At 47.1% G+C, this 72,089-nt stretch overlaps 3 protein-coding genes across 3 annotated transcripts; all 3 read left to right on the top strand.

Annotated features, from left to right (window-relative positions):
• The first annotated feature begins 8,330 nt into the window (after window positions 1-8,330).
• Window positions 8,331-34,802, top strand: LOC138793985 (indolethylamine N-methyltransferase-like). The gene is made up of 4 exons (XM_069972749.1): window positions 8,331-8,509; window positions 22,238-22,392; window positions 29,489-29,696; window positions 34,243-34,802. Exons 1-4 carry the CDS (start codon window positions 8,331-8,333, stop codon window positions 34,670-34,672), a joined length of 972 nt encoding a protein of 323 aa, XP_069828850.1. The 3' UTR covers window positions 34,673-34,802.
• A 4,083-nt stretch (window positions 34,803-38,885) lies between these two features.
• Window positions 38,886-47,177, top strand: LOC138793986 (indolethylamine N-methyltransferase-like). Its single transcript, XM_069972750.1, has 3 exons — window positions 38,886-39,039; window positions 42,881-43,088; window positions 46,689-47,177. The coding sequence occupies exons 1-3, from the start codon at window positions 38,886-38,888 to the stop codon at window positions 47,116-47,118; spliced, it is 792 nt and encodes a 263-aa protein (XP_069828851.1). The 3' UTR covers window positions 47,119-47,177.
• A 3,092-nt stretch (window positions 47,178-50,269) lies between these two features.
• Window positions 50,270-58,686, top strand: LOC138792236 (indolethylamine N-methyltransferase-like). The gene is made up of 3 exons (XM_069969410.1): window positions 50,270-50,438; window positions 55,425-55,632; window positions 58,108-58,686. Exons 1-3 carry the CDS (start codon window positions 50,285-50,287, stop codon window positions 58,535-58,537), a joined length of 792 nt encoding a protein of 263 aa, XP_069825511.1. The 5' UTR covers window positions 50,270-50,284; the 3' UTR covers window positions 58,538-58,686.
• The last annotated feature ends 13,403 nt before the right edge of the window (window positions 58,687-72,089 follow it).

Here is a 72,089-nt window from a genome sequence, read left to right on the forward strand (position 1 = left end):
CTTTACCAATCAGAGGAGAAGACAACCCTTTACCAATCAGAGGAGAAGACAACCCTTTACCAATCAGAGGAGAAGACAACCCTTTACCAACCAGCAGAGAAGACAACCCTTTACCAACCAGAGAAGAAGACAACCCTTTACCAACCAGTGAGAAGACAACCCTTTATCAACGAGAGAAGAAGACAACCCTTTACCAACCAGAGGAGAAGACAACCCTTTACCAATCAGAGGAGAAGACAACCCTTTACCAACCAGCAGAGAAGATAACCCTTTACCAACCAGTGAGAAGACAACCCTTTACCAACGAGAGAAGACAACCCTTTACCAACCAGAGGAGAAGACAACCCTTTACCAATCAGAGGAGAAGACAACCCTTTACAACCAGAGAAGAGGACAACCCTTTACCAACCAGAGAAGAAGATAACCTGTTACCAACCAGCAGGGAAGACAACCCTTTACACACCAGAGGAGAAGACAACCCTTTACAAACCAGAGGAGAAGACAACCCTTTACCAATGGTACCATTTGTCTACTCATCAGACACTTTGACCACAGTAGCATGTGACTAGTTCACAAACTGCAGAGAGTCAGAAATACCACCCCTCAAAGCACAAAAGTAGATACTTATCCCTCTGTGTGTCTTTTACCGAATACCCAGATCCACATTACAGGGCTTCATCAAAGGTAATTTTCGTCACAATCATTCTGATTAAGCCTGGTAATACTGATCACATGATGAAGCCTGGTAATACTGATCACATGATGAAACCTGGTAATGTTGACCACATGATGAAGCCTGGTAATGCTGAGCACATGATGAAGCCTGGCAATGCTGATCACATGATGAAGCCTGGTAATGCTTATCACATGATAAAGCCTGGCAATGCTGATCACATGACGAAGCCCGTTAATACTGATCACATGATGAAGCCCGATAATCCTGATCACATGATGAAGCCTGGTAATGCTGATCACATGATGAAGCCTGGTAATCCTGATCACATGATGAAGCCTGGTAATGCTGATCACATGATGAAGCCTGGTAATGCTGATCACATGATGAAGCCTGGTAATGCTGATCACATGATGGAGCCTGGTAATGCTGATCACATGATGAAGCCTAGTAATGCTGATCACATGATGAAGCTCAGTAATGCTGATCACATGATGAAGCCTGGTAATGCTGATCACATAATGAAGCCTGGCAATGCTGATCACATGATGAAGCCTGGTAATGCTTACCACATGATGAAGCCTGGCAATGCTGATCAAATGATGAAGCCTGGTAATCCTGATCACATGATGAAGCCTGGTAATGCAGATCACATGATGAACCCCAGTAATCCTTATCACATGATAAACCCCGGTAATTCTGATCACATGATGAACCCCAGTAATCCTGATCACATTTTAAACCCCGGTAATGCTGATCACATGATGAAGCCTGGTAATGCTGATCACATGATGAAGCCTGGTAATGCTGATCACATGATGAAACCTGGTAATGCTGATCACATAATGAAGCCTAGTAATGCTAATCACATGATGAAGCCCGGGTATGCTGATCACATGATGGAGCCCGGTAATACTGATCACTTGATGAAGCCTGGCAATGCTGATCACATGACGAAGCCCGGTAATACTGATCACATGATGAAGCCTGGTAATCCTGATGACATGATGAAGCCTGGTAATGCTGATCACATGACGAAGCCTGGTAATGCTGATCACATGACGAAGCCTGGTAATGCTGATCACATGATGAAGCCCGGTAATACTGATTAGGGATGAGCGAACCGAACCGTTACGAACCAGATTCGTTACGAACTTTCAAAAAGTTCGTGACGATGTTCGTTAAAATCGCAACGGCGTCGCAAAACTGTAATCAGAGAATAGAATAGGCTACAAGGGATTATTACTCCTATAATCCTTTGTATCCTGTTATTATGTGAATATCAAGGTGTGTGACGTCACTCCAGGAACAGGAAGTGCCTGAGCGTCCATGCTCTTTCTCATTGTGTGTCTAGACTGGAGAGAGAGAGGAGGTGTACGTTAGGCAGAGAGGGAAAACACATAGATTACATATCAAAACAGAAAAAGGACTGGATTCCTTCAGCTCTCATAAAATCAGTAAACTTTATTTCAGCAATTCATAAAAACAACCGACACGTTTCGAACCAACTTGGCTCTTAGTCATGGCATCTAGGTAGTGACAATAACAGATAACAATAGCAGCTGAAAGAATTTAAGTTACCATTATGGGTGGTACAAAAATGTTTTGCAGCTCCAAAGAGTTGTAACCCTCCACTTTTTATGCTGTGTACATGTTCTGCAATGCGGATTTTGAGCTTTCTTATGGAGCATCCTACATACTGCAGGTTGCAGTCTCTGCACCTGCAGTATGTAGGATGTAAATTATATGATCAGATTCACAGCTCATGTGGTGGCTTATTGTATATGTTTTGGTCAAATCACTGGAATGAAAGGTGTTGTGTCTCTCAGTGTATTTGCACATTCCACACCGTGGTTTGCCACATGGGATAAAGCCTGTTTGTTTGCTGTGAGATTTCTAGTTTGTTTAGTACTAATGTACAGGCTCGGAGAGAGCAAACTACCCAAGGAAGGACCTCTTCGGGAGATAAAGTGACAGCCTTCATCTAGTACCTTGGCTAGACCCTCATCCTGGCGTAGAATACCCAAGTGTTTCCTCACAATGGTCCTAATTTTCTCAAACTCCTTACTATAAGGAGTACAAAGATATATCCCTCTGTTGAATTTCTCGTTGGTTTTACGTTTTTTATTTCCATTGTTCAGAAAATCACCTCTCGGTTTGTTAGTTGCTATGTTCCTAGCTCTGGCAAGAGTAGATTCAGGGTAACCTCTGTCTCTCAATCTAGATTCTGTGTCCTGAATCTGACAAAGTGTGGCCTCTGTAGTGGAGCAGGCTCTGATTGTCCTGATGAACTCATCCACTGGTATCGCCTGTATGGTGTGCCTTGGGTGATGGCTGGTGGCATGTAAAACTGTATTGCCTGCCGTTGGTTTTCTGTACATGGCGGTATCTACTCTTACTGTTTGAGCATTACCTGTGAGTTCAATGTCTAAGAATGAGATTTTAGTTTTAGATGTTTCATGTGTGAATCGTAGGTTGTACTCGTTTTGGTTGAGCATGGCAACAAAGGATAGTATGGACGACACATTGCCCAACCACACAATAAGTATGTCGTCGATGTATCGCCCATACCACCCGATGCTGCCGGCGAAAGTGTTGTGATCGGAGTAGATACACTCCTCCTCCCACCAAGCCATCACTAAATTAGCCAGAGAGGGCGAAAATTTCGCCCCCATAGGCGCACCTACTGCCTGCAGGTAAAAAACCTCATCAAAAGAAAAGAAATTATTGGAAAGCAGGTATTTAAGTACCTCCAATATGAATTTGCAAAGCTCTTCAGTGTATGGACTATATTTATAAAGGTGGTATGCCACTGCTGTTATGGCAATATTATGTGGGATTGAGGAATACAGAGCAGTGACATCACATGTGAGCCAGGAATGGTTTTTGTCCCATCCAAACTTATCAAAGACACGGAGAACTTCTTTGCTGTCACGTATATATCCGGGGACCCTGACTACCAGGGGCTGAAGAAGGGAATCAACCCATGTGCAAAGATTCTCATTTAAAGAGCCAATACCAGCGATTATCGGCCTAAGTGGGGGAGGAGACAGCCCCTTGTGGACTTTAGGGAGTCCATGGAAGATGGGCATGATGGGGTTGTCTGGTACTAGAAACTTGGCTTCCCTGTCAGAAAAAAAGCCTTCATTGACCCCATGGCTGACGAGGGATGTAAGCAATTTTTTGCATCTGTCTGTGGGGTCCGAGGTGAGAATTTTGTAAGTTAGGTGGTCGTCAAGGACAGCAAGAACACTGGCCCTGTACATTGTGCTGTCCATGACAACCACCTTGCCCCCCTTGTCCGCATTCTTTATGACTAGGTCCTTGTGTTCTATCAGTTCCCTTAGAGCACAATTTTGTTTGCGAGTAAGATTAAAACCCTCATTATCATTTTTGGTGGCTTCATATAAACTGACTAGTTCTCGTTCGATAACACTCTGAAACACATCCACACATTTGGATCTGGCTCCCACTGGATAGAAATTTGGATTTCTCGTATGTACCTTAACATTATTGACGTGTTTAATCTTTACACTGCATTCATTCCATTTGTAAGTTGGTTAGAGACAAAAGTGTGCACTGTTTCGTGAAACAGAGATTGACGTAAGGTTCTGGGTCACCGTATCCTCACCCTCTAGCAAACTAAAGTGTTTTTTTACCACTAAAGCTCTGATCATGCGATTAACATCTAAAAGAGTTCCAAAAACATCAAAATGTTTAGTAGGGACAAAATGTAATCCTTTGGACAATAGGTCAATTTGTTCAAATGATAAAACATGCGAAGACAGATTGACAATGTTATCCACATTACATGCTGTTGTATCAGGATGGAAAGAAATGGATGGGGTAGAGGAAAGATTAGAAGAGGAAGAATCAAAACAGGTGGAGGGATTTACTTGGCTTTGGGCGGACGCCCTCTCTTTTTGGCGTCTGTCCTTGCGTCCCGCCCGCCTTGTACGTTTTTTGCCGGCTGGGGTTGGTTAGAGGCTCCCCGTGAGGTTGAGGGACCCCCTCTTGTTCTATTCCCTGGTCTAACAGGAGATCTGACATTGGAGTCGGAAGACTCCCCCTCCGTGGTAGAGAATGTTACCTTCTGTATATCTCTCTTACGTTTATGATGTGATGATCTCCTTTTGTTTTTCATGATGGACCTAGGGGCATTAGAGTTGTCCCCATCCCTCCAGCTGTATACCTTACTATGCTTGTAATCTTCCTGGTCCCAAGAAAATTTCGTTTTTTTTTATATCAACAATAGAATCCTCCAGTCTCTTAAGAGACTCCCGCATTCTATTGTTCAGATCTTGATAACCTTGTAAGGTTTCAAAAGGGGAAAGGTCATTCCGCACTTGGTCTAATTCGGTTTTTAGATCAGCTAATCTCTTTCCCTCATATTTCACAATTAGGTTAATAACTTTGTTAGAACATTCTGTCATGGCTTCTTCCCATCTAGTGAGAAAAGTTTCGTCAAAAATAAAGGTTGGTCTTTGTATATCTTTCTTTGTATATACCCCGGAATCCAGGGGCTATACCTTCGTGCTCTGAAACCTACATTTGATGCAAGGAAGTACGATCTATCTCACTGGGCGCTGACCACCTTTACTACGTTTGTTCTACATATCAAAACAACTGGATAAGTACAGGGAGAGATAGAGAAGGAGTATATATTGTTTGTGAGAGAAGCCGGAGAGAGGAAGATAAAAAAAAAAAAAATCGCAAGATACAGGGAGAGCTTGATAAGCTCATACATAGTGAAAGAGGCTGAGAAATCAAGAGTTAGGGAGAGAGAGGGAGAGATAGGCATCTAACTCAAAAATCGTGATATCTAGGGAGAGATAGGGAGATAAAAAAAAAAAAATAGGGAGAGAAAAGTGAGAAGAGTCACTCAGGAGTCAGGACACGTAGCATTGAACCAGCTACTGTTCTGTGACAGAGAGGAGACGCTAGACGTTTGTTTGTTTGTGATCAGCTGTTGTAGGTGACGCTAAGTCAGCGCCTCACAAAATCTGTCCGTTTGTGCTCTGCTGGTTGCCGTTAACCCCGGCTAGCTGCCCGCAACCAAAAAAGTAAAAAAAAAAAAAACCTTCAAAAAAAAATAAAAAAAAGTTTGTTTGTTTGTTTGTTTGTGATCAGCTGTTCTATTTGAGGCAAAGTCAGCGCCCCACAAAAGCTGTCCGTTTGTGCTCTGCTGGGTGCCGTCAAACCCCTCTAGCCACCCGCAACCAAAAAAGTTAAAAAAAAACCTTTAAAAAAAATAATAAAAGTTGGTTTGTTTGTTTGTTTGTGATCAGCTGTTCTATTTGAGGCAAAGTCAGCGCCCCACAAAAGCTGTCCGTTTGTGCTCTGCTGGTTGCCGTCAAACCCCTCTAGCCACCCGCAACCAAAAAAGTTAAAAATAATAAAAAAAAAATTGTTTTTTTTGGGATAACCTGAACATTTCTGCTTTGCTGGGTGCCTCCAACCCACAAAGCAATAGTCACTGAAAATTTGTGCCTTCTGCCCAATAGATTATTCCTTTTTTAAAATTTACACCAACCAAAGAACTATGTCCAAGCGTCCTACTTCCAGCACTTCCCAGGCAAGGACTGCAACAGCAGGCGGTGAGGGTAGGAGAAGTGGCAGCACCAGGCCAGGAGGCAGCCGGGGCAACAGGCGTGGCAGCAGGGTGCAGCTACCCCAGACACCCAGTGGTTCTGTAAGAACCACACAGCCAGCGGTTCTAGATTGGCTTACCCAATCCTCCACTTCCACCGCCCAAAGCTCCCAAACGAGGTCGGCTGGATCATCTGACACCACCCTTACATGGGAGGGTCAGCGACAGTCCTCTGCCCTGTCCCCTGTTATTACTATGCCACTCACCTCTGGGGCACCTTCTGCCAGGGAACTGTTGGCAAATCTTGATCTGCCTTTGGATTCTCTACCACTTTTTAGTGATGATGATGAGGAGGATGAGGTAGTCCACCAAAGGCAGCAGGTGGAACGTGCAGAGACTGCAGAGGCGGTGTTGGCTGTAAGCCAGGGAGGGGCATCCAGTGCCACACCTGAGATCCTGTCCCAGCCACTGGAGGACAGTAGCAGTGGTGGTGAAGATGATGTCGCCGATCGGACGTGGCGCCCCCAAGCACCATTATCCTCAGTGTCATCAGGGGAGGAAAGTGAGGTGCTACCGAAGCAGCAACATCCTACTGGTGCAAGGAAACGAGGCACAAGAAGGAGGGGTAGAAGACAACCTACCAGGCAGAGTCACTTACCTCCAAGCCTTGGTCCTGAGAGGGGACCCTCAGGCAGCAGTGGCAGCCAGGCCGCAAGACCCCCCGTGGCTGGCAGCAAACCACGGTCCTCTGTCGTCTGGCAGTTCTTTCGGCTGGGGACAGATAAGCACATCGCTCTGTGCCTGCTGTGCAACGAGAGGGTCATGGCAGGGGTGATAATCTTGGGACAACATCCATGAGGAATCAAAAAGTAGAAATCCTGGCAACTCACCACTTGATCATCATATAGTATTAAAGGACAACTCCGGCGAAAATTTTTTTTGGCTTATTTAACACACATTACAAAGTTATATAACTTTGTAATGTGGTTAAATACCCGGTCTGGCCCCCTTCCCCCACTTTCCGACCCCCGACCCCCCACCGCGGAAGTTAAAGAATATATACATTACCTATTACGGTCGTCACGGTCCTCTTCTCTGGTGTCGGGTGATGTCAGAGCTGGGGGCGGTCCGGGTCTTCTTCCTTCTCGGCGTCTTCATTGAGAGTGAATGGGAGAGAAAAGGCTGCTGGTGCACATGCGCACCAGCAGCCTTTTCATTGGCTGGAGCGCATCACATGGCTTCCAGCTTGCTCAGCCCTGATTGGCTGAGCTTGCTGGAAGCCATGTGATGCGCTCCAGCCAATGAAAAGGCTGCCGGTGCGCAAGCGCGCTGGCAGCCTTTTCTCTCTCATGGACCCGGAAGAAGGAGACATCGCTGGACGGCGGACGCAGGTGACGGTGAGGCGGACGGCGGGCGAATGGAGTGGCGATCGTCACCGGAGGGATGGTGAGTATGGTGTCTGTGTGTGTCTGTGTTTTTTTTTTTTTTGGGGGGTCCCGCCGGAGTTGTCCTTTAATTTATTTCGGTTCCATAAACCAAGTGTGAACAGTGTAACAGCAGAACGCGCTTCGGCAATGTGCCTTTATCAACTGCCTTGGCAGATGCCTTGGCAGTTGATAAAGGCACATTGCCGAAACGCGTTCTGCTGTTCACTGTTCACACTTGGTTTATGGAACCGAAATAAATTAATATTATATGATGATCAAGTGGTGAGTTGGTTTATGGAACTTGGTTTATGGAACCGAAATAAATTAATATTATATGATGATCAAGTGGTGAGTTGCCGGGATTTCTACTTTTTGATTTTGCTGGGACTATGCTCCTTTCCTCGTGCACCACCCATCTGCCACGGAATGCCGCTCTGATTTTTTGCATACAACATCCATGAGGAAGCACATGGAAAGGCAACACCAACAGGCCTGGAAAAAACGTGACCCCAATACCACCTCCTGTCAGGATGCACCATACACTGCAGATCCCATCATGCAGCATCCTCTCACTGGAACTCAGGGCTCATCAGCCTCAGTTGCCAGCAGCAGCACAGTCTCACTGCCATGTACACCCCTAATGAGGCAGCAATCCCTGACCGAGTCCATGGGCAAACATCAGGTGTACTTCAGCAGCCATCCCATGGCACAGAAACTGGCCGGACACCTGGTTAAGCTGCTGGTGCTTCAGTCCCTGCCTTTTAATGTTGTGGACTCCCAGCCTTTCAGGGATTTTGTGGCGTGTGTGCACCCCAGATGGTGAGTCCCCAGCCGCCACTACTTCTCGAGCAAAGCTGTCCCATCACTGCCCAGTTATGTGAAGAGAAAGGTTGGCGACTGATTGGGACTCTCGGTGTCCAAGACCGTGCACCTGAGTGCTGATGTCTGGTCCTCTAATTATGGGCAAGGCCAGTACATGGCAGTTACTGCCCATTGGGTCAACATCCTTCCTGGAGACCATCAGGAAGTCGGCCCATTCTTGCCACTGTCACCTTTAGGGGGCCAGCAGCGGGTAGCACAAGTTCTGCCTCCACCACCACTGCAGTCCAACCTGACCCAGTGTCTTACCACCGATGTCAGGCCCGTCGCTCTCAGGCTGTCCTCCATTTGGTTAGCCTGGGTCAACGAAGCCACAGTGGGCAGGAGCTCCTCCGGACCATCAGGGAGGAGATAGCTGAATGGCTGACCCCACGTCGACTAACGGTGGGAAGTGTCGTAGCGGACAACGGGAGGAACATTGTTTCTGCAGTTCAGCGGGGAGGGCTGATTCATACACCTTGTATGGCACATGTGATCAACCTCATAGTGCAGAGGTTTCTCCGATCATTTCCTGCACTACATGACCTTCTGAGGATGTCACGTAGAGTGTGCAAACATTTCAGCCACTCCTACGCTGCAAGGAACACCCTGCTCAGAATACAGAGACAGCGCGGTATGCCCCAACATCGGCTAACCTGCGACGTGCCAACCCGCTGGAATTCTGCCCTCCATATGCTCGACCGCCTGTACGAGCAAAGGTCAGCCGTAACAGACTACCTTATGGGGCAATCAGGCAGCTTCACGCCACACTGCGACTTCCAAGTAACACACTGGCAGTACGGGAAGTCTGCCAATTGTTGATCCCTTTTGAGGACGCGACTCTCTTTGTGAGCAGGCAGGACTATGGGATCAACGACATCATCCCACTCCTCCATGTTCTGGAAAGTGCGCTGAGCAACATCATCAGCGAGGATTCCCAGGCCACAACTCCAAGGCTGAACATCGCCTTGAGCCCAGTGCTGGATGAAGTGCAGATGGAGGTTGAGGAGGAGGAAGAGGTCTACGCCCAGCCATTCCGCACACCGCCACCTGGTTTCTCTGCCTCTCTATCACAGGAGGAGATCGAGGATGAGGTGGTAGAGGAAGAGGAGGAAGACCCCAGCAGACCCTGGAACTACACCGAGGACAGTGGAGAGGGGGTCATTGTCCTTGGTGCAGATGGCAAGGTGTCTGCGGGAGTGTGGACATCCGCCAGAGGGACCAATACTGGCTGGCCACCCTGTTGGACCCTCGCTTCCGCCGCAAAATGGCAGAATTCTTCGCGCCATCACAGAGGGAGGCTAAACTGGTGTACTACAGGGACATGCTCACCAGTCAGTTGGTCTCAACTTACCTGCAAGACCAGCCAGGTTCCCAGACAACATCCTCTGGGGGGGAACCAGCGCGCTCCACTCCCACCACCACTAGTGGAGGCATCAGAAGTCGCTACAGCCTGCAAGCCTTCATGAGCGATTTCATGCAGCCAGCTGGTGAAGAAAGGACACAGCACCGGACTCATGGCGTGGACCAGCATGAGCTCAGCCACCAGGTCACTGCCTACCTTGATTCTACCCTGCCCCAAAGTGTCACCGACCCCGTGCAGTACTGGGCAGAAAAACTCGAGATTTGGCCTCAACTGGCAGAGTTTGCCTTGGTTCTGCTGTCCTGCCCAGCCAGTAGTGTGGCGTCAGAGAGGGTATTTAGTGCTGCGGGTAACATCGTAACACCGCAAAGAACGAGGCTCTCTTGCCACAGTGTGGAGATGCTCACTTTTGTTAAGATGAATCGTGCCTGGATTACATCGGATTATACCACCCCCCTGCCTGATGTGAATGACTAAGTCATCAGTCACCTGTCTTGCATGGCAATCCGTGTGTCCAAGAAATTGACCTTAATATCCTAAATATGTGCCCAACGTAAAAATCCGTAATTTAACTTAAGTAATGTTCCCCCCTTAGACCCCAATTTTTTTTTTTTAAAGAAATCACCTTAAAAATTCCCAACTTAATTCGGATACATTTGAAAAAACAGATCCCCATTTCCAAATTTGATGCCCATGGTGTGTTGGCCATTTAACATCTCCACACCAGATTAATGCCTCACACCAGTGCACCGTCCAACCCATACCCCAAGAACAGTAGCAACCCTAAAATAATCCCCATGACTATGCTTCAAAAAGTGTGGATTTCACCTTTTGTGAACTATAGCCGTGGGGTTCTATCCCTGACACCCGTGCCAAGGAACACTACTCACTGTTTTGTGAGCGGGTACTAACTGTTCTTGAGGTATTTTGTGGATATCATGAGAGTAGTGAAATCTTGCACCACAAATCCCGATGGGGTTCTTCTGTGTGCAAAAAATTTCACGCCTCTCATGCAGTCACGCGTGGAATAAGGCTGTCTATGGGGTATATATCACGGAGGCTGCTGTCCTTCAACTGTGATATAAAAAACCATCACAGTTAGTTACAGCAACAAACAGTTGCTGAAAGGCAGGTTATCTTGCCTTCTTTACGGGTGCCATTACAATGGGAGGCTTTTTTGTGGTTCTCTGCTGGCTAAAATCCACAGCGCATCGTTGGCTGATTTTATGCCACCTTCAGTACTATGAGGCTGGGCGCAAATACCCAGTTCAGCGCAGAACTGCGTATGTCCGGCCGGCACCCTAGTACTGAATGCCATTTGGTGAACGGTATAAAAAGGCCCTGTGGATTTTACTCAGCAGACCCGCAGCCACATGTGAAGGTACCCATAGGGTGAGGTTTTTTGGGAGTGACAAAAGCGAGGGTGGGAGGTCACTCCCATACCCCATCACAGGTTTTTCCCCTACCCACTTTAAAAGATAAGTCCAGGCAATCAATAACTTTCTGTACCCTTACTTTACCCAAAAACTTATAAATTGACCGGACTTATCCTTTAAGCCAGCTGGTGACAGAATTTAAAAAACACAAAAGCATACATCCATTGTATTGGATGCTACACCTGGTTAGGACATCAAACTGGTGTTAAGAAAAAAAAAAAAATATATATATATATATATATATACACTCACCGGCCACTTTATTAGGTACACCTGTCCAACTGCACGTTACCACTTAATTTCTAATCAGCCCATCACATGGCGGCATTTAGGCATGTAGACATGGTCAAGACAATCTCCTGCAGTTCAAACCGAGCATCAGTATGGGGAAGAAAGGTGATTTGGGGCCTTTGAACGTGGCATGGTTGTTGGTGCCAGAAGGGCTGGTCTGAGTATTTCAGAAACTGCTGATCTACTGGGATTTTCACGCACAACCATCTCTAGGGTTTACAGAGAATGGTCCGAAAAAGAAAAAACATCCAGTGAGCGGCAGTTCTGTGGGCGGAAATGCCTTGTTGATGCCAGAGATCAGAGGAGAATGGGCAGACTGGTTCCAGCTGATAGAAAGGCAACAGTGACTCAAATAGCCAACCGTTACAACCAAGGTAGGCAGAAGAGCATCTCTGAACGCACAGTACGGCCAACTTTGAGGCAGATGGGCTACAGCAGCAGAAGACCACACCGGGTGCCACTCCGCTCAGCTAAGAACAGGAAACTGAGGCTACAATTTGCACAAGCTCATCGAAATTGGACAGTAGAAGATTGGAAAAACGTTGCCTGGTCTGATGAGTCTCGATTTCTGCTGCGACATTCGGATGGTAGGGTCAGAATTTGGCGTCAACAACATGAAAGCATGGATCCATCCTGCCTTGTATCAACGGTTCAGGCTGGTGGTGGATGTGTGTATCGCCAACAGCCATAGGCCCAGATTCAACAGGTATGACACCAGAGTTGTTGCGTCAATTTGTAAAGCAAGTGCCAGTGAGGTGTAAATTTCATGAAAATTGGACACATATTTTTGGATAATGGAACTGGGGTAAAGCCATCTTGAATCTGTGCCTTGAATCTGTGTACTTTCTTCACCTCATGGATTCTGTGGGTGAGGTTCTCTGTCTATTTTACCATATCCGTATCCTGCTTGACTAGGTGTAATGTTAGAGGTTTTTGGTTTTTTTTAACGTTGACTGTCCTGTGCTGAACTCTACATCAACATGTTTTCATGTTTAAAGAATGATTTTTACAAACGTGCATATCCTTAGCTTCAAACTTCAGTTGTCTGTACTAGGTCCTTCTGGGTCCAAAAGAATTCTACTCCTACTAATGCCCCCACCGTCAATTGTCTATTTGGAAACATACTGGGTGGAATCAAGAGCTGCGGAAGCTGCCATCTCAACTTGTCTGTTTTAACAATACTGGCCTGAGAGCCATCAACTGCTGCCTTCTCCTGCTCCTCAACTGGTCTGTTTTTAATAATACTGACATGGAGTCAATCAACTGCTGCCTCCTGCTTCTCCTTAAGTAGTCTCCTCAATAATACTGGCCTGGAATCAATCAACTGCTGCCTCCTCCTCAAGTAGCCTCTCCTCGATAATACTGGCTTGGAATCGATCAACTGTTGCCTCCTCCTCCTCTAGTAGCCTGTCCTCCATAATACTGGCCTGGAATCGATCAACAGCTGCCTCATCCTCCTCAATTAGCCTCTTCTCCATAATACAGGCCTGGAATCGATCAACTGCTGCCTCCTCCTCCTCAAGTAGCCTCTCCTCGATAAAACTGGCCTGGAATTGATCAACTGCTGGCTCCTCCTGCTCAAGTAGCCTCTCCTCGATAATACTGGCCTGGAATCGATCAACTGCTGCCTCCTCCTCCTCAAGTAGCCTCTCCTCGATAATACTGGCCTGGAATCGATCGACTGCTGCTTCCTCCTCCTCAAGTAGCCTCTCCTTGATAATACTGGCCTGGAATCGATCAACTGCTGCCTCCTCCTGCTCTTCAAGTAGTCTGTTTTTTAATAATACTGGCCTGTAATCGATCAACTGCTACCTCCTCCTCCTCAAGTAGCCTCTCCTTGATAATACTGGCCTGGAATCGATCAACTGCTGCCTCCTCCTCCTCAAGTAGCCTCTCCTCGATAATACTGGCCTGAAATCGATCAACTGCTGCCTCCTTCTGCTCTTCAAGTAGTCTGTTTTTAATTATACTGGCCTGGAATCGATCAACTGCTGCCTCCTTTTCCTCAAGTAGCCTCTCCTCGATAATACTGGCCTGGAATCAATCAACTACTGCCTCCTCCTGCTCTTCAAGTAGTCTGTTTTTAATTATACTGGCCTGGAATCGATCAACTGCTGCCTCATCCTCCTCAATTAGCCTCTCCTCCATAATACTGGCCTGGAATCGATCAACTGCTTCCTCCTCCTCCTCTTCAAGTAGCCTCTCCTCGATAATACTGGCCTGGAATCGATCAACTGCTGCCTCCTCCTCAAGTAGCCTCTCCTCAATAATACTGGCCTGGAATCAATCAACTGCTGCCTCCTCCTCCTCCTCCTCAAGTCAAATCTCCTCAATAATACTGGCCTGGAATGAATCAACTGCTGCCTCCTCCTGCTCCTCAAGTAGTCTGTTTTTAATAATACTGGCCTATAATCAATCAACTGCTCTGCTGGCAGAGAAACTGGAGATTTGGCCTCAACTGGCAGAGTTTTCCTTGGCTCTGCTGTCCTGCCCAGCCAGTAGTGTGGCGTCAGAGATGGTAATCAGTGCAGCGGGTAAAATCGTAACACCACAAAGAACGAGGCTCTCTTGCCACAGTGTTGAGATGCTGACTTTTGTGAATCGTGCCTGAATTAATAATACTGGCCTGGAATCAATCAACTGCTGCCTCCTCCTCCTCCTCCCCTTCAAGTAGCCTCTCCTCAATAATACTGGCCTGGAATCGATCAACTGCTGCCTCCTCCTTCTCCTCAATTAGCCTCTCCTCAATAATACTGGCCTGGAATCGATCAATTGCTGCCTCCTCCTCCTCAAGTAGCCTCTCCTCGATAATACTGGCCTGGAATCGATCAACTGCTGCCTCTTCCTGCTCTTCAAGTAGCCTGTTTTTAATTATACTGGCCTGCAATCGATCAACTGCTGCCTTCTCCTGCTGCTGCTCAAATAATCTGTTTTTAATTATACTGGTCTTGAATCAATCAACTGCTGCCTCCTCCTCCTCCTCAAGTAGCCTCTCCTCAATAATACTGGCCTGGAATCGATCAACTGCTGCCTCCTCCTTCTCCTCAAGTAGCCTCTCCTAAATAATACTGGCCTGGAATCGATCAATTTCTGCCTCCTCCTCCTCAACTAGCCTCTCCTCGATAATACTGGCCTGGAATCGATCAACTGCTGCCTTCTCCTGCTCTTCAAGTAGTCTGATTCCAGGCCAGTATAATTAAAAACAATCAACTGCTGCCTCCTCCTACTGCTGCTCAAGTAGACTGTTTTTAATTATACTGGTCTGGAATCAATCAACTGCTGCCTCCTCCTCAAGTAGCCTCTCCTCAATAATACTGGCCTGGAATCGATCAACTGCTGCCTCCTCCTCCTCCTCAAGTAGCCTCTCCTCAATAATACTGGACTGGAATCAATCAACTGCTGCCTCCTCCTGCTGCTCAACTTGTCTCTTCTCAACAATACTGGCCTGAGAGGCGAGCAATCAACTGCTGCCTCCTCCTGCTGCTCAACTTGTCTCTTCTCAACAATACTGGCCTGAGAGGCGAGCAATCTACTGCTGCCTCCTTCTCTTCCTCGACTTGTCTCTTCTCAACAATACTGGCCTGAGAGGCGAGCAATCAACTGCTGCCTGCTCCTGCTGCTCAACTTGTCTCTTCTCAACAATACAGGCCTGAGAGGCGAGCAATCTACTGCTGCCTCCTCCTCCTTAAGTAGCCTCTCCTTAATAATACTGGCCTGGAATCGATCAACTGCTGCCTCCTCCTTCTCCTCAAGTAGCCTCTCCTCAATAATACTGGCCTGGAATTGATCAATTGCTGCCTCCTCCTCCTCAAGTAGCCTCTCCTCGATAATACTGGCCTTGAAGCAATCAACTGCTGCCTTCTCCTGCTCTTCAAGTAGTCTGTTTTTAATTATACTGGCCTGGAATCAATCAACTGCTGCCTACTCCTACTGCTGCTCAAGTAGTCTGTTTTTAATTATACTGGTCTGGAATCAATCAACTGCTGCCTCCTCCTCAAGTAGCCTCTCCTCAATAATACTGGCCTGCAATCGATCAACTGCTGCCTCCTCCTCCTTAAGTAGCCTCTCCTCGATAATAATAGCCTGGAATCGATCAACTGCTGCCTCCTCCTCAAGTAGCCTCTCCTCAATAATACTGGACTGGAATCAATCAACTGCTGCCTCCTCCTGCTGCTCAACTTGTCTCTTCTCAACAATACTGGCCTGAGAGGTGAGCAATCTACTGCTGCCTCCTCCTGTTCCTCGACTTGTCTCTTCTCAACAATACTGGCCTGAGAGGCGAGCAATCAACTGCTGCCTCCTCCTGCTGCTCAACTTTTCTCTTCTCAACAATACTGGCCTGAGAGGCGAGCAATCTACTGCTGCCTCCTCCTGTTCCTCGACTTGTCTCTTCTCAACAATACTGGCCTGAGAGGCAAGCAATCAACTGCTGCCTGCTCCTGCTGCTCAACTTGTCTCTTCTCAACAATACTGGCCTGAGAGGCGAGCAATCTACTGCTGTCTCCTCCTGTTCCTCGACTTGTCTCTTCTCAACAATACTGGCCTGAGAGGCGAGCAGTCAACTGCTGCCTCCTCCTGCTGCTCAACTTGTCTCTGCTCGCCTCTCAGGCCAGTATTGTTGAGAAATCTACTGCTGCCTCCTCCTCTTCCTCGACTTGTCTCTTCTCAACAATACTGGCCTGAGAGGCGAGTAATCAACTGCTGCCTCCTCCTGCTGCTCAACTTGTCTCTTCTTAACAATACTGGCCCGAGAGGCGAGCAATCTACTGCTGCCTCCTCCTGTTCCTCGACTTGTCTCTTCTCAACAATACTGGCCTGAGAGGCGAGCAATCAACTGCTGCCTCCTCCTGCTGCTCAACTTGTCTCTTCTCAACAATCCTGGCCTGGGTGCAATCAAGTGCTGCCGCATCCTCTTTGTAAACTTTTTTTTTTTCAATATTTTTTCTCACTATTTTGGCACTTTTATTCACTATATTTTATTAATATTATTCCTATTATTATTATTATTATTATTATTATTATTATTATTTCTCATTATTTTTGCACTTTTTTTCCCCCCACTTTTTTCATTGTAATATCAACTGCAACTAAACGAAACTATTCCCTATCACACTCCCACTATTATAGCTGCAATTATTCAGCCGTCAGAGCAAGGTTTGTTTTTGGTTCGGTTCGGACCAATCCAGAACTTTACAAAATTTTGCCGGATCAATCAGAACCGAACTTTTCAAAAGTTCGCTCATCCCTAGTATATATATATATATATATATATATATATAAAACATGCTGGTGCTGCTAGTTCTGTATACAGCTACTGCTCTGTGTGTGTGTGTGTATATATATATATAACATGCTGGTGTTGCTAGTTCTGTATACAGCTCCTGCTCTGTGTATATATATATATATATATATATATATATATAACATGCTGGTGCTGCTAATTCTGTATACAGATCCTTCTCTGTGTGTGTATATATATATATATATATATATATATATATAACATGCTGGTGCTGCTAATTCTGTATACAGATCCTTCTCTGTGTGTATATATATATATATATATATATATATATATATATATATATATAAAACATGCTGGTGCTGCTAGTTCTGCATACAGCTCCTGCTCTGTGTGTGTGTGTATATATATATATATATATATATATATATATATATATATAAAACATGCTGGTGCTGCTAGTTCTGCATACAGCTCCTGCTCTGTGTGTGTGTGTATATATATATATATATATATATATACCATGCTGGTGCTGCTAGTTCTGTATACAGCTCCTGCTCTGTGTGTGTGTGTGTGTGTCCCTGCCCATGTTGCACAGCGCACTCCTTATTTTCTCCCGGTCTCTTGGTACAGGGCAGAGAAGTGGTGGCGGCCAGGAATCACATAAAACTATTAGTATTACTACTAAGGGTCGGGCTGGTGGGTGTGAGGGGGGCACTTCGGCTTTATCTCCAGTGTTTGGGGGACGTCAGGCGGTGTGGACATGCTTGCTGAGGATGGTGCAGCTGGTACTGTAACATCTTCCCTTTGTGGCCCTGTTGCTCAGGAGTGGGAATGTGAGACAGAGACAACTGAAGCAGAAGAGGTAGCAGAAGGAGTCTCTAATGTTTCCTGGGTTTTCAGGTGTCTGGTCCACTCAAGCTTGTGCTTTCCCTTTAAATGTCTGGTCCTGCAGGTGCCGCTCAGATTATTAAGATGTATGCCAGGCTTCAGGCCCTGTCGGCACAATGTGCAAACCTCTTGATTGCTAAGTCCTCAGGGCCTTGGCTTGAAGTGGTGCCTATTTATTCTCAGGCTGTGTGCACACTATGGTTAAACCCTCTCACTACAATGGAGTGTGGAAGATAAATATATATAGAGACACAAATAGTATATATTGAATGATAGATATTATGTTTGGTATAGATAGTAGCATTCCCCTAATCACAGCAGTATATTCTCTATATTCTCTAATAACCCGCATGCATCATATGTCCTGGGGGGAGTTACTCTGGGAGAGTCGCTGATGGAGAAGGATCTGGGTGTACTTGTAGATAATAGACTACAGAACAGCACACAATGTCAGTCAGCTGCTTCTAAGGCCAGCAGGATATTGTCATGTATATAACAGGCCTGGACTCTCGGGACAGGGATATAATATTACCGCTTTATAAAGCTTTGGTGCGGCCCCATCTGGAGTATGCCGTCCAGTTTTGGAACCCGATTCATAAAAAGGATGTTCTAGAGCTGGAGAGGGTACAAAGACGGGCAACTAAACTAATAAGGGGAATGGAGCGTCTTAGTTATGAGGAGAGATTAAAAGAATTACATTTGTTTAGTCTGGAGAAGAGACGTTTAAGGGGAGATATGATTAACTTATTTAAATATATAAATGGCCCCTACAAGAAATATAGGGAAAAGATGTTCCAGGTAAAACCCCCTCAAAGGACAAGGGGGCGCTGGAGAGACAAGGGGGCGCTACCTCAGGCTGGAGAGACAAGGGGGCGCTGCCTCAGGCTGGAGAGACAAGGGGGCGCTGCCTCCGCCTGGAGAGACAAGAGGGCGCTGCCTCCGCCTGGAGAGACAAGGGTGCGCTGCCTCCGCCCGGAGAGACAAGGGGGCGCTGCCTCCGCCTAGAGAGACAAGGGGGCGCTGCCTCCGCCTGGAGAGACAAGGGGGCGCTGCCTCCGCCTGGAGAGACAAGGGGGCGCTGCCTCCGCCCGGAGAGACAAGGGGGCGCTGCCTCCACCTGGAGAGACAAGGGGGCGCTGCCTCCGCCCGGAGAGACAAGGGGGCGCTGCCTCCGCCCGGAGAGACAAGGGGGCGCTGCCTCCGCCTGGAGAGACAAGGGGGCGCTGCCTCCGCCCAGAGAGACAAGGGGGCACTGCCTCCGCCTGGAGAGACAAGAGGGCACTGCCTCCACCCGGAGAGACAAGGGGGTGCTGCCTCCACCCGGAGAGACAAGGGGGTGCTGCCTCCGCCTGGAGAGACAAGGGGGCACTGCCTCCACCCAGAGAGACAAGAGGGCACTGCCTCCGCCTGGAGAGACAAGAGGGCACTGCCTCCGCCTGGAGAGACAAGGGGGCGCTGCCTCCGCCTGGAGAGACAAGGGGGCGCTGCCTCCGCCTGGAGAGACAAGGGGGCACTGCCTCTGCCCGGAGGGACAAGGGGGCACTGCCTCCGCCTGGAGAGACAAGGGGGCACTGCCTCCGCCTGGAGAGACAAGGGGGCGCTGCCTCCGCCTGGAGAGACAAGGGGGCACTGCCTCCGCCTGGAGAGACAAGGGGGCACTGCCTCCGCCTGGAGAGACAAGGGGGCACTGCCTCCGCCTGGAGAGACAAGGGGGCACTGCCTCTGCCCGGAGGGACAAGGGGGCACTGCCTCCGCCTGGAGAGACAAGGGGGCACTGCCTCCGCCTGGAGAGACAAGGGGGCGCTGCCTCCGCCTGGAGATACAAGGGGGCGCTGCTTCCGCCTGGAGAGACAACGGGGCACTGCCTCCGCCTGGAGAGACAAGGGGGCGCTGCCTCCGCCTGGAGAGACAAGGGGGCGCTGCCTCCGCCTGGAGAAAAAAAGGTTCAATCCCCGGAGGCGACAAACCTTCTTTACCATGAGAACTGTGAATCTGTGTCACCCCAGGATCTGGTCACAGCAAAAACAGTAGAGGCTTCAAAACAGGAGAGACAAGTTCTTAGACCAAAATAATATAAATGCATATGTATAGAACCTATCACCCCTCCCCCTTCCCTGTATGTATAGAACCTATCACCCCTCCCCCTTCCCTGTATGTATAGAACCTATCACCCCTCCCCCTTCCCTGTATCCATCCCCTCCTTGGTTGAACTTGATGGACATGTGTCTTTTTTCAACCGTATTAACTATGTAACTATGTAACAAGGTCAGTTTGTATACTTATGAAATGGAGCTAAGATGACTGCCGGTACCCCTAGTGTAGACCACGACATAATGCCCAAATTACCTACCCATATATTTTCTCTTGGACTACATTAAAGGTAATAATAATAACAGGCAACTTTTGATGGGTGGGGGAAGGCCACAGCTTGTTTATTTACTAATTTTTTCAACCATGTGTACAAAAATTTGGGAGGGAGGACCTTGCGCAGTATCTTCTTGCGAGGCTACCTGCATGCCAGGCCACCGCTCCTGCGGTGGGCATGTCCTCGTTGGTCCGTCAAGGTACCTCGCCGACCCTTCACCGTCCTCCCTCGCAAGGTCCTTCCCCCGCCAAGCTGTGACAACAAAAAGGACATTTGAAGTTGAACAAACAACTAGGCGTATACGCCACCAACATAAATGCGAACAATGAAAAAAGGAGTGGGTGGGTCTGTGGGTCAATGATCTACTCTGCCACTGGACACTGGACGAGTGGCACGTGACTTCCGTCCCTGCTCTGAAGTAAGTCCCTGTGGGCCCGCCCTACAACCAATCCCAGAGCGCTACCTGCCCCTATTTTTGCATGTGGTGCTCCCCTTTGCTCCCCTGTCCCGTAAGTCACAGGAATAGTCAATGCCCCAAAACACCCCCCCCCCCCCCCCCTCTGACTGTGATTACATAGCAGAGTCCTCCTCCGGACGCAAAGAATTGAGGATCAAGGACCGCTAGCCACCACAGAGGATTAGGACAGCGAACCAAGTATCATTCTGTATATGGGAACAACAGACAAAAACTGCTGTATTACCGGAGCACATCAGGACCCTGCTATGTAATCACAGTCAGAGGGGGGGGGGGGGGGTTCATCTTAGCTCCACTTCATAAGTATACAAACTTACCTTGGAGAGTATACTGCTGTGATTAGGGGAACGCTACTATCTATACCAAACTTATTATCTATCATTCAATATATACTATTTGTGTCTCTACATATATTTATCTTCCACACTCCATGTAGTGAGAGGATTAACCATAGTGTGCACACAGCCTGAGAATAAATAGGCACTACTTCAAGCCAAGGCCCTGAGGACTCAGCAATCAAGAGGAGCGCGATCAGATACCTTGTTTTATATTGTTACATGCAGGTAGTAGCTCTACACTGATACGCAGCCCCAAACATAGAGTGGTCAGCGCTATATAGTGCACCATTTTGTACTTCAATTACAATGTGCAAACCACCTGTGTGTTGTGAGATGGCTTTGGTGTGCTCAATCCCTGGGCACGGTTGCCAGTACCAGCCGACCAACTGGCTACAAGCTGAGGATATGTCCACCACCTCTTCCTCAGGACTCTCACAGGCTTCAGTTCATGTAGGTTCCAGGGCCTTGTCACCACCCCGTGCATTGTCTCCCTCCTCATTGCTCATCCATCATAAGTCGCAGATCTCCGCTGCGGTGGTTCCCTGTCCATGTGCTTCATCCTCTGACAGAAGTGGTCGGGCATCAGTGCACTCAGGTTCGCAGCTTCTCCATGGTGTTGGCCAGCCGTAACTCCTGCTAACCAAGGCTACGTCCCTTATATTTTGCACACTTGATTATTGGAAACACTGACATAGTGAGCGTGTAACTCACAACTGCCTAACAACTGCACCGACTGCCTAACTCCACCAACACTTGGATAAATTGTCCACAGGCCTGTAGGCATAACTCTGGGAACACACAGGGAATTATTGTGACCGGCCGTGAGCCCAGCTCTAAGCACCATTTTCTGACTGCTGGCGCCATGTGGTACTGACCCAGTTATATTGGTAAGCTCACCTGGCCAGATAATACCTCACTATGGTCCCAGAACACCAAACATCTGAGGTCAGCTGAAGTCGTGGTATGAGGTCATTTTCATATATTGGGGCATCTAATGGTCCTCCAGTATCAAGGGGTCTGGGCCGCAATTGACTCGTTACAATGACTCGTATTGTATTGTATTTACCTGATTTACTTTAACTGACACATGATCACCTGACCTCCTCCTGTGTATCTGAGATGTGTATTATGGGTAATTTATGTGAAAATTAAATACTATATATATATACACACACAGAACTCATTACCTAATCACATGCTCCGTGTTGAGCGTCTTATGACATCTACAAATATTGACTCACAGGGCTTTATAAACCCAATGGCCAGATCCTCATCATCTCACATACAGGATGGACGGGAGCGACAGCGAGATCCACCTCCATCAGAAGGAGTTCAGTGCCAGAGACTTCTATGACACTTACCTCTCTGCTAGTTCCCACCCTACACTTCTCGATGAGTTTATCTACTTCCCCATGAGGCAACTCTACAAGGAAATGTCGGCAGGTAGGTTCCTAATGTTACCTCCTAGGGTCAGGCTGCACCCAGACAGGCCCCCCAGGATGGAGCTGATTATAAAGGGTCCTGATGCCTGACCCCACATCCCCTAGAGCAGCTCGAAGAGTATGAGCAGTGGCGTAACGACCACGGTCGCAGCGGTCGCCGCCGCCGAGATCGGGCAGCTACCAAGGGGGGGCCCGCGAGGCCCCCCCCCTTGCCACCACACTGCCTCCCTTTGACTCCCTCTTGTGACCGCAAGCAGTGATTTGCTTGTGGTCACAAGAGGCTCGGGACGATGGTACTTCCGGCACAGAGAGCGTCTATAACAAGCGCCCGCTGTGCCGGAAGTAACATCCCCGGCGCACACAGAGCTCAGTGTGTGCTGTCGGGGACGGGACAGAGTTGGGGAGCCGCACGTCAGCCGGGGACCGGACTGCAGAAGAGAAGATCCACGGCGGGGGAGCGAGTTGTCAGGTGAGTTGTGTGCTGTGTTTTTTTTTTTTTTTTCTTATATGCTTTGCAAAATAAGGGGGCTTAAATGGGGGGGAGGCAGCAAAAGGGGGCTAACATGGGGGACAACAAAAGGGGGGCTAACATGGGGGACAACAAAAGGGGGCTAACATGGGGGGCAACAAAAGGGGGCTAACATGGGGGGCAACAAAAGGGGGCTAACATGGGGGACAACAAAAGGGGGCTAACATAGGGGGGAACAAAAGGGGGCTAACATAGGGGGCAACAAAAGGGGGCTAACATGGGGACAACAAAAGGGGGGTAACATGGGGGGGCAACAAAAGGGGGCTAACATGGGGGGGCAGCAAAAGGGGGCTAACATGGGGGACAACAAAAGGGGGCTAACATAGGGGGGAACAAAAGGGGGCTAACATAGGGGGCAACAAAAGGGGGCTAACATGGGGACAACAAAAGGGGGGTAACATGGGGGGGCAACAAAAGGGGGCTAACATGGGGGGGCAGCAAAAGGGGGCTAACATGGGGGGGCAGCAAAAGGGGGCTAACATGGAGGGGCAGCAAGAGGGGGCTTACATGGGGGCAGCAAAAGGGGGCTAACAGGGACAACAAAAGGGGGCTAACATGGGGGGGAAGCAAGAGGGGGGCTAACATGGGGGGGGCAGCAAGAGGGGGCTAACATGGGGGGGCAGTGAAAGGCGGCTAACATGGGGGGGCAGCAAAGGGGGCAAAAATGGGGGAGGGGCAGCAAGAGGGGGCTTACATGGGGGGGCAGCAATAAGGGGCTAACATGGGGGGCAGCAAAAGGGGGCTAACATGGGGGGGTAGCAAAAGGGGGCTAACATAGGGGGGGCAGCAAAAGGGGGCTAACATGGAGGGGCAGCAAGAGGGGGCTAGCATGGGGGGGCAGCAAAAGGGGGCTAACATGGGGGACAGAAAAAGGGGGCTAACATGGGGGCAGCAAAAGGGGGCTAACATGGGGGGCAGCAAAAGGGGGCTAACATGGGGGAGGGGCAGCAAAAGGGGGCTAACATGGGGGAGGGGCAGCAAAAGGGGGCTAACATGGGGGAGGGGCAGCATAAGGGGGCTAACATGGGGGACAACATAAGGAGGCTAACATGGGGGGAAACATAAGGGGGATAACATGGGCGGCAACATAAGGGGGACAAAACAGGGACATCTATAAGGGGGAAACATTGGGGGCCATCTATAAGGCGGGCTACACGGAGGAGGGGCGTATACAATAGGGCATGTACTATAGTGGGATCACATAGTGTCAGGGTTACCCACTAAATGAGGGTGTAAAGGGGCCAGTACAGATGTGCAGTGTGTATAGAGATGAGGGTGGTGACAGAGTGAGGAGCCTAATATGTCTGTCTGGCAGATTCTGTGGATTCGTGGCTCGGAGAAGTTCTCATAATGGCCCAGGACAGAAGAAGATGAAAAGGGAAGAACTCCGATCAGAGAGGACGTCCCCTGTGAGTCACTGGATAAAACTGCACTGTAATGTATATGGTGTACAGAGCCTGTGTAGAGCTCTATATGACTGGATGCGGTGACAGTGAGTTGTGTACAGTGGATTATTTAGTAGCAGCGGTGGTGTTAGTCAGTATGCAGTGGTATTAGTATGTGGTGGTAATATTTGTTACTTGTAATCTGGTACAGTGTTTTATTGGATTTAGTATACTGGATAACAACATGGTGGTGATGGTAATATTTGCCCCTTGTGTACTGGTATTATTGGTAATATTGGTCTCAGTATACATAATATATATGGTGATAATATTTCCTATATACTGGTTTTATTGGTAATATCGGTCTTGAGATATACCAATAGCATCACTTGGTTGAGGAAGGGGGGGCCCCAAGTTGACCTCTTGCACCAGGGCCCAAGAGACATTAGCTACGCCCCTGAGTATGAGGAACCTAAAAGTGTACCTGAAGTTCATCCTTTCCTTTAAAATGTATGCCCAGTGGGCCCTGGCATCTGTCCTAGGTTGCCCGGTGATGATGCCAGCCTTACATCTTTACAAGCAGGAAAACTGTTATGAAAATGCATTGTAGTTGGGCGTCTTATGAATCACACATCGTGACCAGGTGACCAGGTGACCTTTGAGGTGTTAATGAGGAAAACAAAACAGGTGAACAGCGCCCCCTACTACAAGGTTATATGGTTGTCTAATGTGACACTTACTAGTATCACTTCTCTGGGAATACAAATCTGTCATGTAGGTGTAAATGTTCCTGTTCCAGTTGCCATCTTCACCTAAGACAGATCTGGTTCCGGTACCATGTGGAGTTCAGGCAGGTTTTGCCCAAGTCTCCAGTTCTCACTGAGAGGGTAAATAATTCCTCTCTAGAGATCCTGATCCTAATCTGAGAGGTAGGGATGGTCCGAACCTGCCGAGGTTCGGGTTTGTATGAACCCGAACGCTCGGCATCAGACTCCCGCTCTCTGCCCGCTCCACGGAGCGGGCGGATCCAGCGGGAGGAACTCCTGGAAAACTGGGATACAGCCTATGGCTATGGCTGTATCCCAGGTTTCCAGGCGGTCCTCCCGCTGGATTCGCCCGCTCCACGGAGCGGGCAGACAGCGGGAATCATTACCGAGGGTTCGGGTTTGTACGAACCCGAACCAAACTCGATTCGTACCATCCCTACTGAGAGGGTAAACTGGCTGGAGAAAAGAGGAATGGGCTGAGCCAGGACTCTCCTGCATCACTGATCGGTTTATGAGCTTCCAGCTAGAGTTATCACCTAGTTGCTTCCACATCACCCCCGTCTAGCTAAACGCCCTGCTATAGGGATATGTGCCACATCTTACCTGTAAGTAAAGTCAACATAAAACTGCCGCTCACTGGATGTTTTTTCTTTTTCGGACCATTCTCTGTAAACCCTAGAGATGGTTGTGCGTGAAAATCCCAGTAGATCAGCAGTTTCTGAAATACTCAGACCAGCCCTTCTGGCACCAACAACCATGCCACGTTCAAAGGCCCTCAAATCACCTTTCTTCCCCATACTGATGCTTGGTTTGAACTGCAGGAGATTGTCTTGACCATGTCTACATGCCTAAATGCACTGAGTTGCCGCCATGTGATTGGCTGATTAGAAATTAAGTGGTAACGTGCAGTTGGACAGGTGTACCTAATAAAGTGGCCGGTGAGTGTATACACATATATATATACATCTCTGCTAGTTATGTGGTAACCCAGGGGTGCTAGATTTACTTGTGGAACATGTAGAATTGTAATGTCGCCCCGCTGGAAGGAACGACCGGTCACTTGCCAGATGGTACTGTGTGACTCCACTAGTGTAGTGGGTGGTCGAGATAAAGCTCAGCAAGGTGTTATACTGTCATGATGCCAGTGCCGGTTGGGCACACAGGTATGGTGGCACACCTGCTTTTAGTTTAGTGAGGCTGGCTATACCCTTTCCTGTGTGGTCGGTGACCTGTCGGGATGTGATGGGTCCCATGGCCGTTTATCACGGTGGTCCGGAGTGGAGCTGTGACCAACCCAGAATATTGGTACCGCCACCCACAGAAAGGGGAGATGACCAAAGGAAGGTGCAATGGCTGTGTAGGTGCTGGGATAGGAATCACAGAGTCCAGTTAAATTAAATAAACTCTTATTTACTGCCAGAATACTTGATACAATGATACACAGTGAGGTTCAGCTTGATAAGTTTCTTTAGACCTTAGAGACAGGATCTGTGCTGAGAGCTTAGAAGGAAGATGTCGAGAGAGTCTCAACCCAAAGTAGTACTATGCTCTCCCGGAACTTCAGGGGTAGAATAAGAAAAGTACTTGAAAGTAGAGAGAATACTTGTGCCTGTGTTTTGACTCTTTTGGTCTTTGCACCACCTATAGCCTACACCCGCGCTGCTAGATAGTGTACGTAGGCTTCTAGCAACTATGCTCTATCAGTTCCTCTTTCTCCAGGATACTGTCCTGCACTTTTAGACGTGTTCTCTGTGTTGGCTGGGATGATCCCTGACTTGTCCTCTTTAAGTTCACGTTCAGCACTGCATAGTGTGTCAAAATGCTGCTTTCAAGAAAGAAGTGATCTCTGGTCCCAGGTGCGTGTGTCTACTACCACAGCTCAGACTACACTACACTGGACTAGTTGTGTTAGTCCCGTAACAGGGGACCTGGCATAGGCCAGGGCACAACTTGACCGCTATAGGGAGCATTTTTGTTTGTGTCCGTCCTATACAGAATCCAAAGGTGTGGCTACACTTCCTCTCCCCATGTGACAACTTCCTACAGCATCTGTAAAGGGTGCTGTGAGTGGGTGAGAAGAGGGTGCAAAGAAAAGAGAAGGATAGAGATAGGTAGAAAAGAGAAAAAGCTCTCATTGGTGCACAGATCACAGAACCAATAACCCTTTAGACACCACAGCTGTGCAATACTTAGGCATACAGTACATATACTAGCGACATCTAGTGGCAACATCTAGTGGTCCTCCAGTGGCCCAGTCTGACACTGTCCGTCAATGCTGGAAGAGATCACAGATTGCCAGGTGCAGTAGTATGAGCCCCTAATTTGCACAACTAGACAGAGCTAGTCCCTCAATTATGGAAACTAGCAGCAGGCAGTGAGGCACATAGGCTAGTAGAACTTCTCCAACCCCTTAAAATACATCCTTGTTTAGACTTCAGAATACTTGAGAGTGATAATCCCCCACAACGTGAACAGGTAGAATGCCCTGGACTGTGATAGTTACCCCTTTAGAGCTCTAGCAGGCCATAACCATAATCTCCCTGAAATATACACACCATCAGTGCCGACCTACCTATATACATATAAAAGCAGTGGGAATCAGGTTCTGGGACACTATGCAACTGTTTAAAGAGCCACTGACAAGGGACTGTGACCTGTTTCCACCATCCATCCAAATTCTGTAACTTTGCTAGCTTGAACTTTAAGAGGAGTTATTATCTCGATTTCTGGACAAAGTAAAGAATTTACAGTAAGATTGGGTAAGAGTAAGAGAGTGCAGACCTTCTGTATCTCTTTATATCATTAGGACTGTCTGCCTTGGTCATTATGTGGCGTGTCTCTTATTGTATGGTGCACTGATGGTATTTGTGTCAGCTCAGCCAGTGATGTTATAGTCGTGCCGCTTGTCCAGCACACAGGTGTGATGTTGGTACCTGCTTGTTGTATGGCTGGCTGTGTTCCCCAGATGGTCGGTGACCTGCTGGGTTGTTATGTGTCCCTTGGGTTCTTGTCCCGGTAGTCCTGAGTGGCAACTAACCCACCCAAACTGTTGGTACCGTCACCCACAGAAAGGGGAAAAAATGACCCAAGGTGGTGTGTGTGTGGGTGCTGGTGTGTATGGAAGATGACAGAGTCCTGATCGTATAAAAATATAATATAGTTTTACTGTAAGGCTTTTAAGAATAACAGTACACATTTTCACAAGTAGATAAATCTGTACACACTGGAGTGCTTGATCTGGAGGAGATGCTTGAGTATAGCATGAGAGAGAGGTAACTGTAGCAGTGCTTGTAGAGTAGAGTAGAGGAGTTGGCCAGAGGAACCCCAACCCAGTGTAGCAATGTACTCTGCCAGAACCTGGACATATCTTCAATAGTGAAGTATTAATTGTATAGACATTTGTCTGACCACCTTCTGCCCCCTGGTATCATTGAACCTGTCCCAGTAGGGTAGTACAAGCCCCAGCCGTGGTTATCTGGGTATAGCTAGGTGTCTGAGGTGTCCCAGTTACCTGCACTGCGCAATAGGATACGTAGGCCTTCAGTACTGGCTGCTTTGTCTTATCAAGGCTTGTTCCTCTGTAGTCAGGATACTGCTCTGCTCTTTGTAGACATGTTACTAGCGTGGGTCAGGGTGTTCCTTGGTTACCTCTCAAAGTCCAGGCTCTTCTTTGGTGTGCTTAGCACTGCATAATAGGTATAGTAGTAGTGATAAAAAAACTGATTGTCTCTTACTGCATCTGTACACTTAGGTGACTAGACTCAACTGAACTGCTCTTCCAGGGGTCCTGGCATCAGCCTGGCCCTGGATTAACTACAGCAGGAATGGTGGTTTTTGTGTCCTTCCTCTGTGAGAATCTGGATAAGACTGAGACTACTCTGCACTTCCTCCACCAGTATAAACTCCTCCTACAGGGCCTTGTAGTGTGCCTCTCTGTGAGTGGTGGGGATGAGTGTGTGCAGGAGAAAGGAGAAAGGCAATAGGTAGGAAAGGGCACCTCCTGTTGGTCAGCACAAAACACATGGTACAGATAAAACATTAACCCATTACTACCTTCAGTTGTGCAACACATATAAATATAAAATGCTGACACCTAGTGGTGAAACTTTAGAATACCTCATCACCACTTTAACCTGAAAGAAAAGAAAAAGCTTTTTTGACAGGTGCACAGGACAAGACAAACACCAGTGGTGGGACACCGATATTGCACCCAAAAAGCCTATTAAGAAGCAATGATCATCCATTCCTCTAGTGTATATTACCTGCTTCAGTCTATTCTCCTTCAGACTCTAATAACTACTGTAGGGAGCAGTACACCTGTGTTAAATCCATATATTGTATAATAAGTATTTTCATCATGGTCTTATCACGCAGGTCATACTCCGTGTATATAGTCATTCATCTCTTGCTTTACAGGTCACATTCAGGGCAGAACTTTACTACAATTCAACCCTAGTCCTGCCCCATACAAGCTGCTGGTTTGCTGTGAATTTTTTGAAGAAATCAACGTCCTGGAACTCACAGATGAATGTTCCCTGGCGCTGAGAAAATGGCTGAAGAAAGATCCGGAGGCCCTGGACTGGACGCACATGTCACAGTATGCATCGTCACTGGAAGGAAGAAGGTAAAGTGATGCCATCGGAGACTGATCTCAACCTTCATGAGAAGGGGGCAAGAGGTGGGGCAGGAGGTGGGTCTCATCGTCCAACATAGACGTCAATAAGAACTAATAAGTCTAGATTAGGAATGAGCGGACCCTTGGAAGTTCGGGTCTGACAAACCGGAATTAACCCCAACTCATCCTCGAATTTCATTAATGTTAAGGGGAATCCGAATTTTTGGGCTGTAAAATGGGGGAAGGGAGGGATAGAGGGCTGAATTGAGAAAATGGAGATAAAAACAGGACAATTGCTCAGCAAAGAGAGGTGGGGAAAATACTTAAAATAATAACATAAAATTCTAATAAAATAAAGAAATAAATTAACTGGAATAATAATTTGGAAAGAGGAGGCAGAGGTCAAAGTGGTCAAGGTGGAAGTGGCCACGTAGGAAGAAGATGCAGAGGGCCATGTGGACGAGGTGGAAGTGGACACGTAGGAGGAAGATGCGGTGGGCCAAGTGGACGAGGTGGAAGTGAACACGGAGGAGGAAGATGCAGAGGGCCATGTGGACGAGGTGGAAGTGGACACGTAGGAGGAAGATGCGGTGGGCCAAGTGGGCAAGTTGGAAGTGGCCACCTATGAGGAAGATGCAGAGGGCGAGGTGGAAGTGAACGCGTAGGAGGAAGATGCGGAGAGGCCCTCTGCATCTTCCTCCTACGCGGCCACTTCCACCTCGCCCACTTGACCCTCTGCATGGATGTAGCCATATGGGTGGATGAGGAGGATGAGGAGGTACTGGTGGGCATTTGTATGATGTCTCCTCAATCAGGCACCAGGACCGACAAGTCGTGTGGGATCGATGCTTGGTTAATTTTTAGGAATGTAAGCTTGTCCGGGTTGGCTGTGGATAGATGGATCTCTTTATCAGTGATGACACCCCCTGCAGTTCTACATATCTGTTCAGACTGATAGCACTTGGGCTGTGGCCTCTGTAATCTGCTGTAGCTTGTCGGCCATCTTGTCACCATGTGTGCTCTCACTTCCTTTTTCCAGTAGGCAGACATTGGATGGAACAGTAAGTGGCCACCACAATGCAGACTCCAGAAGTTGTGTCGGGGTCTAGTGTTTTCCGTACAACAAAGGGGCAAGTCTCACATACTGGCTGAAAGTCTCTGGCACACTTTTGGTTACTCATTTTGACAGATATGAGTAGAGATATCCGTCAATTCTGATCGAGTACACAGAGGGGCAAATCCAGTAGTATGGGCCCCAGGTTTGAATGGCAGAGCTGACTCCTCAACGTATGCCAAGGAAGCCAAGCAAGAAACAGCCGAGCACATCAGCAAATAGCAATTTCTCCAACTGCTTCAGATAGGTCCTTGTGCAGACAGGTAGGACTTGACAGTATCCTCCTCCACTCCAAGTGCAGGTCCAAGGGCTAATAGTCATAAAAAATATCATAAAATGTATTTAGAGAATTATGTCAGCGACACAGCGCGTTTCGAGACCGGTCCAGTCTCTTTATCAAGTGTCTAATACCATATGATATCTAATACCTTATGGTAGTAGACCCTTGATAAAGAGACCGGACTGGTCTCGAAACGCATTGTGTCACTGGAATAATTCTTTTAATACATTTTATGATATTTTATATGACTATTACTCCTTGGACCTGTGCCTGTTTTTCCCGCCTTGGAGTGGAGGAGGATACTGACGGTCTTTAATCCCTGTGGCTGTGGTTCATTCACATGCTATCAGCAAGAGTTGGGCCTTACACCAGCACAACCTATGTGTTCTATGTGCTTTTTTTCACCACTTCAGCCCTGTCTGAATTACGCTATGGAGAGCTGTCTTATATTTTGTTTCTAGGTGGGACTTGAGACAGACATGTGAGTGAAAATACTCTCAGCATGGACAGGTCTAGGGGGCACAGCTGTGGTAGTTAACTCCTTGGAGCTTTAGCAGGCCATAGCCTGGCTTTAGGGGCCTTGAAGGATACAGAACCTCAACATACACTTCTTTACTTCAGGCTCTGGCCATAGGACCAGGCCCCAGGCTTAGTTACCCTCAGTACACTCTGCTGTGGTCTCTTTACACTGAAGCCCACCTGGCTCTCTCCACCTCTACTAATAGACTCCAAAGGGGGCTCCCTATTGGTGGAGGTAGCTAAGCACAGGATTGGCCAGAACTGGAGGGAAAATATTGCAGGGCTGTGATAGGCTCAGAGATAGGGAGATGGCTGGCAAACATCCCCTCAGGTACAAGCTGTTACATACACAGTTAACCCTTTTAGCTACTCCAACATATGCTTGCTGTACCTGAATAGAACCCCTTCACAAAAACAGCAGTTGTACTTACTTTGTCTGCAGATTAACCTCTTAGACCTGAAATAAAGATGACAGTAGTGCCGTCCTGGACATATATACCTCAGCAGCAGAGGTCATGGGTTCTGGGACACTGCAGCCTGGCCTCACCATTTGGAGAGGGGTATTGGGCCTACTAAATGATGCTGTAGGCCCTGGTAGCTCCTTGAACCAGAGAAAGGTGTTACCTATGGGTGTGTAGCAGGCACAGTTATACCACGTCCAGATCCTCTCCCTGCAGCAGCTCCATCCCCACCGACAACCCACGTCCCTTCTTTAATGAGCACAGTAGTCAGTGGCTAAATGGCGGATTTATGGGCCACAGCAGTCAGTGGCTAACTCATCGATGTACTGGCCACAGAAGTGACCTAACCGCTGTATCTTAGCAATGAGTGTCCTGAAAGGGCAAGTAGTTAAGATTTCCAGTCCTAACTGTCCCAGGCTAGCAGAAGCACCCTACTCTAGTGTGCGGACCCTACTCTAGTGTGCGGACCCTGCTCTAGTGTGCGGACCCTGCTCTAGTGTGCGGACCCTGCTCAAGTGTGCGGACCCTGCTCTAGTGTGCAGACCCTACTCTAGTGTGCAGACCCTACTCTAGTGTGCGGACCCTACTCTAGTGTGCGGACCCTGCTCAAGTGTGCGGACCCTACTCTAGTGTGCAGACCATGCTCAAGTGTGCGGACCCTGCTCAAGTGTGCGGACCCTGCTCAAGTGTGCGGACCCTACTCTAGTGTGCGGACCCTACTCTAGTGTGCGGACCCTACTCTAGTGTGCGGACCCTACTCTAGTGTGCGGACCATGCTCAAGTGTGCGGACCCTACTCTATTGTGCGGACCCTACTCTAGTGTGCGGACCCTACTCTAGTGTGCGGACCCTACTCTAGTGTGCGGACCCTGCTCAAGTGTGCGGACCCTACTCTATTGTGCGGAGCCTGCTCTAGTGTGCAGACCATACTCAAGTGTGCGGACCCTACTCTAGTGTGCGGACCCTACTCTAGTGTGCGGACCCTACTCTAGTGTGCGGACCCTACTCTATTGTGCGGACCCTACTCTAGTGTGCGGACCCTGCTCAAGTGTGCGGACCCTGCTCTAGTGTTCGGAGAAGAGGCGCCAGGACCCGTTACCAGCCTGTCCACACTGTGTCCATACTAGGCAGGGCTGTGATGGCTGTGCGAATGCCCACAGCAATAAAGCAGATTGATTGGCTGCTCAGCAGTCATTCAACAAACTTTATTCTTATTACGAACACCGGACCCAGACAGATTGCCTCACCTAATTCTGGGAACCCCAACGCAGAGATTCAGGCATGGACAGTACGCTCATCCATGGCCTAGATCTTTTGTGGTGCGCTGTACTTTTTGCATCAGCTGGTCATGCTCTTCTCCCCCATGTAACTGGATCCAGGACGTATCAGCAGCCATGTTGTCACATAGTCTTTAGTCATAGTCAACCAAATTATATACAAATACATGGCCCCTGCTATGACTAAGATCCTGGACTCCTCTCCATGTATACTCCTCTCCATGTATACTCCTCTCCATGTATACTCCTCTTCATGTATACTCCTCTCCATGTATACTCCTCTTCATGTATACTCCTCTCTATGTATACTCCTCTCCATGTATACTCCTCTTCATGTATACTCCTCTCCATGTATACTCCTCTTCATGTATACTCCTCTCCATGTATACTCCTCTCCATGTATACTCCTCTCCATGTATACTCCTCTTCATGTATACTCCTCTCCATGTATACTCCTCTCCATGAATACTCCTCTTCATGTATACTGCTCTCCATGTATACTCCTCTCCATGTATACTCCTCTCCATGTATACTCCTCTTCATGTATACTCCTCTCCATGTATACTCCTCTTCATGTATACTCCTCTCCATGTATACTCCTCTCCATGTATACTCCTCTTCATGTACACTCCTCTTCATGTATACTCCTCTCCATGTATACTCCTCTCCATGTATACTCCTCTCCATGTATACTCCTCTCCATGTATACTCCTCTCCATGTATACTCCTCTTCATGTATACTCCTCTTCATGTATACACACCTTACAGAGGGATAAACTGCATTGTGAGCCCAGCTGAACCTGGGAAGCTCCGGGCATCTGTAGAAATACATTCCTTGCTTCTTGACTTTTCATCGCCCCAATGTCAATTATTCCATTACCTTTTTTTATCTTTTGCCTTTTCAGCGATGGGTGGATAAAGAAGGAAGAAATACTAAGAGAGCGATTTAAGCGGGTGATAGACTGTGACATCGCCGCCGACCCCCTTGTGGCCCCCGGCACTCTTCCTCCGGTTGATTGTTTGATAACCACCTGTGGATTTGAAGTGATCAGCAAAGACCATGAAGAGTTCCGGAATAACCTGAGGAAGACGGCGGCTCTGCTGAAGGTCGGCGGCTACTTGGCTATATTTGTTCTCATAAATGCAAAGTTTTACAAAGTTGGGGAACCTCTGTTTCATGTTTTATGTTTCAATGAGGATTTTCTGAGGGCGGCTCTTATGGACTCCGGGTATGTCATTGAGAGTCTGGAGAGCAGACCACGTGTAGACTATGGTGGCTACATGATCTTTGATAGCCTGGTGTACGTCAGGGCTCGTAAAGTAAGAGAGGTGTAAAATTTAAATTGCTTCCATTTTACATTGCTTGTCGAAAAAAGATGATGTTTTTAATTGGGTTACAATGTTTTATTATGTAAATGTTTCACATTGTGAGATCATAGAACGGACTGAGATGAATAAATCTTACGGGAGACATCACAGTATACAAAATGTGAGTAATTTATTAGGCTCCTCTCCTCCTCCTCCTTTGCTCTAAACTCACTCCGTATGACTACAAAACTATAAGTCCATCTTGAGAGAAGAGAAAGAATCACTTAGGGATCTGGTTATAGCTGCCCATAGAAGTCTATGGAGAAGGAGGTGGTGGTAGGACAAAGGTAGATAGACCCAGAGAAGCTGCTGGAGAGGGTCCTGAGAGACAATCGGTACTCACGGTAACAAGTCGACCTTGCTGTGATAAGTGGAGCGGCACATATAGAACTACTTGCCACCAGCATATTAGCAGATAGAAGCCAACCTTGGTGTTAACCAAACAGGACTCGGCGGGAGCAGAGGGGCACTTCGGTGAGATGCAGCTTCTCCAACCTCAGACTAGACTTGAAACAGCACAAAACGCAGAATTTGAACAAAGACATAACAGGAATTAGGGAGACAAAATAAGGAAATGAGGAACACACAGACAGAGGGCCACATAGGGTACAAAAGTACACATAAGGTGGTCTTATACTGATTGTATTTTGCTCACCTTGTTTATGTGGAAATTCACATATTTCACAGCAACCATTCTTATTCAGCATATCTGAAGGAAAGTGAACTTTCCTATGGCCCAGACCGTACAATGAATGGAGGATTAATATAGACTAGATACCATGTAGAAAAAAACAGCTGTTTTGGCATTAGGTCCCAATTAAAAACATAAAAAGAAAAACATTCAAAAACTTCACTCCAGACACTCTCAGATTGCTATGGTAAGGTGTCTTGGAGACACTTTTCTTCTCAGTCCTTAAAAAAGCATAAAGTCAGGAGACATGTAGTCAGATAGCTGTGGACTCTATTTATACAGGAAAGGTCCCAACCAACTTAGGGGGACGATCCCTGCGTGCATCAGTCTTCTCGCAACTCTGTGTAGTTTCCTGTATAATCAGGTGGATGTAGGTGGAATAGCTAACTGTATGTGCTTAACTCAGTATAGTTATTAACCAGCAATGGCTTCATCTCCATGTGCGGCAGGACTGAAGACTCAGGACTGATGAACTTCTTAACGTGGACAGGTTGGATCCCTCTGGTAGTAGTCGCACCTCTGGTGTTTTAGCAATTCAGACTTATGTATACAGGAACACAGAAAACAGGATTATAGGAAACTGGAAGAGCAGCACAGCGGCCAGGCCCCTGGAAGACGACGCTCAGGCTCTGAATGCAGCTACAGGAGCACAGGAAACAGGACAGACTGACAACACCCTGAGCACTAGGCAAAGCTTCAGGGCTGCTCTAGCCACCCTTTTATACTACAGGCAGAGAGCTTCTATAGGTGGAGAAAGGCCTGAGGTAACTTGGAAGATGATTGGACAGGAAAGATGAGGAGACTTAGCTAAGGCCCTGATAGGCCCAGGAGAGGGGAGGGACAGGCAGACCGGCAGGCAAGAAATGTGCAAACAGTCATGTACGCATTTAACCCTTAGTGGTGCTTCAGCATATGCTTTCTGTCAGTTAGTGAAACATAGTAAAAAGACGAAGAAACTTCAGTACATGCATCGCTCATCCTCAGAATACCCCGTAAACCTGTAATAACGATAAGAACAGTGCCGCCCTATATACAGCAGCAGAAAAAAGCAGGGTCTGGGCGATAGAAGGAGACACGGGAGTCATTCTCCTGGTTTACTGTACAATACAGCTGACACATGATCACATGACCCTAATTGTGTATCAGAGAGATGCATGATGGGTAATTAATGTGAGAATAAATGATCTCCTACAGTCATAAATGTTTACGCATCATAAGGAGTCACAATCCTGGTCCCATGTTCTGCGTGTAGCCACTTATGATGGATCCACCAGGATGGACGTCCACCCTATGGGGCCACTCTACAAGGACTCATCCCTATAATCCATCTGAGGGCTCCGGAGATAAAGCTGATTGTAAAAGGTCCTGTGGCTCCAGGCTTACACGCGTACGGCCATTTTGTCCAGCTTGGGCCCCACTAGCCCTGTGGGCCCCAGTTTTATGATGATGATAATGTTATTGCTCTGGGGCATTATAATATAAATGGCGAATTCTGCATCATACACAGTGGCCATGCTGACCACAAGTTACTTGCCTGGAGAATAAAAGAGGCGAACAGCGCCCCCTAAGAGTAAAGGAGTCCGTATACCTTCAATACGTGACAAGTGAACAGTTCTCTCTCCCATCCTCCCCCCATAAACGTGACCGTTCACCACTAAGCCTCATACAGGTTAGCACGGTGTGTATGGATGGGTGTGTATACTGTCTTCATACATACTCACTGACTGGAGCCTCGCTGCCTGGACAATAAAGGAAAACTCCGGCCTCCTTGAGGTAGAGAAGAGTTCTGTACAACAAAACCTCCAGTGCAGAAGTAGTGGTTGTAATGATCATTACTGGACTCTAGGTAGCACCAAAGCCTTAAAGGGGTATTCTGCTCAAACATAACTTTTCACATGATGCTGCCCATGGGGAGACTAACAATTCCCTCCATACTTGTTATTACCTATTCAGTCTCCTTCCCCTAGTTCTCAGCTGCTGCTTTCTGTTGAAGACACAAATAATAACTGTATGTAAGCTTTTCTCTCCGTCTCCCCCTTTCCTTCCGAGATGGCTGATGTCCCCCTCAGCGTGGACAGGCTGGGTCCCTGCTGCAGCAGTCACACCACTGGTGGTTTAGCAGGCCATGTCTATTGTGCACTCTATACACATTGTACATGTTTAACCTCCAGATATGACATTATAAAGCAGTCTACAGCAGTAATCCAAATCAGTCAAACCCCAAAACTTAGTCCCATCAAACAGTAGTAGAACAATATATTGTGAACCCCCGGCCTAACCCAGATTCCATCCTCACATGTATCACTTCTGGAGCTCCTGAACTACTAGAACTCTTCTACCAAAGACCTGTGCACTTTTATCAACCTATTCTTGGGCCACCCGCCCGCAGTAATGCCTTAACCCCTGGACACCCCGGACATCCCAGAAATTTGTATCCAGTACTTGGCAATTGCAATAATATACTGTATTTTTGCTGTCGGAACTCTTTCAACTTTAATCACTTCCTCCAAGTAATCCATAGGGGAGAGTGGGAGCCCAACTACAAACACTCTGTCCATAAACCTCCCAGCGCCCTACAGTCCCAGAACATAGGGATAAGGTCGGCCATCTCCTCGGGACATGTATGGCAGCCCGCTGAGTGTCTACGATGCATCCACCATAGGGCCTCCTATACTACGAGTAGTTGTGACCTCCTCTGAGATATCGAGGGAGTGAGCATGTACAGAAGCAACAATATCTCCCCGTTCCTCTGCGGAGATTTGCCCCCATCTACCTCCCGCTTCCTTTTTTCAGGGGATCTCCCAGAAATGTATCTAGTATCCTGTGGTACGCCTATCGGGAATACTGGACACTGGGACAGCAGCTCAGCAAGAGTACAGCAGCTCTGGATCAGGTCCGTGTAAGACTCTCTCTGATCCTGGATACCACTGGACACACTACTGGACGCCATGGGCTACTGATACGTTTATATTTGTAAGCTCAGTTGGCCATTACAATATGGCGCTGACCTTCTATCAACTTATAACTTGTAATTTAGAACAGACAGTATGACAGCACTCATAACATCCATAACAGTAGATAATACCTCACTCTGGTCCCTAAAGAGGAAGGTGAGGTCCTCTGAAGTTGTGTTACGTGGTCATTTTCCCATCTTTGGCCATCAAATCAGCGATGGTTCTCCAATCTTAAGGGGTGTCTACCACAATTAGTAGGGGGTCTCCTCTATCTATACATTACACTGTTGTTACATTGACTCGTATTGTATTGTATTGTACTGTAGAGTTCAGTTGACCCTAAATTACCCAACCTCCTACTATGTATCTAAGAAGTGGATGATGGGTAATTTGTAAGAATTAATAATTCCCTGTAGTCATATATATGAAGAACTCATCACCTGATCACATGCTCCATGTTTTATGACATCTACAAATATTGACTCCTGAGGCTTTATAAACCCAAGGGCCAAATCCTCATCATCTCACATACAGGATGGACGGGAACGACAGCGAGATCCACCTCCAGCAGTATGAGTACACCGCCAGAGACTTCTATGACGACTACCTCTCTGCTAGTTCCCACCCTACACTTTTCGATGAAGTTATCTGCTTCCCTATGAGGCAACTCTACAAGGAAATGTCTGCAGGTAGGTTCTGCAAATGTTACCTCCTAGGGTCAGGCTGCACCCAGACAGGCCCCCCAGAGTACAGCTGATTGTATAGGGTTCCCCCATCCCCCAGAGAAGATCTAGGTGTGTGAGGAACCTGAGTGTTGACCCAGGGCAGTTTCTAGGGCATCTTGGCAACAGGGCGAATGTTGATAAAAGCGCCCCCCCCCCCCCCCCCCCCCCAGTTCGGTCCTGGGGAAGTAAGGGGGGGGGGGTGCTATCATAATTCGGGTTACTAGGAAGAAGCAGTGTTGCACCCCTACCAGATAATGCTCTACTGAATACAAGAACATCATTCAGTGACTCACAGGTGACGTCTTCTTTGAGGCGTCACTTTCCCCTTTCCTCTCCATCTGGTCCAGACCACCATAACGACTTCTTGCAGCTACAATTCATCTCTTCAGAACCTGCCAGACAAACATCTCAGGCTCCGCACATATCCAGCATCTTTCTTCCCTTTTCCCACCTATAGGGTCCCAAACTGTAATAATTGCGCTGTTTGGTGCGCAAAACTCAGTAGGTGTGTGGATTGCCCCCTGTATGTAGGATCCCCTGCTGTACCTCCATATAGTAATAATGCCCCCTGCTGTACCTCCATATAGTAATAATGCCCCCTGCTGTACCTCCATATAGTAATAATGTCCCCTGCACTGTCCCACATATACTTATAATAATGTCCCCTGCACTGTCCCCCATAGACTTATAATGTCCCCTGCACTGTCCCCCATATAGTAATAATAATGTCCCCTGCACTGTCCCCCATATAGTAATAATGTCCCCTGCACTGTCCCCCATAGACTTATAATAATGTCCCCTGCACTGTCCCCCATAGACTTATAATGTCCCCTGCACTGTCCCCCATATAGTAATAATGTCCCCTGCACTGTCCCCCATATACTTATAATAATGTCCCCTGCACTGTCCCCCATAGACTTATAATAATGTCCCCTGCATTGTCCCCATATAGTAATAATAATGTCCCCTGCACTGTCCCCCATAGACTTATAATGTCCCCTGCACTGTCCCCATATAGTAATAATAATGTCACCTGCACTGTCCCCCATATAGTAATAATGTCCCCTGCATTGCCCCCCATATAGTAATAATAATGTCCCCTGCACTGTCCCCCATATACGTATAATAATGTCCCCTGCATTGTCACATATACTTATAATAATGTCCCCTGCACTGTCCCCCATATAGTAATTATGTGCCTTCTGCACTGTCCCCCATATAGTAATAATAATGCCACCTGCACTGTCCCCCATATACTTATAATAATGTCCCCTGCATTGTCCCCCATATAGTAATAATGTCCCCTGCATTGCCCCCCCATATAGTAATATTAATGTCCCCTGCATTGTCCCCCATATAGTAATAATAATATCCCCTGCACTGTCCCCCATATACTTATAATAATAATGTCTCCTGCACTGTCCCCCATATACTTATAATAATGTCCTCTGCATTGCCCCCCATATAGTAATATTAATGTCCCCTGCATTGTCCCCCATATAGTAATAATAATATCCCCTGCACTGTCCCCCATATACGTATAATAATGTCCCCCTGCACTGTCCCCCATATACGTATAATAATGTCCCCCTGCACTGTCCCCCATATACGTATAATAATGTCCCCTGCACTGTCCCCCATATACGTATAATAATGTCCCCCTGCACTGTCCCCCATATACGTATAATAATGTCCCCCTGCACTGTCCCCCATATACGTATAATAATGTCCCCCTGCACTGTCCCCCATATACGTATAATAATGTCCCCTGCACTGTCCCCCATATACGTATAATAATGTCCCCTGCACTGTCCCCATAGACTTATAATGTCCCCCTGCATTGCCCCAAATGTAGTAATAATGTCCCCCTGCATTTCCCCCATATATTTATAATGTCCCCAGCATTGTCACCCACACAGTATAGCTCCTTTTGTAGCCCCACATTGTATAGTCCCACGTAGTATAGTCCCTCTTTGTAGCCCCCACATTGTATGTCCCCACATAGTATACCCCTACCCTCCCCCTGTGTAGTAGCTTCGATGTTAAAAAAAAAAAAAACACAAAGCAAACTCACCTATCACAAGGCTCCCCCGCAGTCTCTCCTCCTGGAGCTTCTATTCCGAAGTACAGAGACTTCCGGTGCAGGCATCCTGTCATCAGAAGTCCCCTGTTCCAGCCCCGCAGCGTCCGCACTCTCTCCTTGGCTCTGGCCATGACGTCACATCTGAGCCAAGCAGGAGAGGAGTGAGGGCGCTGAGAGGCTGAGACAGTGAACTTCCGATGCAGGAAACCTGCACCGAAAGTCTCTGTATTTACATCACCGCAGCAGCGGCGGCGCGGCACTTCAGTGTCCGGGGGCGGGGGCTGCAGGGAGAAGGGGCCTGTCAGTGTCCCTCTTAATGTGCCCTCTTAGCTCCCGTTGGGGCTTTTGGCGGGGTCGGGGGCAGGGGGCGACAATGATGTGGGGAGTGTACAGGGGCTGGGTGCTTACTCTTTGCGCCCCGTGCGGTGGCCCGGCCCGCCCGGCCCTAGAAACGGCCCTGTGTGGACCTCAAGTTCATCCTATTGTCCACAATCTAAGCAGCCACTATGCATTTACCTTACAGTCCTCCTCCTTGTAAAGATGTAAGGCTGGTGTCATCATCTGAGAGGGTAAATGGCTGGTCAGAAGAGGAATCGGCTGAGCCAGGACTCTCCTGCATCACAGAACGGTTTATGAGCTCCTAGGTAGAGTTATCACCATGTTGCTCTCACATCACCCCCGTCAAGCTGTACGCTCTGCTATAGGGATATGTGCCACAACTTACCTGTTATTAAGTATATACAATGCATTAACCAATGGGTCGGGATCTATGAAGCAGAGTCTAACCTAAATGGACTGTATATACACATATCTACTAGTAACACTAAAGTAGTTTTAAAGCTTATTCATTCCAACTGCCTAAAGAGCCATTGACAAAGGACTGTGACCAAATGTAACCATCCATCCAAGTGCCGGGTACACCCCCAGACACCAGAGACCCCACTAACAAAAGCCATGAGGTTCCACAGGAGGGATCTACAGGGTCAACCATCCAAAAAGTCCCACATGACTTCACCATAGACTTTGCCCAAGTAACTACTACCCTCAGCTGTCCTGAGTAATCCTCCTATCCTTCCCTTGTAGATATTGTTTATAATTCCACAACTAACCACAATGTAATATATTGGGCCATAGTTGTATGGTAATTTGGTCTATACCCAATCACTTATATCCCCTCTCTCACAGACAGCTCCTTATATCTCCTCTCTCACAGACAGCTCCTTATATCCCCTCTCTCACAGACAGCTCCTTATATCTCCTCTCTCACAGACAGCTCCTTATATCCCCTCTCTCACAGACAGCTCCTTATATCTCCTCTCTTACAGACAGATCCTTATATCTCCTCTTTCACAGACAGCTCCTTATATCCCCTCTCTTACAGACAGCTCCTTATATTTCATCTCTCACAAACAGCTCCTTATATCCCCTCTCTCTCACAGACAGCTCCTTATATCCCCTCTCTCACAGACAGCTCCTTATATCTCCTCTCTCACAAACAGCTACTTATATCCCCTCTCTTACAGACAGCTCCTTATATCCCCTCTCTCTCACAGACAGCTCCTTATATCCCCTCTCTCACAGACAGCTCCTTATATTTCATCTCTCACAAACAGCTCCTTATATCCCCTCTCTCACAGACAGCTCCTTATATCTTTTCTCTCACAATATAACCCAGGTCATATGCCATTTACATGCTCATGTCATCCACCTCTTGCTTTACAGGTCACATTCAGGGCAGGGCTTTTCTACAATTAAACCCCAGCCCTACCCCATACAAGCTGCTGCTTTGCTGTGAATTTTTTGAAGAAATCAACGTACTGGAATTCCAAAACGACAGTTCCCTGGCGCTAAGGAAATGGCTAAAGAAAGATCCGGGGGCCCTGGACTGGACGCACATGTCACAGTATGCATGTTCACTGGAAGGAAGAAGGTAAAGTAATGGGATGCCACTAGAGACTGATCCCAATTGATCCGAGAACCAAGAACCCACATAGCTCTCTACCTCTCTTTGTATACTAGAAGGGGGTCCCCTATTGGCGGAGAACAAACTGAGGTAGCTCAGCACAGGATTGGCCAGAACTGGAGGGAAAATATTGCAGGGCTGTGATAAGCCCAAGGAGGGTTTGCACTAGAGAAAGGTGTTACATTTGGGTGAGTAGCAGGCACAGATATACAAGGTCCAAAAGCTCTCCGTGCAGCAGCTCTATCACCAGACTATATCCCTCCAGGCCTTTAAACACAGAAACATAGAAGATTGTCGGCAGAAAAAGACCACTGGGTCCATCTAGTCGCCCTGTTAGTATTTTCTTTCTTATTATCTTAGGATAGATATATGTATATCCCAGGCGTGTTTAAATTCTGTTATTGTAGATTTACCAACCACCTCTGCTGGAAGTTTTTTCCAAGCATCTACTACTCTTTCAGTAAAATAATATTTTCTCACATTGCTTCTGATCTTTCCCCCAGTAACCTCTCACTGTGTCCTCTTGTTCTTGAGCTCAGCTTTTTTACTAAAAACACTTCCCCCCTGAACCTTATTTAGTCCTTTAACATACTTAAAGGTTTCAATCATGTCCCCCCTTTCCCGTCTTTCCTCCAGACTATACAGATTCAAATCTTTAAGTCTTTCCTGATATGGTTTATGCCTCACACCCTCCACCATTGTTGTAGCCCGTCTTTGGACCCGTTCTATTTTATCAATGTCCTTTTTCAGATGAGGTCTCCAGAACTGGACAGAATAATAATAAATTTATTTGTATAGCGCCAACAGATTCCGCAGCGCTTAATAAAATAAACTTGCTCTAAATAGATAACAGTAGCGGCACTCACCCACTTGGAAATAGACGCTTTTATTTCGGGTCAGGTAACAAACAGGACAATGTGCAATCCAATAGAATACGAGCTATGACTGTTTCACGCTACACGCGCTTCAACCGTCTCACATAGTATTACGTCAGCTGGTGCAGCTTTAATGCGCCAGCATGCTCTTCTCGGAAATAACATGTAATACAAAATACAATGATGTGAAATAATATAAAAAACTTTATCACTATAGAAACACCTTCACCATATTAGGGCTCGTTCACACAGAGCAAAAGCAGCTGAATTTCTGCGCTGAATCAGCGCTGAAATTTCAGCCGTTAAAATAGGTGCAGAGCTAATTTCCATTGTGTTGAATGGAAATTCTGCTCTGCAGTTCACACGGTGGAATTTCCGCACTGAACTAATCCGCTTTCCGCCAGAAGAATGAACATGTTCATTCTTCCGCTAGCGGAAGCCTATACAAACCAATGGGGCTCTGATTTTCTGTTTCAGAGCGGAATACGCGCGTATTCAGTGCGGAATACAAGCGGAAATTACGCGCTGAATCAGCGCGGAAATGGGGAAAAAAGGGGAGGGGGGGAGGATTCTAGTATATATTCTGGTATAGTCTAGTTTACTCGCCAAATACTCGCTGAATTTCAGCGCTGAATGCATGCGGATTCAGCGCGGATTCCTTGAGTATTCCGCGCTGAATTTGTCAAGAGCTGATTACGAGCTGAACACTTTCCTAGCGGAATACGCAGAGATTCTGCTTACATTCTGCTTATATTCTGCTCGGAATTCAGCATCAGTTGATTTCAGGTGGAAATATTTCCTCGCGTAATCCGCCCCTTTTGCTCTGTGTGAACGTAGCCTTAAAAACATGTATAAAGGAAGAGTTACAAAAAGGGAAACATTTCATTTCTGTCATTCAATTCTAATATGCCCATGGCTCCAGTCCAGATGATCCATGTAGCCTCTTTTTTTTTTTTTTTGCTAGGATTTTGGCCTGAACTAGTTCCAAGCCTAAAAATGTAAGCACAGAGGGATGACTACTATGTACTCCCCTAACGTGGGCAATCAGCCTGGGGGACCCTGTACCAGTAGTGATAGATCTCATATCTTCCGAATACTCCTGCCAATATAAAAGTTACCACATGGGCAGATAATTGCGTACACCATGAAACTAGAGCGGCAAGTAGTCAATTCTCTGACTTCCCAACTTACACCACTCAGACATATCAATTTAGATTCGGCATTATATCTACAATGGGGCAATGATCACAGTTGCGGTAAATTGTTATCTAACATGTATGTTTTTTATTTGTTTCTTTTCTTTATGAACGAGATAACTCATCCCCTATTGTTTGTGTTTTTCTGTATGAAAAAAGTGGCTGTTTTTGTGCCACCTCACTTAGTTTGCTATCTTCCTCTTCCTCAATTATTTGCCAATGTCTCCTTATAGCTGATTGTATAACCTGATCCATTGGGGAGTGAGTAAAAGTAAATACAAAACTCTCTTCTCTCTTTTCTCTCCTTCTATTTTGTACTATATTTTCTCTCCTTTGTAGCTCTCTGAAAACCATCCCTTATGATACTCTCAGGATAACCCCTTTCACTTGAGTAGATAGCTCTCTAGCGTGTTTTTCAAAGCCCTCTTCGGTGGAATTTAGTCTCTGTAAACGGAGGAACTGACTATATGGTATGGATCTCTTCATCAGTTGCTCAAACTGTAAGAATTTTGTGCTGACCAAGCATAAAATTGTTTGAGCTTTTGGATAGTGAGAATAATTTACCAAATTCACAAAGGTTTTTGCGCACAGTAGATTCATTTCACACAAAAAAGAACCCTGCAGTAAGAGAAAGCACACAGAAATAATTGCAGTTATTAGACGGAATGATTCATTCCCCCTCATGTGTGTAGAGTTTTAAGATTCAAGTTAGTCAGCCTCTCAATAAACTTACCAGACAAAGCTAAATCCTCAATAAAATGCAGACCTCTGTGACTATTTGAAAGACTGCCTAATGCTGGACGAGATCATGGAGTGCCAGGTCCAGGAATATGAGCTCCAGTCTTGTACAATTAGGCAGAGCTAATACCTCAAGATTACCCAAGAAGATTGAGCAAATGTCATTGGGGCACTTCGGCAGAATAAGCAACTTCTCCAACCACTGGGCCTAGTCCTTGTTCAGCAGAAAGGACTTCCTGAAGAAAAGTAACAGTAATAATTCCAGAATAGTCTCCATCAACGTAGACAGATCCAGTTCCCTCTGAAGTGGTAGTTGCCCCGTTGGTGTTTAGCCAGCCATGCTACCAGGAACATGCAAGAATAACTCAAGTAGACTGCACCACTAGGAACTAACTGGGTTATATAAAAGAAGCTGGAGCAAACCTCCTATTGGTGGAGCCCAAATTGAGGTAACTTGGTACCGAATAGGTTAGGGCAGTGGCTGGCCATTATTCTCTTGTACTTACAGTGTAACAACATACAAAGAACAAATTAACCCCTGAAACCTTCAATGTGCTTGCTGTTATAGGAGGAAAATCTTGTGACATCTTGTGGACAAAAAGCAGTACTACATCTCCCATAGAGATATACTGTATAACGGAACCCAGAAAAAACAAATACCGAATTCCCTAGTGTCGACTGACATACACAGGGACCTAGCAGTGGCACATGGTTCCAGGACACTGCACATTAATTTCTTTTTTTCTTTTCGTTTTTAGTGATGGGTGGATAAAGAAGGAAGAAAAATTAAGAGAGCGAGTGAAGCGGGTGATAGACTGTGACATTGCTGCAGACCCCCTTGTAGCCCCCGGCATTCTTCCTTCTGTGGATTGTTTGATGACCTCCTGTGGTTTTGAGGTGCTCAGCAAAGACCATGACGATTTCAGGAAGAACCTGAGGAAGGCGGCGGCTCTGCTGAAGGTCGGCGGCTACTTGGCTCTATTTGCTCTCATAAATGCAAAGGTGTACAAAGTTGGGAAACGTCTATATTATATTTTATGTTTGAATGAGGAGTTTCTGAGGACGGCTCTAGTGGACTCTGGATATGTCATTGAGAGTCTGGAGAGAAGACCCGGGGCGGACGTTGGTGGCTACATCATCTATGATAACCTGGTGTACGTCAGGGCTCGTAAAGTAAGAGAGGTGTAAAATCCAAATGACCTCCATCTTATATTGTTTCTAATAAAGAACAGGCTGAGATGAATAAATCACAGTGGGAGAAATGTTATTAATTTAATAGGCTACTCCGCCCTTGGCCTCCAAGGCTACAGAGCTCAACCTCCATGTTGAAAGAAGAGACAGACTCACTAAGGGATCTGGTTGCCCATGGAGGTGGTAGGAGAAAGGTAGAGAGAGGCACAGAAAAGTGTTATATCTCCTCCAGTGCTGGATTCACATATTGTACTGCTCAGTGCTGCTCTATAATGTCCTCCATGCTTCTGCTGATTCTTAGGGTGGTCTACAGAGAACTGCTGACATTGTAATATACAAGTTATATAACAGTTGGTGCTGCTCCTCAGGACCCACAGGACACTGTTACCTAAACATGCTGCACTTTATGTGTATACAGGGGACTTGCTGCCTGTGACTTCAAGAGAACAATGTGGTCATATGAATTTCCTTTGCTTGACTTACAAACCTAGCAAGTAACACAGTGTGTGTGAGGACCCTTGGTCAGCAGTGACAGTGGCCCCCTCCAAGCTTAAAGCAGAGAAAAGTTCTGTACAACAAATGGTTAATGGTTGTAATGATCACTACTGGACTCTAGGTGGCGCCAAAGCCTTACACCTCAATCCAGCAGAAATCCCAGTGATGGACTCCAGGTGTACTGGTATGTCATACATGATAGGATTAGATACATGGCTCTGTCAACAATATCATACATGATAGGATTAGATACATGGCTCTGTTATCAGTATCACACATTATAGGATTAGATACATTGGCTCAGCGGACAGACTCAATAACTTGGCTACACGTGTAAGGCTTATGAGACAGTCCCTGTATCTGTATTCAGCCAGGACTTCAGCAAGTCTCAGTGTCATCTCCAGTGCAAAAGCATGTAAGAAGATTCCAGGATTATTCCAGGCAGAAATCTTGTAGACTTACTGGTTACAATGGTGTAAAAAGAATATATAATGACCAGGGTCACCAGCAGGATACAGAAAGCCTGTACAGAACAGTAGGAGAAAATGGCTGCCAACATGAGGCAGAGGGGAGGAGCTATACCATATCACAGCTGAGGTACAGGAAGACAGGAGGGAGAGGGGAGGAGCTATAACATCACAGCTAGGGTACAGGAGGGAGAGGGGAGGAGCTATAACATCACAGCTAGGGTACAGGAGGGAGAGGGGAGGAGCTATAACATCACAGCTAGGGTACAGGAGGGAGAGGGGAGGAGCTATAACATCACAGCAAGAGGACAGGAAGACAGGAGGGAGAGGGGAGGAGCTATAACATCATAGCTAGAGGGCAGGAGAGAGGGGAGGGGCTATAACATCACAGCTAGAGGGCAGGAGAGAGGGGAGGGGCTATAACATCACAGCTAGGGTACAAGAAGACAGGAGGGAGAGGGGAGGAGCTATAACATCACAGCTAGGGTACAGGAGGGAGAGGGGAGGAGCTATAACATCACAGCTAGGGTACAGGAGGGAGAGGGGAGGAGCTATAACATCACAGCTAGGGTATAGGAGGGAGAGGGGAGGAGCTATAACATCACAGCAAGAGGACAGGAAGACAGGAGGGAGAGGGGAGGAGCTATAACATCACAGCTAGGGTACAGGAGGGAGAGGGGAGGAGCTATAACATCACAGCTAGGGTACAGGGGGTAGAGGGGAGGAGCTATAACATCACAGTTAGGGTACAGGAGGGAGAGGGGAGGAGCTATAACATCACAGCTAGAGGACAGGAGAGAGGGGAGGAGCTATAACATCACAGCTAGGGTACAGGAGGGAAAGGGGAGGAGCTATAACATCACAGCAAGGCTACAGGAAGACAAGAGGGAAAGGGGAGGAGCTATAACATCACAGCTAGGGTACAGGAGGGAGAGGGGAGGAGCTATAACATCACAGCAAGGCTACAGGAAGACAAGAGGGAAAGGGGAGGAGCTATAACATCACAGCTAGAGGGCAGGAAGACAGGGGGGAGCGTTAAGTCTGGCAGATTTTTATGGTACACTGATTGCTGTTATAAAGCAGTACACAGAGAGTATTTATGTGATGTTGCTTTCTTTTTGTTCATAAATTCAAATGAGCCTGTTTTTGTGGTTCCGTAGTTGATGTGAGAAAGCAGTGTATACTCACCGATTCCTGAGCAGTGTATTTGTATACTCACCGATTCCTGAGCAGTGTATTTGTATACTCACCGATTCCTGAGAGGTGTGTTTGTATACTCACCGATTCCTGAGCAGTGTATTTGTATACTCACCGATTCCTGAGCAGTGTATACTCACCGATTCCTGAGCAGTGTATTTGTATACTCACCGATTCCTGAGCAGTGTATTTGTATACTCACCGATTCCTGAGCGGCTGTTGGGGATGAGAAACGGGGTGAGGATTATTGCTGGACCAACACCCACCATCATCTACTGTCTTTCCGGCTACGTCTGAGTCTCCACTCTCCCATGATGCTGCCGCGGTTGAAGGTTTCAGGTGAGACTCCACCTCATCTACGGCAGACACCGCATGTGTTTACATTAGACACACTGTGGAGCGATGGAGCGGAACAGTCAAATGGTTGACAAGTTGACAAAACACGGGGTTTAGGCCTGGTCCAGGACGGATGCTGAGGAATACTTCTTGGTTAGACACGGAGCTGTAAATCTGACCTCTCCGCAGCTCCACATAACCTGACGCCTGGGGAGATAACAGAACACATCCCGTCTAAGGTGAAAGCTGCTGCCATCATTCTCCCCGAGGAGGTCTCTTCTATCCTGCCCCGTCCACTGACTAGGATGAAGATTGGGAGGACCACCACCGTCTACGCTCCTCTACTACGCCAACCACTGCGGTAAGTGTCGATCTGCGCCGGTGACCAAGATGGAGCCGTAATATCGGTCTATAACTACTTTGGTCCTGTCTTTACAATGTTTTCTTCTGTCTAATTGACACACTATCACCTGACCTTCTCCTGTGTACCTGAGAGGTGGATGATGGGTAATATGTATGTAAGAATGAATAATCCTCTATAGTCATATATATTCAGTACTCATCACCTGATCACATGGCCCATGTCAGGCGTCCTATGACAACTACAAATATTAACTCCTGGAACGTTATTAAATCATGGACCAGATCCTCATCATCTCCAATACAGGATGGATAGGAGCAACAGCGAGATCCACCAGCAGCAGTATGAGTACAGCTCCAGAGACCTCTATAACACTTACCTTTATTCTGGTGCCCACCCTGCTCTTCTCGATGAGATTGTCTGCTTCCCTATGAGGCAACTCTACAAGGAAATGTCCACAGGTAGGTTCTCCCAAAGTTACCTCCTAGGGTCAGGCTGCACCCAGACAGGCCCCCCAGGATGGAGCTGATTGTGCTAGCCCCCCACCCCCACAGCAGCTCCAGCTGTATGAGGACCCTGGCATCGGACCAAAAGTTCATCCCACCCTGAATGTATCAGGCTTGAATGATGACGCAGTGTCCTGGTACTAGGGATGGTCTGAACCTGCCGAGGTTCGGGTTCGTATGAACCTGAACGCTCGGCATCAGATTCCCGCTTTCTGCCCGCTCCGTGCAGCCGGTGGATACAGCGGAAGGACCGCCTGGAAAACTGGGATACAGCCTATGGTTATGGCTGTATCCCAGTTTTTCAGGCGGTCCTCCAGCTGTATCCACCATCTCCACGCAGCGGGCAGACAGCGGGAATCATTTCCGAGGGTTCGGGCTCATACGGGTTCGGACCATCCCTACCTGGTACCCATACCCTAAAGTATAGTAAGTATATCGCTACTACTGCTTACATTACGGTTCAGGGGTTAATACTGTTCTTTATTGTCAGTCCATGTCAAGGATCTATTGAATGTGGGTCACATGACTTGCCCACATGGTTTCTCCTAGAAACCTTCAATAAGTTGTTCCTTAAAGGGCACGATCCGCAGGTTCTTCCCAGAGAAGCTGCTGATATGCCGCAGTAGCAGAGGACCTCAGTAGTAGATCGCTGTTAATTACGTTCCTCTTCTCCCCCGCATTGTTTCTTGAAGAGGACCTGTCACCCACCATGCCGGGGTGACAGGCTCCCAAACCCCCTGATAGATCCCCCTATACTCACCTGATCCCGCCAGATCCCACTTCCTGAGCCGGTCGGGTCACGGAGATTTCCGCGCCCGGAGCGCGCACTCTGAGAGATGAGTCCGATGCCCATAGAGAATGATGGAGCATCGGACTCCCCATTCATTCTCTATGGGCATCTGACTCTGCTGTCAGCACGCGTGCCAGGCGCTGATATCTCCGTGACCCGACCGGCTCAGGAAGCGAGACCTGGCGGGATCAGGTGAGTATAGGGGGATCTAACAGGGGGTTTGGGAGCCTGTCACCCTGACACTCGGGGTGACAGGTGTCCTTTAAATCGCTAATTGCTCCTATACAAATCCGTTGCTTAAGAGCATTTTAGACGTTGCTGGCAGGCCCATGTGCAATTTTTCTGGTTCGCCGCCGATCCTCCCGGAGGTCACTGAAGATGTCAGTATAAGTCTGTGTTTGTCTGTGAATGTGTGTGATGGAAGTGATTGGGTTCTTTTGCAAATTGTATGAATGAGAGTGAGTGATAGTGTGTGCATGGTGCATGGGAGTGTGCATGGTGCATGGTGTGGATGATGAGAGTGTGCATGGTGTGGATGATGAGAGTGTGCATGGTGTGGATGATGAGAGTGTGCATGGTGCATGGGAGTGTGCATGGTGTGGATGATGAGAGTGTGCATGGTGTGGATGATGAGAGTGTGCATGGTGTGGATGATGAGAGTGTGCATGGTGTGGATGATGAGAGTGTGCATGGTGCGAATGATGAGAGTGTACATGGTGCATGGGAGTGTGCATGGTGCGAATGATGAGAGTGTGCATGGTGTGGATGATGAGAGTGTGCATGGTGCGAATGATGAGAGTGTGTGCATGGTGCATGGGAGTGTGCATGGTGTGGATGATGGGAGTGTGCATGGTGCATGGGAGTGTGCATGGTGTGGATGATGGGAGTGTGCATGGTGCATGGGAGTGTGCATGGTGTGAATGATGAGAGTGTGCATGGTGTGGATGATGAGAGTTTGCATGGGAGTGTGCATGGTGTGGATGATGGGAGTGTGCATGGTGTGGATGATGGGAGTGTGCATGGTGCGAATGATGAGAGTGTGCATGGTGCATGGGAGTGTGCATGGTGTGGATGATGAGTGTGCATGGTATGGATAATGAGAGTGTGCATGGTGTGGATGATGAGAGTGTGCATGGTGCGAATGATGAGAGTGTGCATGGTGTGGATGATGAGAGTGTGCATGGTGCATGGGAGTGTGCATGGTGTGGATGATGAGAGTGTGCATGGTGTGGATGATGAGAGTGTGCATGGTGTGGATGATGAGAGTGTGCATGGTGCGAATGATGAGAGTGTGCATGGTGTGGATGATGAGAGTGTGTGCATGGTGCATGGGAGTGTGCATGGTGTGGATGATGAGAGTGTGCATGATGTGGATGATGAGAGTGTGCATGGTGTGGATGATGAGAGTGTGCATGGTGCATGAGAGTGTGAATGGTGTGGATGATGAGAGTGTGCATGGTGCATGGGAGTGTGCACGGTGTGGATGATGGGAGTGTGCATGGTGTGGATGATGAGAGTGTGCATGGTGTGGATGATGAGAGTGTGCATGGTGCATGGGAGTGTGCATGGTGTGGATGATGAGAGTGTGCATGGTGCATGGGAGTGTGCATGGTGTGGATGATAGGAGTGTGCATGGTGTGGATGATGAGAGTGTGCATGGTGTGGATGATGAGAGTGTGCATGGTGCATGGGAGTGTGCATGGTGTGGATGATGAGAGTGTGCATGGTGCATGGGAGTGTGCATGGTGTGGATGATGGGAGTGTGCATCGTGTGGATGATGAGAGTGTGCATGGTGCATGGGAGTGTGCATGGTGTGGATGATGGGAGTGTGCATGGTGTGGATGATGGGAGTGTGCATGGTGTGGATGATGAGAGTGTGCATGGTGTGGAAGATTGGATTGAGCATTGTGTGCATGATGGGTCCTCACCATGCACACTCCTATCATCTACATCATTCACACTCCCATTATCCACACCATGCACACTCTCATCATCCACACCATGCACACTCCCATCATCCACACCATGCACACTCCCATCATCCACACCATGCACACTCCCATCATCCACACCATGCACACTCCCATCATCCACACCATGCACACTCCCATCATCCACACCATGCACACTCCCATGCACCATGCACACACTACCACTCACTCTCATTCATACGATTTTCATAAAAAACAATCACTTCAATCACACACATTCACAGACTTATATTTGCATCTTGAGTGACTGGAAGAATCGGGCATGCGCGGAAAGCAACAGGACATCTTCCCTGCGCTGCCGCCATACATAGAGCCCAATATGCATATATGAATATGAATAGTGGGAAAAAGGGGAGGGGGCGGGCAGAAGGAGAGGGGGCGGGCTGGGTGCGGTGGTGCTCGGGGCCGGAGGGTGACACCCCAAATGCTCTTGCAAGCTAATTGCATAGAAGCAATTAGCGATTTAAGAAACAATGCGGGGGAGAAGAGGAACGTAATTAACAACGATCTACTACTGAGGTCCTCTGCTACTGCGGCATATCAGCAGCTTCCCTGGGAAGAACCTGATAGTGCCGCTTTAGTTTAAGGCTACATTCACACATCCGCAGTGCAGCCCATGCCCGCGGACCGGCGGCCCGCACTACGAATGTGCATCTGTAGTGCTCCGTGCTTCACTGAACACTACATTGCCGCTTCATTACCATTGACGAGGGCGACCGTAAGCTCGCTGAAACGCGTTAGATGTTTTTCCCTACATCGGCCTCCGTATCCACCATAGTGACGTCACTGAAATGTGGATTCCTTTAGACTCATTCCACCACGCCGGGTGTCAGGTAGCAGCAGAGCCGCCGGCCGGGGCTCACTCCCAACCCCGACAGTAAGAACTTCTCTTTCTCATCCTGCAACAATTCTTTCATAGCAAAACCGTAACTAATGGACATCTAAATCGACGACAGCACGGTGCAAGACAGGTAGGGACCTACTGCTCCACGGAATCCATCATCTATAGTAATATATTAGTGCATTGTTTTATCTAGCTAAAGCGGATTTGTGATCACGGTCAGCGGGGCAGCATCATATTGTAGAACATAAATTGCCCACCTGTTTTTAGAAATTGTGAATTTTTTTCTTTCTATACAAGATCTACATTTATAGCTATCATATATTACAGTATCGTATCAACATCGCCATCACGCTAGTTACAGCGCTATAGATCATATTGTTCCTTATACAGTATCTCCTCTCTCACAGACAGCTCCTTATATCCCCTCTCACAGACAGCTCCTTATATCTCCTCTCTCACAGACAGCTCCTTATATCCCCTCTCTCACAGACAGCTCCTTATATCCCCTCTCTCACAGACAGCTCCTTATATCCCCTCTCACATACAGCTCCTTATATCCCCTCTCTCACAGACAGCTCCTTATATCCCCTCTCACATACAGCTCATTATATCCCCTTTCTCACAGACAGCTCCTTATATCCCCTCTCTCACAGACAGCTCCTTATATCCCCTCTCTCACAGACAGCTCCTTATATCCCCTCTCTCACAGACAGCAGCTCATTATATCCCCTCTCACATACAGCTCCTTATATATCCTCTCACAAACAGCTCCTTATATCTCCTCTCTCACAGACAGCTACTTATATCCCCTCTCACATACAGCTCCTTATATCCCTTCTCTCACAGGCAGCTCCTTATATCCCCTCTCTCACAGACAGCAGCTCATTATATCCCCTCTCACATACAGCTCCTTATATATCCTCTCTCACAGACAGCTCATTATATATCCTCTCTCACAGACAGCTCCTTATATCCCCTCTACCACAGACAGCTCCTTATATCCCCTCTCTCACAGACAGCTCCTTATATACCCTCTCTCACAGACAGCTCCTTATATCCCCCTCTCACAGACGGCTCCTTATATCTCCTCTCTCACAGACAGCTCCTTATATCCCCTCTCTCACAGACCGCTCCTTATATCTCCTCTCTCACAGACAGCTCCTTATATCCCCTCTATCACAGACGGCTCCTTATATCCCCTCTCTCACAGACGGCTCCTTATATCCCCTCTCTCACAGACGGCTCCTAAAATCCCCTTTCTCATGGACATCTCCTTATGTTCGATTTATATGCTCATCCACCTCTTACTTTACAGGTCACATTCAGGGCAGTACTTTATTACAATTCAACCCCGGTCCTGCCCCATACAAGCTGCTGGTTTGCTGTGAATTTTTTGAAGAAATCAACGTCCTAGAATTCCATGATGAAAATTCCCTGGAGCTGAGAAAATGGCTGAAGAAAGATCCGGGAGCCCTGGAGTGGACACACATCTCACAGTATGCATGTTCCCTGGAAGGAAGAAGGTAAAGTAATGGGATGCCACCAGAGACTGATCTCACCCTCCATGGGGGGGGAGAAGGGAGGGGTCCAACATAGACATCAATTAGAACGAGTCTAGATCCGCTGTGATGCGCTGTTACTTGCGTATTTGCTGGTCACGCTCTTCTCCCCAATGCAATTGGATCCAGCAAGCATCAGCAACCATGTTGTCATCTAGTCCTTTGTGACCTCATATTGCCTCCCTCAGAGACAGCTACTTATATCCCCTCTCTGACAGACAGATCTTTATATCCCCTTTTTCACAGACAGCTTCTCATATACCCTCTCTCACAGACAGTTCCTTATACCCCCTCTCTCACAGACAGCTCCTTATATCATCCCTCTCTCATAGACAGCTCCTTATATACCCTCTCACAGACAGCTCCTTATATTCCCTCTCTCCCAGACAACTCCTTATATCCCCTCTCACAGACCGCTCCTTATATCCCCTCTCAGAGACAGCTCCTTATATTACCTCTCTCACAGACAGCTCCTTATATCCCCTCTCTCACAGACAGCTCCTTATATCCCCTCTCTCACAGACAGCTCCTTATATCCCCTCTCTCAGAGACAACTCCTTATATTCCCTCTCTCACAGACAGCTCCTTATATCCCCTCTCTAATACACAGCTCCTTATATACCCTCTCACAGACAGCTCCTTATATTCCCTCTCTCCCAACAACTCCTTATATCCCCTCTCACAGACAATTCCTTATATCCCCTCTCACAGACCGCTCGTTATATCCCCTCTCAGAGACAGCTCCTTATATCCCCTCTCAGAAACAGCTCCTTATATCCCCTCTCTAACAGACAGCTCCTTATATCCCCTCTCTCACAGACAGCTCCTTATATCCCCTCTCTCCCAACAACTCCTTATATCCCCTCTCACAGACAATTCCTTATATCCCCTCTCACAGACCGCTCGTTATATCCCCTCTCAGAGACAGCTCCTTATATCCCCTCTTAGAAACAGCTCCTTATATCCCCTCTCTAATAGACAGCTCCTTATATCCCCTCTCTCACAGACAGCTCCTTATATCCCCTCTCTCACAGACAACTCCTTATATTCCCTCTCTCACAGACAGCTCCTTATATCCCCTCTCACAGACAGCTCCTTATATTCCCTCTATAACAGAAAGCTCCTTATATTGCATCTCTCTCTCTCTCACAGACAGCTCCTTATATCCCCTCTCTCACAGACAGCTCTTTATATCCCCTCTCTCACAGACAGCTCCTTATATCCCCTCTCACAGACAGCTCCTTATATTCCTCTATAACAGACAGCTCCTTATATTGCATATCTCTCTCTCTCACACAGATAACTCCTTATATCCCCTCCTTAGTCACAAAGTCACAGAGTCACCCAAGCTTGTGCAAATGCACGGCCCCTGCTATGACTATGTTTTTTCATCCAACAGGATCCTGTAAAGAAAAAACACCCCTGAAGTAGATAGAATATTAGTCTATGGCTCATCAATACCATTGATTTATATGGCAGAACTCTCCACTGATTGTAGAGCTCTTACTCTGCTGACAACCAGCTAACAGGCATTTCATATTATAATATTTGTCAGGTGTCTGTCAACTGTACCTCCTCTCTGCCGTCCGCTCTGGAGGACAGGACGGCTGGGGAGCCCGGGGAAGCTCAGACGATGTAACTCTCTATATGTGGGCAGTAACACAATGGTCTATCCATATATGGTGAATGTCCATATAAGGACAGTTACATCATCAGGGCTCCCCTTTTGGGAGCTATCCTGCTGTATGCCCCCTACACTCTGATACACTATACTTTCTGTCTGATGTATATGTGATGTCCAACTACCCTGCTGTAAGTTGCTGCTGAACATGAATATTCTGAGTCTCAGGGTAATGTGTGTGATATAGAATGCCTAAACTGCAATTTCTATGTTTTCTCTATGTGTTCTATTCATTGACAGTAAGCATATGCTGAATGACTGCTAAGGGTTAAGTGTACATGATTTGCTGCACATGTCTGCCACCTGCTTGTGGGGCCGGTCTGTCTATTTCCTCCCCTCTCCTGGACCTATCAGGGCCTTAGCTAAGTCTCCTCATCCCTCCTAACCAATCATCTGTTGAGTTACCCCAGGTCTCTACCAATCGGTGGTTGGAGCAGACTGGGGGCGTTTAGTCCTGTTAGCGTTTAGGCTGAGATTAGTCCCAGTTGTTCCTGTGAATGTTAGCGCAGCTGAATCCAGAGCCAGAGAATTGTCTTCCAGGGGCCAGGCCGTGGGCCAGTGTCTGTGCCGAGGCATAGATAGAGTTCATGGGGCCCCACAGCAAGAAACGATATGGGCCTATGAATCCTGTATGCCCCCCCAATACTTGACCTGGTGCAATCCCCGGTGTCCCTGCCCCCAGTTTTCCAGTTAACACCAAGGTCGGCCCCTACCAACATTTAACATTCCAATAATTTCTTATTTTTTGGGCTTTTCAGCGATGGGTGGATCAAGAAAGAGGAAATACTAAGAGAGCGAGTGAAGCGGGTGATAGACTGTGACATCGCTGCAGACCCCCTTGTAGCCCCCGGCACTCTTCCTCCGGTTGATTGTTTAATGAGTATCTGCGGATTTGAATTGATCAGCAAAGACCATGAAGAGTTCCGGAATAACCTGAGGAAGGCGGCGGCTCTGCTGAAGGTCGGCGGCTACTTGGCTCTATTTGGTGTCATAAATGCAAAGTTTTACAAACTTGGGGAACGTCTGTTTCATGTTTTATGTTACAACGCAGAATTTTTGAGGGCGGCTCTTATGGACTCCGGATTTGTCATTGAGAGTCTGGAGACCAGACCTGCGGCGGACGTTGGTGGTTCCATCATCTATGACAACCAAGTGTACGTCAGGGCTCGTAAAGTGAGAGAGGCGTAAAATTCCAAATTACTTCCATTTTACATTTCTTCTCATTATGGAAAGATGTTTCTATTGTTTGATGATGTTTCGTTCTGTCAATGTTTTACATTGTGAGCTCATCAGACGTCGTAGAACGGGCCGAGATGAATAAATCTTATGGGAGACATCACAGTAGAAGAAATTATATTAATTTATTAGGCTCCTCTCCTCCTCCCTTCTTGGCTCTTCACTCGCTCTGTAAGACAACAAAACTAAAAGTCCATCTTGACAGAAGAAACAGACTCACTGAGGGATCTGGTTACAGCTGCCCATAGAATTCTCTGGAAAGGGGAAGTGGTGGTAAGACAAAATAAGAGGCTGAGAAGCTGCTGAAAGTGTTATATCCATTCAGATATTGCACTGCTCGGAACTGCTCTATAATGTCCTCCATGCTGCTGCTGATCCTTAGGGTTGTCTATAGAGGTAAAAGGTGGCAGGGCCCCCTCTTTCGTGTGGGCAGTATATGGAGACATCACAGTAGCTAGTCTACACACATTCGCTCTGAGACAACCGAACACAGCTCAGCTAACAGTATCACACATATGATAGGATTAGATACACAGCTCAGCTAACAGTATCACACATATGATAGGATTAGATACACAGCTCAGCTAACAGTATCACACATATGATAGGATTAGATACACAGCTCAGCTAACAGTATCACACATATGATAGGATTAGATACACAGCTCAGCTAACAGTATCACACATATGATAGGATTAGATACACAGCTCAGCTAACAGTATCACACATATGATAGGATTAGATACACAGCTCAGCTAACAGTATCACACATGATAGGATTATAAACAAAGCCATCAGTATCACATAAGAGAGGTGACTAAAATGGATTTAATCTTACATCGTAGGATTAGATACAGCTGATCAGTGAACAGTATCACACATGACTTAGATACACTGCCTGCAGAATGAATTATTTTCTCAACATTTGTCGGACATTATTATGAATTACATCCCCATAGGTCAGGCTGGCGGCCATGTGATCATAGCTGGGGGTTCAGCAGAAGGTGTTGTATAGGTGTTATACGCTAGCTGGGTGTTGTATAGGTGTTATACGCTAGCTGGGTGTTGTATAGGTGTTATACGCTAGCTGGGTGTTGTATAGGTGTTATACGCTAGCTGGGTGTTGTATAGGTGTTATACGCTAGCTGGGTGTTGTATAGGTGTTATACGCTAGCTGGGTGTTGTATAGGTGTTATATAGGTGTTATACACTAGCTGGGTGTTGTATAGGTGTTATACGCTAGCTGGGTGTTGTATAGGTGTTATACGCTAGCTGGGTGTTGTATAGGTGTTATATAGGTGTTATACACTAGCTGGGTGTTGTATAGGTGTTATACGCTAGCTGGGTGTTGTATAGGTGTTATATAGGTGTTATACGCTAGCTGGGTGTTGTATAGGTGTTATACGCTAGCTGGGTGTTGTATAGGTGTTATACGCTAGCTGGGTGTTGTATAGGTGTTATACGCTAGCTGGGTGTTGTATAGGTGTTATACGCTAGCTGGGTGTTGTATAGGTGTTATACGCTACCTGGGTGTTGTATAGGTGTTATACGCTAGCTGGGTGTTATACAGGTGTTATACACTAGCTGGGTGTTGTATAGGTGTTATACGCTAGCTGGGTGTTGTATAGGTGTTATATAGGTGTTATACGCTAGCTGGGTGTTGTATAGGTGTTATACGCTAGCTGGGTGTTGTATAGGTGTTATACGCTAGCTGGGTGTTGTATAGGTGTTATACGCTAGCTGGGTGTTGTATAGGTGTTATACGCTAGCTGGGTGTTATACAGGTGTTATACACTAGCTGGGTGTTGTATAGGTGCTATACGCTAGCTGGGTGTTGTATAGGTGTTATATAGGTGTTATACGCTAGCTGGGTGTTGTATAGGTGTTATACGCTAGCTGGGTGTTGTATAGGTGTTATACGCTAGCTGGGTGTTGTATAGGTGTTATACGCTAGCTGGGTGTTATACAGGTGTTATACACTAGCTGGGTGTTGTATAGGTGTTATACGCTAGCTGGGTGTTGTATAGGTGTTATACGCTACCTGGGTGTTGTATAGGTGTTATACGCTAGCTGGGTGTTATACAGGTGTTATACACTAGCTGGGTGTTGTATAGGTGTTATACGCTAGCTGGGTGTTGTATAGGTGTTATATAGGTGTTATACGCTAGCTGGGTGTTGTATAGGTGTTATACGCTAGCTGGGTGTTGTATAGGTGTTATACGCTAGCTGGGTGTTGTATAGGTGTTATACGCTAGCTGGGTGTTGTATAGGTGTTATACGCTAGCTGGGTGTTATACAGGTGTTATACACTAGCTGGGTGTTGTATAGGTGTTATACGCTAGCTGGGTGTTGTATAGGTGTTATATAGGTGTTATACGCTAGCTGGGTGTTGTATAGGTGTTATACGCTAGCTGGGTGTTGTATAGGTGTTATACGCTAGCTGGGTGTTGTATAGGTGTTATATAGGTGTTATACGCTAGCTGGGTGTTGTATAGGTGTTATACGCTAGCTGGGTGTTGTATAGGTGTTATACGCTAGCTGGGTGTTATACAGGTGTTATACACTAGCTGGGTGTTGTATAGGTGTTATACGCTAGCTGGGTGTTGTATAGGTGTTATACGCTAGCTGGGTGTTGTATAGGTGTTATACGCTAGCTGGGTGTTATACAGGTGTTATACACTAGCTGGGTGTTGTATAGGTGTTATACGCTAGCTGGGTGTTGTATAGGTGTTATACGCTAGCTGGGTGTTATACAGGTGTTATACACTAGCTGGGTGTTGTATAGGTGTTATACGCTAGCTGGGTGTTGTATAGGTGTTATACGCTAGCTGGGTGTTGTATAGGTGTTATACGCTAGCTGGGTGTTGTATAGGTGTTATACGCTAGCTGGGTGTTGTATAGGTGTTATATAGGTGTTATACGCTAGCTGGGTGTTGTATAGGTGTTATACGCTAGCTGGGTGTTGTATAGGTGTTATACGCTAGCTGGGTGTTGTATAGGTGTTATACGCTAGCTGGGTGTTGTATAGGTGTTATATAGGTGTTATACGCTAGCTGGGTGTTGTATAGGTGTTATACGCTAGCTGGGTGTTGTATAGGTGTTATACGCTAGCTGGGTGTTGTATAGGTGTTATACGCTAGCTGGGTGTTGTATAGGTGTTATATAGGTGTTATACGCTAGCTGGGTGTTGTATAGGTGTTATACGCTAGCTGGGTGTTGTAGTGTCACCAGAGTGGAGCCCCAGCTGTATCCCCCAAGTCCCACAAACACTTTTGCTGATACCAGTTCTCGGCATCACATTGGAGAAGGAAATTTATCCCACGGCTTCTGAGATGACTGCAGATTACTGACCAGTTCTTTACAGACAGTCCAGTATACAGGATACAGTCAGCGACCACAGGGCGCAGATGACCTGTTACCATGACTGATGATAGTCCGGTCACTTTCCCTTTAAGAACTGAAGACGTTTGATTTATGTATATTCCGTTCATATTGGCATCAACAACCAAGATCAATATACAAATCCCATCATAACCAGACGCATAGCCGCAGCGATATGTAAGTTGTATCACCTCTCACATTTTAAGATGAAGTAATTCAGTAGAAATCAGCCAGTGCCTCCGAATATTAACAAACCGTGACTCTCTAACAGCATAACTGACCATGGTGGACGCACCAACAATGTGCATAACTGACCATGGTGGACGCACCAACAATGTGCATAACTCACCATGGTGGACGCACCAACAATGTACATAACTCACCATGGTGGACGCACCAACAATGTGCATAACTCACCATGGTGGACGCACCAACAATGTACATAACTCACAATGGTGGACGCACCAACAATGTGCATAACTCACAATGGTGGACGCACCAACAATGTGCATAACTCACCATGGTGGACGCAGCAACAATGTGCATAACTCACAATGGTGGACGCAGCAACAATGTGCATAACTCACAATGGTGGACGCACCAACAATGTACATAACTCACAATGGTGGACGCACCAACAATGTGCATAACTCACAATGGTGGACGCACCAACAATGTACATAACTCCCAATGGTGTACGCACCAACAATGTGCATAACTCACAATGGTGGACGACCAACAATGTACATAACTCACAATGGTGGACGCACCAACCATGTGAATGACGCACCAACAATGTACATAACTCACAATGGTGGACGGCACCAACAGTGTGAATGATGCACCAACAATGTGCATAACTCACCATGGTGGACGCACCAACAATGTACATAACTCACAATGATGGACGACCAACAACGTACATAACTCACAATGGTGGACGCACCAACAATGTGCATAACTCACAATGGTGGACACACCAACAATGTACAAAACTCACAATGGTGGACGCACCAACAATGTGCATAACTCACAATGGTGGACGCACCAACAATGTGCATAACTCACCATGGTGGACGACCAACAATGTACAAAACTCACAATTGTGGACACACCAACAATGTGCATAACTCACAATGGTGGGCGCACCAACAATGTGCATAACTGACCATGGTGGACGCACCAACAATGTGCATAACTCACCATGGTGGACGACCAACAATGTACAAAACTCACAATGGTGGACAAACCAACAATGTGCATAACTCACCATGGTGGACGCACCAACAATGTGCATAACTGACCATGGTGGAGACACAGTGAGCGGGGGAAGAAGGAAGGAAGACAGAGGGAAAAGAAGAAAAAGTTGGAAGGTGAGAACAGGCTCCGGGAGGGATCGGTACAAGGATAAGGGTACACACATGTGGCAGTGCTGACAACAAGGTCACCCTCGCAGTCCGGTACAAAGTACATCATGACACTAGTGGGCTAACCTAAGAAAGTCCTCTGAATCCATGAACAGACGCCACGGCAGCCAGAACTTCTCCGATGTATCATGGGCTTCAGCGACCATCCCTTCCATTGTACCCACCTCCCTCAGCTCCCCCATCCATTCGGCAATGGTGGGTAGTTGGGAGGTTTTCCATTGACGAGGAATGACCATACGCGCAGCTGTAAGGAAATGTCGTAAGATCCCTTCTTTTTATCCCGAGATCCCGGGAGTTTGGATAACGAGGTCAGATGGGGCCGTACTGCCAGAGTATGCATTGTAGATGGCTAGGATCCTGTCCCAGAATTTACGGACTCCAGGGCAGGCCCACCATACATGCAGTGTAGGACTGGGGTATCTGGGGCCCACCAGAGGAAATGATCCTGGGGGCCCACCAATGAAGAACCAGTGAGAAACAACATGTCAGTCAGTGAATGTTCAGGTTCTAAAGCTGGAGGCCCACCGTAGATTCTCCGGTACTCCAGTGGGCCATTCCGGCACTGCATACATGCAGCATGTCACCAGCCACGCCAAGACACATGCGATGTCTCAGGAAACATTCTGTACCATGCAGCTGGACAGTAATACCATCTAGAGATAGTTTAGCAGTGTTTCTCCTTAGCTTTAGAGGCCGTGGAGCGGCCGTGGGAGAGATCACACTTGATAGACTGTTGATCATAGGAGGTGGTGAGATCAGCTTCCCACCTGTCAGAGAAGGCTGCACCGACGGGATTTGCTGCACCAACCAATATTTTGTAGATGACAGATATACAATGAGGTATGTCAGTCAGTCAGGCAGGCAGTCAGTCAGTCAGTCAGGCAGTAAGTGTCGCTGACTATGTGCTCTGAGGCAAGCAGACCCAGAGAAATGAAGTGATTTGCCCGTATTCCAGCCAGGACGACTGGCGGCCATCGGACCGTGCCTGCAAGGGAGCCAATGAGGAGACAGTATCCCCCGTCATAGTAAGTGACAATCCCAAAGTAAGTGACAATCCCAAAGTAAGAATCTGGGCGCCCTCCATCCTGGCTGGAACGTAGAGTTTTGAAGAATTGGGGAAGACTTTTGATTTAAAAGGTATACTCTGGCAAAAATCTTTATATATATATATATATATATATATATATATATATATATAGTTTGTAATTTACTACTATTTAAAAAAAATCTCCAGTCTAGTACTTAACAGCTGCTGTATGTCCTGCAAGTGGTGTGGTGTATTCTCTCCAGTCTGACACAGTGCTCTCTGCTGCCACCTCTGTCCATGTCAGGAACTGTCCAGAGCAGCAGCAAATGCCCATAGAAAACCTCACCTGCTCTGGACAGTTCCTGACATGGACAGAGGTGGCAGCAGAGAGCACTGTTTCAGACTGGAGAGAATACACCACTTCCTGCAGGACATACAGCAGCTGATAAGCACTGGAAGACTTGAAAGTAAATTACAAATCTGTATAACTTTCTGAAATCAGTTGATTTAAGCTAAAATTATTATGTTAATTTGTTTTCCCTGAGACCCATTGGCATCACAACATATGGGGGTAAATTCGCCCCTGCGAGCCCCTGGGATGAAGGAATATTTAATGAAAAAACAACAATTAAATTTTAATCCCCTCCTCCATGAGGTATAAATAGGCTCCACCTCCCCCTAGACCTCAGTCTAATTATAAAGAAACATAAAACACAGGGAGGGAGTCTTGTGATGCCAATGGGTCTCAGGGAAAACAAATTAACATAATAATTTTAGCTTCCCTTACGTCCCATTGGCATCACAACATATGGGGAATTAGCAAGCATTATCCCCAATGGGCGGGTTATTTATTACGTCCGCATTAAGAACAGATCTTGCAAAGGTTGTTCTTGACAAGAAAGAAGTATCCAGCCTGAAATATCTCACAAAGGTAGTCAAAGACGACCAGGTAGCTGCCTGGCATATGTCCTCAAGTGGCACAGCGGCACGCTCTGCCCAAGTGGAGGCCACAGCTCTAGTAGAGTGAGCCCTGGTAAATTCTGGTGGATCCAGATCTGCAGAGGATTAACATAAGGCAATGGAGTCACAGATCCATCTGGATATTGAAGGTTTTGAAGCCTTTCTCCCTTTGTTCTTTCCTGCGAAAGGGATAAAGAAATTCTCGTCTTTACGAAAATCACCTACTCTATGTAGATAGATCTTGATAGCTCTGGATACGTCCAATAAAGAAAGATCCAAGTCTTCTTTAGATGATCCAGTAGGAGAAAATACAGGCAATACTATTGGCTGGTTGATGTTGGCAAATGAAGCCACCATAGGCAGGAATCCTGGAAGGAACCCAAGGATAACCTTGTCTTGGGAAAAAATCACGTATGGAGGTGCGGAGCCAAGGGCTTGAAGTTCTCCAACTCTCTTAGCAGAGGTAATGGCTAGTAAAAGAGAAACTTTCAATGTTAACTTGAAGTCTACTTCCTCCCAAGGCTTAAAGGGAGGAAGACACAGGCGTCTCAACACAAAGGATAAGTCCCATGGGTCTACCTGCTTTACCAGGTTAGGCCTAGTCTAGCCTTAACCCTTTGAGGACCAGGCCCAAAATGACCCAGTGCACCACCATGATCTCTAGTTTTTATTAATACCATATTTGTGAAGATCGGACATTTTGATCACTTTTTATAATTTTTTTTATATATAATGTAACATAAAATCGGTAATCCGCGCACTTTTTTCCCTCTTTTCGTCTACGCCATTTACCGTTCGCAATGACACTTGTTATATTTTAATAGATCGGACAATTACGCACGCTATGGTATATTATATGTTTATTTGTTTATTTATTTTTATATGTTTTATTTATATAATGGGAAAGGGGGGTGATTTCAACTTTTATTGGGGGAGGGGTTTTGGGGTTGTGTGTTAGTGTTTTTAACTTTTTTTTTTTTAAACATTTGAAGTCCCTTTGGGGGACTTTTACATACATTAGTTTGATTTCTACACTAATGATTGCTATGCCATAGGCATAGCATTGATCAGTGTTATCGGCGATCTGCTCATTGAGCCTGCCTGTGCAGGCTCAGTGTAGCAGATCGCCGATCGGACCGCAAGGAGGCAGGTGAGAGACCTCCGGCGGCCCGTTTTACCGATCGGGACCCCCGCAGTCACACTGCGGGGGTCCCGATCGGTAAGTGACAGGGGACTCCCCCTGTCACTTACGCTTAAACGCCGCGGTCGCGCTGCGATCGCGGCGTTTAAGGAGTTAATGACACGCGGCAGCGCGATCGCTGCAGCGTGTCATTACCGGTGAGGTCCCGGCTGCTGATTGCAGCCGGCCCCCACCTGCTATGAAGCGCGCTCCGCTCCGGAGCACGCTTCATAGCGGGAGAAACACCCAGGGCGTACAGTTACGCCCTAGGTCGTCTGGGGACAGACTTCCATGGCGTAACTATACGCCCTGGGTCGTCTAGGGGTTAAAGAGTCACTGTCGTATTTTTTTTTTTTGCAGAAATCAATAGTCCAGGCGATTTTAAGAAACTTTGTAATTGGGTTTATTAGCCAAATCTGCCATTATCTGCATGTAAAAAGCCTTTTCCCAGGTCCCCCCCTCCTTCCTCTTTTTCATCCACTCTGAAAAATCTGAAAATTGTGACTTGTTGCAGGAGACGTACCCTGTCTGCTCTATGGAGAGGGGAGGGGGGAGGAGGAAGGAGGGAGTTAGCCGGCAGCAGAAAGCAGATAACAGAGGATTACAGGCACGGAGCTGGGTGACAGCTGTAATCCGAGCTCAGACAGGTCACTGGTGACTGTCACAGGAGATATCCCCTGAGGGATTTGTAGATTAACTCTTTGTTGTCCTGTTTTGGTCTTTTCTTTAGCTCTCTCCATAGGAGAACAATGAAGACAGGGGGGAGAGCTTCAAACTGCTTTTTCATGATAAAAATGCATTTTTCGGATAATAAACCCAATTACAAAGTTTCTTAAAATCGCCTGGACTATTGATTTCTGCAAAAAAAAAATTCACGACAGTGACACTTTAACAAAACTCTTTACCTCCAAGATCTGAAAAAAAACGTGAGTTTAGGTGTGCAGAGAGGGCTGCTATCTGCACCTTGATGGAACTAGGTTTTAATCCTTTATAGAAGCCTTCCTAGAAGGTTTAAGTCCATCAATACTCCTGCTTGCACACCAGTCTTAAAATCTTCCAAATACGTGCATAAGATTTATTTCTAGTGCTACTACGAGCGTGAGTAAGAGTATACTATACCTTCTCAGAAAAACTAGAGTCTAATACGGTCCTCTCAGTCTCCGAGCTGTCAAGCTGAGGCTGGAAAGATTCCTGCACAGATGTTGACCCTGGAATATTAGATCCGGATGCAGAGGTAATCTCCAAAATTCCCCTCTGCTCATATTCATGGGCAGGGTGAACCATGACCCCTTCGGCCAGAAGGGAGTTATTATTATTACTGACGACTGATCTAGACTGATCTTCATCAAACTCTGGGAATGATGGCTATGGGAGGAAAGATATACGCCAGCTGGTATGTCCAGGGTATTGTCATTGAGTCCACTACCATGGGATTGTCCACCATGTAAAGGGAACAGAAATTCCTCAGTTTGGCATTGCTTGCTGATGCCATGAGGTCTCTCTGAGGAAGCCCCCACCTCTGGGTTAACTGAATGAACACTCTCCTTGAGAGAGACCATTCCCCCGGTAATGTCAGGCCTCGACTCAGTCGATCCGCCAATGTATTGTCGACACCCCTGATATGAATGACAGAGAGTCTGGTTATTCTGGTTTCTGCCCAACAGAAAATCTTCTCTACTTCCCTGAGGAGAGAAGGGGATCTGGTACCTCCCTGTTTAGGTACGCCACACAGGTCATGTCGTTCATCCGGATTCTGACTGCTCTCTGTAAAATAGGAGGAGAAAAATGAAGAAGAGCTAGGTAAATCGCTCTAAGCTCCCTCACGTTGGAGGGCAGAGCGGATTCCTGTTGACTCCAAGATCCTGCAGTCGTGATGACTGTCAGATGAGCTCCCCAACCTGTTCCTGAAGCATCTGTCGTGATGGTTACCCAGTGTGGTTCTGAAATTAAAACTCCATGTTTGACTTGTCTCCACCACATTAGAGAATATCTTGTTTGAGTCGATAGAACATGCATCACATCCAAGTCCTTCAGTCCTCGGTTCCATACTGTTAGTGCTTCTCTCTGAAGAAATCTCATGTGCCATAACGCCCATGGCACCGCGTCCGCAGCTGAGGCAAGGAGCCCTAGAAAGCGCATTTATGTTCTTATGGATCTTTCCCGGCGGGGCTCGGCGTGGAGATCTTCCTAATCTGGCACCAAGACACTGACCCCCGCCTCCACCAGATCGTACCTGACAAGAGTCTTCCTTCATTGCAGACTTTACGGGAGGCCAATCCGGCAAGAGCTTTGTCTTGGATGGCGCATAATCAATTACAATCCTTTCTCCAAACCCCTACCATGCGTGCGGCATTGGACCTTTCACTGACAGACTTTGACCACTGGGTGTTAGCCTCGGATGGGAGCGCACAGGTACTGTCCAGACTGTACAGTATGCTCATGTCTCTCAGCAACCCTGGCATAGCTTCTTACTTTTCCTTATGGGAAAGAGATCTAGCAGTTTCTTTCACTGCGGAGGAGATCACTAAGATGTGCACTTTTGCTCATGGCATGTCTATGGCATCCCATGCAAAAGAGAAAAATTTTAAAATCCTGTCACGTTGGTATCGTTGCCCGACTTTGCTACATCGCATGTACCCTGAGGTGTCTGATTTATGTTGGAGGTGCAACCAAGAGGAGGGGACCTTGCTGCACGTATGGTGGGGTTGTGCCCGTATTAAACCTTTCTGGGAGGGGGTCTTCAGAATTTATGAGACGTTCTCTGGGAAACGCGTTGTTAACTCCCCCCAAATCGCTCTATTGTCCCTACTGCCCGGTACCCTGTCTGCTCTCAAGAAGGATGTGCTGAGACACTTTCTTACAGCTGCTAGAATTGTAATACCTCGCCACTGGAGAGCGGCAGTCTCGCCTGCCCTACAAGAATGGTTTGCAGAGCTGTGTGCCATACAACGTGCGGAGGAGCTGGTAGCCGAGGCACAGGGCCGATCGGACGCTTTCAAGAAGGTCTGGACAGCGTGGACATTCCACGTAGAGGCCCCAGGCTTTGCAGATACCCTAAGGTGAACTGATGGTGGATTTCTGGATTTCCCGGTTATGTCCCTCTTGTGCTTTCCCTTGTTTCTCTTTCTTTTCTTCTCTTTTGTGGTGTCTGTTCGTCCTTCTTTTGTGTCTTGTAGTTCATATATGGTGTATTTTTTGGCTTCAGATATAGCCAGATGAGGATCAGCGGAATGTGTAACGCTAGGGCTTATTATATATTGTGCTGACCATAATGTTATGTTTTGTTTTTTTTTTTATTGTGCCTTACTGCTCATTTTGAGGTCACTATTCGTGGCGCAAGCTTTATTTTGTATTGGCCTTCTGTTTCCTTGAATGTAAATTTTGTTGTTGTTGTAATTTCTCTGCTATTCTAAAACAAAATCTTAATAAAATCAGAGTAAACATAATGTTCTTATGGATACCTGACGAGGAGGAATTAGGAATTAAGTCTGATTTCTCTATGTTGATGAGCCAACCTAATTGTGTATGTCCTGGACATAGTTCAACTGAACTCTCAGAAGATCCTGAGTCTGAGACATAATCAACCAATCGTCCAGGTAAGGGATAATCTTTATCCCCTGTAAACAGAAAATCTTCTCTACTTCCCTGAGGAGAGAAGGGGATCTGGTACCTCCCTGTTTAGGTACGCCACACAGGTCATGTCGTTCATCCGGATTCTGACTGCTCTCTGTAAAATAGGAGGAGAAAAATGAAGAAGAGCTAGGTAAATCGCTCTAAGCTCCCTCACGTTGGAGGGCAGAGCGGATTCCTGTTGACTCCAAGATCCTGCAGTCGTGATGACTGTCAGATGAGCTCCCCAACCTGTTCCTGAAGCATCTGTCGTGATGGTTACCCAGTGTGGTTCTGAAATTAAAACTCCATGTTTGACTTGTCTCCACCACATTAGAGAATATCTTGTTTGAGTCGATAGAACATGCATCACATCCAAGTCCTTCAGTCCTCGGTTCCATACTGTTAGTGCTTCTCTCTGAAGAAATCTCATGTGCCATAACGCCCATGGCACCGCGTCCGCAGCTGAGGCAAGGAGCCCTAGAAAGCGCATTTATGTTCTTATGGATCTTTCCCGGCGGGGCTCGGCGTGGAGATCTTCCTAATCTGGCACCAAGACACTGACCCCCGCCTCCACCAGATCGTACCTGACAAGAGTCTTCCTTCATTGCAGACTTTACGGGAGGCCAATCCGGCAAGAGCTTTGTCTTGGATGGCGCATAATCAATTACAATCCTTTCTCCAAACCCCTACCATGCGTGCGGCATTGGACCTTTCACTGACAGACTTTGACCACTGGGTGTTAGCCTCGGATGGGAGCGCACAGGTACTGTCCAGACTGTACAGTATGCTCATGTCTCTCAGCAACCCTGGCATAGCTTCTTACTTTTCCTTATGGGAAAGAGATCTAGCAGTTTCTTTCACTGCGGAGGAGATCACTAAGATGTGCACTTTTGCTCATGGCATGTCTATGGCATCCCATGCAAAAGAGAAAAATTTTAAAATCCTGTCACGTTGGTATCGTTGCCCGACTTTGCTACATCGCATGTACCCTGAGGTGTCTGATTTATGTTGGAGGTGCAACCAAGAGGAGGGGACCTTGCTGCACGTATGGTGGGGTTGTGCCCGTATTAAACCTTTCTGGGAGGGGGTCTTCAGAATTTATGAGACGTTCTCTGGGAAACGCGTTGTTAACTCCCCCCAAATCGCTCTATTGTCCCTACTGCCCGGTACCCTGTCTGCTCTCAAGAAGGATGTGCTGAGACACTTTCTTACAGCTGCTAGAATTGTAATACCTCGCCACTGGAGAGCGGCAGTCTCGCCTGCCCTACAAGAATGGTTTGCAGAGCTGTGTGCCATACAACGTGCGGAGGAGCTGGTAGCCGAGGCACAGGGCCGATCGGACGCTTTCAAGAAGGTCTGGACAGCGTGGACGTTCCACGTAGAGGCCCCAGGCTTTGCAGATACCCTAAGGTGAACTGATGGTGGATTTCTGGATTTCCCGGTTATGTCCCTCTTGTGCTTTCCCTTGTTTCTCTTTCTTTTCTTCTCTTTTGTGGTGTCTGTTCGTCCTTCTTTTGTGTCTTGTAGTTCATATATGGTGTATTTTTTGGCTTCAGATATAGCCAGATGAGGATCAGCGGAATGTGTAACGCTAGGGCTTATTATATATTGTGCTGACCATAATGTTATGTTTTTGTTTTTTTTTATTGTGCCTTACTGCTCATTTTGAGGTCACTATTCGTGGCGCAAGCTTTATTTTGTATTGGCCTTCTGTTTCCTTGAATGTAAATTTTGTTGTTGTTGTAATTTCTCTGCTATTCTAAAACAAAATCTTAATAAAATCAGAGTAAACATAATGTTCTTATGGATACCTGACGAGGAGGAATTAGGAATTAAGTCTGATTTCTCTATGTTGATGAGCCAACCTAATTGTGTATGTCCTGGACATAGTTCAACTGAACTCTCAGAAGATCCTG

This window comes from Dendropsophus ebraccatus, chromosome 5 (genome assembly GCF_027789765.1).
Source record: "Dendropsophus ebraccatus isolate aDenEbr1 chromosome 5, aDenEbr1.pat, whole genome shotgun sequence".
Classification (NCBI taxonomy): domain Eukaryota; kingdom Metazoa; phylum Chordata; class Amphibia; order Anura; family Hylidae; genus Dendropsophus; species Dendropsophus ebraccatus.

What these genes read in the sequence shown, in the direction of transcription:
- LOC138793985 (XM_069972749.1), top strand. Translation starts at nt 8,331, where the DNA reads ATGAGGCAGCAATCCCTGACCGAGTCCATGGGCAAACATCAGGTGTAC. An exon ending in CTACAAGGAAATGTCGGCAG is followed by an intron (nt 22,393 to 29,488) that starts GTAGGTTCCTAA and finishes CTTGCTTTACAG; the next exon opens with GTCACATTCAGGGCAGAACT. An exon ending in TCGTCACTGGAAGGAAGAAG is followed by an intron (nt 29,697 to 34,242) that starts GTAAAGTGATGC and finishes TTGCCTTTTCAG; the next exon opens with CGATGGGTGGATAAAGAAGG.
- LOC138793986 (XM_069972750.1), top strand. Translation starts at nt 38,886, where the DNA reads ATGGACGGGAACGACAGCGAGATCCACCTCCAGCAGTATGAGTACACC. An exon ending in CTACAAGGAAATGTCTGCAG is followed by an intron (nt 39,040 to 42,880) that starts GTAGGTTCTGCA and finishes CTTGCTTTACAG; the next exon opens with GTCACATTCAGGGCAGGGCT. An exon ending in TGTTCACTGGAAGGAAGAAG is followed by an intron (nt 43,089 to 46,688) that starts GTAAAGTAATGG and finishes TTTCGTTTTTAG; the next exon opens with TGATGGGTGGATAAAGAAGG.
- LOC138792236 (XM_069969410.1), top strand. Translation starts at nt 50,285, where the DNA reads ATGGATAGGAGCAACAGCGAGATCCACCAGCAGCAGTATGAGTACAGC. An exon ending in CTACAAGGAAATGTCCACAG is followed by an intron (nt 50,439 to 55,424) that starts GTAGGTTCTCCC and finishes CTTACTTTACAG; the next exon opens with GTCACATTCAGGGCAGTACT. An exon ending in TGTTCCCTGGAAGGAAGAAG is followed by an intron (nt 55,633 to 58,107) that starts GTAAAGTAATGG and finishes TGGGCTTTTCAG; the next exon opens with CGATGGGTGGATCAAGAAAG.